At 40.6% G+C, this 72,089-nt stretch overlaps 1 protein-coding gene across 1 annotated transcript; it reads left to right on the top strand.

Annotated features, from left to right (window-relative positions):
* Positions 1-25,832: 25,832 nt before the first annotated feature.
* T265_02947 (hypothetical protein) lies at positions 25,833-50,663 on the top strand (the record flags this gene model as incomplete). The annotated part of the gene is made up of 3 exons (XM_009167311.1): positions 25,833-27,297; positions 47,717-47,824; positions 50,428-50,663. 3 exons carry the CDS (start codon positions 25,833-25,835, stop codon positions 50,661-50,663), a joined length of 1,809 nt encoding a protein of 602 aa, XP_009165575.1.
* Positions 50,664-72,089: the final 21,426 nt, after the last annotated feature.

Below are 72,089 nucleotides of genomic sequence, written 5' to 3'. Positions count from 1 at the left end.
ATTGATCTGCAAATGAGTGTACCTGTCGAAGGTCCTGCTAAAGTTTTTATTCCCACTTCAACGACCTTGAGGTTCCCCATGGGAAATAACAAGATTAAATATACTGAGCAGAGCGATGCTATTCGCTTGCCTTATGAGGGTCCTTGATTGCTTAAAAAACAACTCTCCTCCCAGATTATTTATTTTGGTCAGCGTTAGATTACTCAAGAGTTTCTATTTCAAAATGGATAGCTAGGAAAGCTTTCCCCATGTAAATTCGCTAAAATATCATTATTGTTAGCAAATTTGCAAAGCTTCTACACCTTCCTAAAATAAATACAGGCATAAACACAGGAGACTTAGATTTCAAGCATCTTGATCTCTTGGTTTTAACTGAGAATTCGACTGATCAATAATTCCAAACCATCTACTCAAACGTACTTCGAGGCATGCACACGACAAAACCCTGCAGATTGGATTAGTGCTCGTACAGGATTATGCAGCTGCGACAAGAAGAGAAATGAGGCTCCTTTGATGTTTGCATGCTAATCCTTGATAGCGATAACCCGTTAACTGACGAGTGGGAGGGTCGTGGCCCGAATTCCAGATATTTCGAGAACCACCCTTCTGGGCTTAAACAAATTAGGAAACTCAGCTTGATTTTGTGACCACTGTTTAAGAAGAGCGTTTCTCATTTAAAAGACTCGATTATTTTTCTAAACCTTGCAACTACCACATGTGCTTTTGACGCCTGTGAAAAAAGTAAGAATAGGGACATCAGAGGTGACATCATTCCGGTCGACCAGCTAGTCGTCATTCTAGTTTAAGGAAAATTAAAATCGCCTGTCAGATATGCAGGGTTTGGGTCCTAACACTGTCAGGGGCACATACTGCTGAAGAGTTCTTCTAAATGAGAAACTATCTACATTGTGCAGAAACCAAGATACTTGCGAAGAAAATTAACCTACTCATCATACTCTCGGAATACAACGATTTCCGTTCCTTGCCACCAACAGTTCTAAATACTGTGCAACATGCCTGTTATTTAGCACAGAGAAAAACATTTAAAAGTACGCTAATTGTTGTTGCAGATGCAAAAGTTCCCATTCATCCAGTTCTTAATCGTCAGTAGACACGACCAAATAAAAAAAACTTGAGAAATTAATATATATATATATATATATATATACATACATATATATATCTGTTGTTCGCCTTGAAAACCCACACCGCACTCGGCCATATGAATTTCATCATCTCCAAAGCTTCATTCGAGTTGAACTTTTTATCTGTGTCATACTGCAGTGAAATTTGGACACGCTTTATCTGGGAGGAGATCAGTTTTCTCATACTTTGCGGTGATGTTTACTTTTATATGTATTCTTCCCGGGCGAACCAAACATGTCGATAGCACGTTGGTGGCAGGAATTCATAACCTGGAGATGACCTTAATAACTCTCGGGAAACACATCGTGGCATTTTGGATGTGTCTATGAGTAATTAACATAACATTGCGACACCACCAATCTAGCTCGTTAGAAAAATTGTGCTTGCCTGAACTAATTTGAGAAAGCGTAGTTTGATGATACGTTCAGAGTAAATATCTTCCCAAATGAGTCGGCCATTCGCATAGAACCACTTCACTCGGTAATCGTGGGTAGTGTAAGTGAGCAGAAAAACAAATAATCCAGAATATACGGAGGACGGTGAATTAAAACATCAGCAAGTCGCTGTGGAACAGTGACGAATGAGCGAACGGTTGATCGCTAGGTATCTTATAATCCGAAATCCGCATTCCTTATTTGTTGACATATCGACAACTTGAGCGCTAAGTTGATCGATAAACAGGTGGCGGGTGCCAGTTGCTTGGTGCCAACTTCTGGACATTTGACTGTGCAAACAGACAACTACGTTCTCCCGTAGGAGAATCAACATCAGTTTTCATGGACACTATGGCAATAACGAATAACCGATCGATGTTATCAACGCATTTGGGTGGGCAGATGACACTAGAATTACCGGTAAACAAAAAGTTTTCACCTTTGGTTAAAGTGTATGGAGAACGGAGGGAAGCGACTAACGGTTCCATGGATTTATCCGTTATACTGCGATTTGGTTCTCTAGATCAACAGTAAAGCGACTAGGAACTATTTTGGAGGACAGAAGTTTTAAATACGTCTAGTGGACAATTTTGCTAGACCGGCGACATATCGAATGCGGAGAAAACGAACTGATCATACATGGTTCGGAATGATAGCAAAAAAGAAATGAATATACTTTTGGAATCGACAAACAATCGGACGGAATTAAGTGGCATTTTCAACAGACAGTTAGCTCTTACTGAGCCATAGGTTTGAGGCTTTTTACTGTTTTCCTTAAAATGAAGTCTTGGTGAAGTCGATTAGAAATTATGTCACAACTGAGATGAATTAATCCAAAGTGACACACATGATGTAACTAAATTAATTTGCAGTATGAAGCCGGTCGAAAGTTCTAATAGTCATCAGTACGTTTTCGTAAGGGAAACTACTCTCANCATGGAAGTTCTCTTAACTTACCAATCCATACGCGACCTAAATAAACCCTGACGGAGTCGTACACATCCGACCGATACCCATCGCTAGAATGGATACATCACCAGTAGTTTTTAATTTCTGTGTTACCTGGTTTTCAACCGTTATGCACATCTTTTTACCGATATATTTTTTTGCGCATATATCTAACATACGGCGAAGATAGACTCCGAAAAATATCACAAAATAGGGATTCAGTTGAGTCCCCCGCTGGAACCAAATTGATCTGCAAATGAGTGTACCTGTCGAAGGTCCTGCTAAAGTTTTTATTCCCACTTCAACGACCTTGAGGTTCCCCATGGGAAATAACAAGATTAAATATACTGAGCAGAGCGATGCTATTCGCTTGCCTTATGAGGGTCCTTGATTGCTTAAAAAACAACTCTCCTCCCAGATTATTTATTTTGGTCAGCGTTAGATTACTCAAGAGTTTCTATTTCAAAATGGATAGCTAGGAAAGCTTTCCCCATGTAAATTCGCTAAAATATCATTATTGTTAGCAAATTTGCAAAGCTTCTACACCTTCCTAAAATAAATACAGGCATAAACACAGGAGACTTAGATTTCAAGCATCTTGATCTCTTGGTTTTAACTGAGAATTCGACTGATCAATAATTCCAAACCATCTACTCAAACGTACTTCGAGGCATGCACACGACAAAACCCTGCAGATTGGATTAGTGCTCGTACAGGATTATGCAGCTGCGACAAGAAGAGAAATGAGGCTCCTTTGATGTTTGCATGCTAATCCTTGATAGCGATAACCCGTTAACTGACGAGTGGGAGGGTCGTGGCCCGAATTCCAGATATTTCGAGAACCACCCTTCTGGGCTTAAACAAATTAGGAAACTCAGCTTGATTTTGTGACCACTGTTTAAGAAGAGCGTTTCTCATTTAAAAGACTCGATTATTTTTCTAAACCTTGCAACTACCACATGTGCTTTTGACGCCTGTGAAAAAAGTAAGAATAGGGACATCAGAGGTGACATCATTCCGGTCGACCAGCTAGTCGTCATTCTAGTTTAAGGAAAATTAAAATCGCCTGTCAGATATGCAGGGTTTGGGTCCTAACACTGTCAGGGGCACATACTGCTGAAGAGTTCTTCTAAATGAGAAACTATCTACATTGTGCAGAAACCAAGATACTTGCGAAGAAAATTAACCTACTCATCATACTCTCGGAATACAACGATTTCCGTTCCTTGCCACCAACAGTTCTAAATACTGTGCAACATGCCTGTTATTTAGCACAGAGAAAAACATTTAAAAGTACGCTAATTGTTGTTGCAGATGCAAAAGTTCCCATTCATCCAGTTCTTAATCGTCAGTAGACACGACCAAATAAAAAAAACTTGAGAAATTAATATATATATATATATATACATACATATATATATCTGTTGTTCGCCTTGAAAACCCACACCGCACTCGGCCATATGAATTTCATCATCTCCAAAGCTTCATTCGAGTTGAACTTTTTATCTGTGTCATACTGCAGTGAAATTTGGACACGCTTTATCTGGGAGGAGATCAGTTTTCTCATACTTTGCGGTGATGTTTACTTTTATATGTATTCTTCCCGGGCGAACCAAACATGTCGATAGCACGTTGGTGGCAGGAATTCATAACCTGGAGATGACCTTAATAACTCTCGGGAAACACATCGTGGCATTTTGGATGTGTCTATGAGTAATTAACATAACATTGCGACACCACCAATCTAGCTCGTTAGAAAAATTGTGCTTGCCTGAACTAATTTGAGAAAGCGTAGTTTGATGATACGTTCAGAGTAAATATCTTCCCAAATGAGTCGGCCATTCGCATAGAACCACTTCACTCGGTAATCGTGGGTAGTGTAAGTGAGCAGAAAAACAAATAATCCAGAATATACGGAGGACGGTGAATTAAAACATCAGCAAGTCGCTGTGGAACAGTGACGAATGAGCGAACGGTTGATCGCTAGGTATCTTATAATCCGAAATCCGCATTCCTTATTTGTTGACATATCGACAACTTGAGCGCTAAGTTGATCGATAAACAGGTGGCGGGTGCCAGTTGCTTGGTGCCAACTTCTGGACATTTGACTGTGCAAACAGACAACTACGTTCTCCCGTAGGAGAATCAACATCAGTTTTCATGGACACTATGGCAATAACGAATAACCGATCGATGTTATCAACGCATTTGGGTGGGCAGATGACACTAGAATTACCGGTAAACAAAAAGTTTTCACCTTTGGTTAAAGTGTATGGAGAACGGAGGGAAGCGACTAACGGTTCCATGGATTTATCCGTTATACTGCGATTTGGTTCTCTAGATCAACAGTAAAGCGACTAGGAACTATTTTGGAGGACAGAAGTTTTAAATACGTCTAGTGGACAATTTTGCTAGACCGGCGACATATCGAATGCGGAGAAAACGAACTGATCATACATGGTTCGGAATGATAGCAAAAAAGAAATGAATATACTTTTGGAATCGACAAACAATCGGACGGAATTAAGTGGCATTTTCAACAGACAGTTAGCTCTTACTGAGCCATAGGTTTGAGGCTTTTTACTGTTTTCCTTAAAATGAAGTCTTGGTGAAGTCGATTAGAAATTATGTCACAACTGAGATGAATTAATCCAAAGTGACACACATGATGTAACTAAATTAATTTGCAGTATGAAGCCGGTCGAAAGTTCTAATAGTCATCAGTACGTTTTCGTAAGGGAAACTACTCTCAAGGTTGATGAAACCTCTTTGACAGCCCACGACCGGTTTTGCCCTTCTTGAAGCTCGTCATGTAGGCGCAGTTCCCGAGTTTCTGTCAACTTTGTCTTACTCGGTTCCCAAAATGTCCTATTTTCCGTAAAATGAACGCACAACGGAGGCTGACAGGGACACTTGGAAATAAAGAAGTTGGATTTTATCCTCCATTACCTTTGATCAGTAAATTTAAGAGCATTCACTGAACTACTTGAGGTTTTTCTTCTGAATTGCGTGGCAATTTGTGAGATTCAGGGACAGACCGTATTGGCTTTTATATCATTCGTTAACTCAGTCCTGAGAATGTCTGAACTAATTTGAATTGGACTTTTGACACCAATACCTGCTTACGTAAACTCGCAGATTCTACCTAATTACGGGTGACCACAGAGGCTCAGAAGAAACTAGCCGTAAATGTGGATTTTTATGTTCCAATTAGGGACACTTGTCACAGCAGTAAGGTGTGCATTAGGTTTTATTTGATTTGCCTACTGAAGATACCGCACAAATTTTGAGGGCACTTAGGTATTCTAATCATGTCAGAAGCAAGACCGTTCATACCCACTTGTTCGCCCCTTCGACGGTTTGTTAATAGCCCGTAGCAAAATCATCTCAAGGAGACCAAGAATAGAACATTCCCTCACTCCACTAGAAGTTGTTCAGTGCATTCGTTTTCCTGATACGCCCAATGAGGGTTTTGAGATTGAAATATGTTTTAATTTCCTATTTTTCAGTTATCCAGTATTGTCCGGGAAGTACTGATCTCCTAAATCAAGTGTTTTGAGCTTCCGTGATCCTGCCAAGGTAAATATATTGGGGCTCTTTCACAGTCAGCGCTCACCTTAGAGAGATTATCGCACCTCCTACTATTGGACCACAAATTTCCCTTATTTAGGGGTATCAAATATGAGTTTAACATCGCTTTTCTGAGCCAATTAGTCGATTTGCAATAAAGCCTATCTTATTAAGTTAGGTGTGGCGTTTCTACCTCATACGGATGAGGATTCTGGAACAGTCTTCTTCCACAGTGAATTTGAATAGGACAAAACTTTGCAATGTTGCCCCATCTATTAAAAAGAATACTCCCATCTGCTGCCAAAAATTCGCATTACTATTCGTGGTCGAACACAGAATACTGAGGGTATCTCCTTCTCGGGAATATATATATATATATATATGTATATAGGGTTGAGGTTTGAACAAGTACGTACACATAGACAGGGTTATACTTGCCACTTGCTGGTTTCAGGTCTATCATCTAAAAACGACTAGAATAAGGATACTGTCCAACGAAAATATTTTCCAATCTGTTCTATCGTCACTGATGACCGACCAGGATTTCTGCTCAACTGGTTAATTACCAAAGAAGCAGATTTGCAGGTTTACGGTAAGCAGTAAAATTTTGTTTATAGTATACTCTCAAGGATGATGATGCCAATGAGACTGGTGGAGCAATGTCTAACAGCTGAACAGATGAACTCATTTAGCTGTACACCTGCAACTGAATTTCGATTAAACCGTGTCCGGTTTTGGTGTGAATGTGAAGCCGCCTTAGAAGACAACATTGCATGAGAACAACCGATCGGGATAGATGAATATGTCTTTTTAGTGAAAAATCCTCTGAATGAACCCCACCTGATTGTCTGAAAACAAAGCGTCAAACGTATGGAAACCTTTAGGGTCATACATCTTTGTTATTGGATTGACCACAGCCATAGCACTGACACCGACGTTCCAAGTAGGATTTCGACCGTTTAACGGACAATTCCGCAATTCGCAGAGACACCGGTCATCGACAAATGAATACCTGGTACCATTGCTATTACAATCTTGATGACAAACTTACTTGAAATGTAGACCGGGATTTTCTACGGTGTATATATCATTTTCGTATTCTTTATAGAAGTGATCTGAAGATGAAGAAGATGCGAAGGAGTTCTTCTGAGTTCTCGTGGGGTGGCATAACGCGATATGTCCTAATCGACTGGGTATACTCGTGAATACTCAATCAGTTCGCTTCAATGCGCGTATTTTTTTCATACATGCCACAAAATGGATGCAGATACCTATTCGCATATTTCCTGCGCTATCGCGCCGAATTTTTTCATACATGCCACAAAATGGATGCAGATACCTATTCGCATATTTCCTGCGCTATCAGATTCGGATTTGTCTGCACCATTAGAGGCTGGTTTGCGTCGTGATTCTATTTTCATCATGTAGAAAACGCGACGGTAGCACAATACCACATAGATTCCACCACCAGTTATCGCGAAAAATTTGACAGATAATCAACCCCAAGATCTCCTTCACAATGGAACTAATTTGATGACAGACATTCCAGACATATCGTTTGTATTCCATAGAAAAAAAGTCCCAGGCAAAGTGTAAGCGCATTTTATTTGCCCTAAATTTTCCGGACAAACTCGCATTTAGCAAGTCGCGTTGTTGTTGTCGGGCTGTTACTATTGCTAGTCGGAACAGACTGAGCGGAACCATGTGGCTAAACTGCAAATTTTGTCTATGGTGTCAACAAACAAGTTAGGTGGAAAAAAGGTCCACTTTGTGTGCTGTTTTTTTCGAAAATGCGACACAATCCCTCTGATGTTCTTTTTTCTGCTGCTGAATCAAAAGCAAATACACTCTAGCGCTCAAATTCGGGGGATGTTAACATTAAGGAAGGAAAAACTGTCACTTTTCACCGGAACCTAATGAATGTAACTGCGTTTGGAAGCCGGCTATGAGCAAAACCAGAAATAAATTAATAGATCCGTCACCGTCAAGAAACATTTCTACCTAGGCAATGCGTCTCGCGAAATTTACTTCCTCATCAAAATGGTGTACCCACTCAGAGTAAGTAAGCAAGTTCCATCATTATCATCAGAACCCATTTGGTACAGGATCAGTACCAAGAGTACCTTGACAAAGAAAAAATGTTTTTAATCCCTTGGCCACAAAGCCATTTATTAATTTAATCAGCATCTAATGTTCGTTTGAATACAATCTATAAAGAAAGTCGTGCAAGTTGTAGTGGGTTTACTCCTGGTCTACGTATGCAGTGGCACGATATATGGTATATTGTTACGTGATTATTGCTGTGGAAGGAAGCTATTCCACATATACTCTTTTGCGGACTCACGTAAGATCAATTTGATCTAGTTGGGTATTGTCCATTCAGCTCAATCCACCCCTTTTAATCATACGATCCTCTTTTCTGAAGTTCTTATCCGGTGAATCATGGTGCAAGGCAAAGGGGATATGCGTTATCGATCATGTTTCTTAATTTGATCAAGTTTTGTCCATCCACCAGAACTTAAAATCCTTGCTTTAATCCTCGCCATTCAGTTTGGTACTTGTAGCAAACTGCTGCTGAGATACGTTGCTCTAGAATAGATTGGTTTATTGAACCTGGGAAGGACAATACAAGCTAAAAACTAACTCATGTATTCTTGAAACTCTTTCATAACCGATGACCGGTTTCTCCGTTTTTGAGGCAGACTAGGCAGGTGCGATTCCCGAGTTTCCTTTAACCCTGTAATTCAAATTTAAGAAAATTAACCTACCTCGTTTGCATACGAATTTGGTCTTGACTGGAGCCTCAAATGAATTTCGCTGCATTTCTCTCTTCCACGATATTTCGCTAATTTTGCAAAGCATAGAATTTGCAGAACATTGGATTGAGGAAACTCGGTGAGTGCACGCTTACGGTGAACCCGAGAACGGCGAACGCTGTTGTTTGTCGTCAGAGTTCTCAATTACCTGGTATGTAGTTTAAAGGGAAAAACTATCTTCTCCAGAATTTTACTAAAATCAGTGACTGTTATCATTGATCCGTAGTGACCCATAGTCAGTTGCCTATCCGATTGAAGAGGCCAGCTTTATTAAACACTCAGGTTCTTGGTCAGAAGGATGACAACCTTTGTAAGTACAACGTTCATTATACTTTCTCATATCACTAGTTCATGTTAACTAGCAAGTGGTTTACAGCCCTATGGTTTGTATCTCACGTCACAAAAATAACTAGCATATGTTTCACTTTGTTTACCACCCACTATCACATAAGACATGGGCTTCGCAGACAATTTTGTTGGGCAAGTGCGAATTTGCCAAGAACGGTGGAATGCAATTCTTCTATTCCAGCAATATAGTCGGTGGCCCACGTCGATATTATCAGTTATGAGCAATCGCTTAGCGAAATGTCTATCTGCAATCCCTGGTGGACTTGTCTGCTGTGGAACTGTCCGGCAACTGTTTCTTGGAAGTGAATGGAGCGAACGGAAAAGAAGTGAATACCAGAAAGTCTACACGTTGTTTAAGATATTGGAATTCATACGCCGTAAGCCATTTGGCAATACTAGAAACAAATAAGACAGCCCACTCAGATGGTGGTTCGTGGGAAAACACCGTGCGAGGAAAGCCAGACAAACGACAGATGGAGGATGTAATTTTCCAGACAACTATATTGATCGGTCGAATGGGCAGATACCTAGATGATTCAGTTAATCGATATCTGCAGTTGCACTCAGCGTAACATAATGGGATAATTTAGGTGACTGTGTACAATCACCCTAGCTCTCATAAAAGTACAAATCAGCGCAGCAACCACCATCCGGTTAATTGACATCCTCTCTCTCCAAACCAAAAGCGGTAATTAGTGCTGTATAGATGTCTGAAACTCCGTTATACAATAACACCTATCGTCTATCTGGGCAATAGTCATAATGAGTGCTTGAGGACCTTCGTATTTCGGGGTAAAAGGATGTAATTGTTGCTTTATTTTAGGGTTCTAGCCCATAGAACCACAAGAGTAAATGCCTTTTGGCCATACATGATTAATAAATTGTTGGTATATCACCAGGGTGTGATATTAGTCTTTCAAAGCATACGTTTATATGTCTTGTACTGATTTACACTTCATGGGATCAGAAAAAGATCAGTTGCGTTCTTCTTTCACTAACCGTTTTTTCTTTGACTCCAACCGGTTGCTAAGCGCATTTGTATTCGTGCCAAATGTGCTCATCTACATTTTGTCACCATTTCAAGTTCTCCTATTGGCTGAATATACAATAGGATGATCAAGATAATTTTGAAAAGACTGCTTGGAACTAGTAAACCATGATAATCTTATAGGGTTGGGGTAACCGAGAAACCTCCCTATTATATTACTGCCTTTCTACGATCCGTATCCCCCCGGTTCGACCTGCCAGACGTTTCAACGTAGGCTGCGTGCTTACTATCTTTCACCAATAGACCTACTTAAGCCACTTTCTTTTGCGTCGTTGGTTGCATTTTTTTCGCTTGTTGTGGATAATCCGTCACTCAAATGGAATTCATTCGTTCACACGTAGCAAACGATTTACTACGTGTTATCGCGATTTTGGCTGTATCATGGCAACGACACGTGCGCCGTCCAACATGCATTTGAATCTTAACCGACAACTCCATGTTACACAAATTCTAACTTTCCTGAACAAATGTTATAAAGGTTGTCCAAACATAGATAACGAATACGACCTGCATGATATGACACACCACTGGTGCACTTTGTTCCACAACAGGACTCGGTGGTCGTCAGAAGGCACGTCACACACGTCACTATTAATTTTGCTGTAATATTAGTCCAACAACGAGTGTGCTCTTATGTGGGAAAGAGTTTGTCGGATAGATGTGAATCGTCAGATGCATCATTAGTGGTTGAGTCATTACGGCCGATTCAATAAAATAACCAAAATTTCTCAACCTGTGTTAACCGACCTTCAGTGAATCTGTTTATCATCCAGGTCAAGGTGGCCGCAACTGTCCGTGGTTTGGGGAATCATGGTGGTATGATTTTCTGGTTACCACAAGCTCCAATCGCCTAAAGCAGTACAAACTTGATGAAATAGACCTGACGAAGGTTTCATTAGTTTTAAGGGGACCCAAAGTAGGCAATGTAATCGCTGTTGAAAGTAGTGAAACATACCTACCTGAAAATAGTTTACACCCTCACGCAACCTAAAAAAGCATACTGTTAATCAGTTATTACTAAAAGAGATAAATTCTGCAAGTTTCTTAAACGGAGTACAATTCTGTTTCCTATTCCTATACAGTGGACCCACTGTTCCTAATGGCGATGCGAGAAGCTAATTAACAGAGAACCTATGTTGTCAGCCCTTTGAACAGGGCTAATCAATTTATCGAATTTCATTAGGATATCCAGAACTTTGTAGAAAACTTTGTAATCCTGCCTCTTATTGACTAATCAGATTCTGTGATTATTGGTGATTTTGTTGGATGGTTAAAATATTTAGCTTAATTGGGCGCATGGCTTGAGAAGACGTTTACACTGGAGGCGGAAGGACAGAGGGAAGCAATTTTCCAACCCCAATCTCGCAAATGCACAGGCGTGAACATAACTCACAAAAATGATACATTTGGGGTCAGAACACCCTAAAATTTCAAGGCGATTTTGTCAAAATATCGTCAGTTTGATGGTCTTATGATCTCTGGATGTTGAAATGTTAGGGGTTTGAGGATGAGACGCGTTGATCATAGGGCGTTAACCTCCAGCCTTCCCATACCAACTAGTAGATACAGACTTACCCATCCATGCCATTCATAAACTGAATCACGACATTCTAGAACATACGAACAGGAAGTGTCATTGTCTTCATCAGGGGTTTTGCCATGGCGAATGATTTACAGCATCATCGTAAGCTGTGCTGTCTAATTACTGGTTATGTAAGGTGGTAAAACCTCCAATAACAGCTTACTCCCATTCCATAAATTCGAAAGGCTGGAAAGCGCGTGCGAGTTTGAAACCAAATGGGCGCTGACGATCAGGCTGCTTCAGAAAACTTATACGTATTTACTATTGTTAATAACAGGTTATCCAAAATTATTGTCCCAGCACTTGTATGTACTGGTTTTGAACATATGAAATTGACCAAAGAACAAATGCAGTTGTCTTGGTCGTTATTCCGGCAGCCAGTATGATCTTTCGGTTATATTAGTGGATTGAGATGAAGCGAGGGTTGCCTTAAAAATGACAGGATATTAGATGCTTCAGACCAATCGTGCTATTGACAACCATAACGAAGGTGTAAGTGGAATACCATGCCACTCGAACTATTTGCCTGTGTTTAAAGATGCAGGACAGTGGCCCGCGCTTCTCCTAATATTGGTAAAACCTGTCAAGCGAAGATGGTGCTCGTTGGTTGACTTTGTGGATACAGATCACGAAGAATTCTGTTTTTCCACTTCACAGTCAATGACTCAACATCTGACAAGCTGAGCATGGATTTTCTTGTCTTATGTAGGCCCGCGGTCTGTACTGAACGACCCGTACTATACAGGCCTATCAATGGAATGCACTTCCATTAGCATAGCTATGGTTTGTTTTATTGATCGTCCTGACCAGTTGCTAATGTATTTTGTTCCACAATAAAGTGGGATCTTGTGCTTTTCAACTTTTCCTCTCACATCAAGAAGTAAACAACTGGCAATATGTGAAAGCAATATGATTTACTTGTTGCCGTTGAAGTTACTGTTTTTTTGTCCGTTAATATATCTGCATCCCTTAGGCGGATAACTGTTTGCACAGCTTAAATATTATCTGACGCTAACCTTGTTTTTCGCGAACATCTTGATGTGCCATGTGATTTTTTTCACTCGTTCTCGATTACAAGTGTGTGAAAAAGTGTTTAGACATCGCCGGGCGACCTGATTCGACAGCAGGGAATATACAGGGAATTTTCTTGACAGGTTGTTTCATGGGGATTTAAGCGTGCACTGTGATTTACTTATCATGTCTTGCAGATTTGGATGAGTCTGGAATGTAAATAGGTGTGGAGAGGAAGAGACAGCCGTTGGAAATAAACTAATTGCTGTCTAACCCAGCAGTTCCATCAACACACAAAACACTGTCCCTTTGCCGAGAAATAGAATACAGGAAGAGAATAAAGTAGCATGCATGCAGTTTAAATGAAATGGTTTGGTTGACAACATAAAGCAAAAGCTAGATTTGGCCTTAAGGCGAGAATAAAACGCAACACAGCTACATTCAATCTAGATTGCTCATGGAATTGTTATTCAAAGAGGCGACTGTGGTAAGTCGAAAATAGACAGCTAGCCAAGTAATTCGCTAGATATTTTGCAGTTTTGGAGGCTTTTACGTCGGCAAAGAAGACCGGTGTCAATGTCAACGTCTAACAAAGACACCGCATTATTTCCCTTCGAGTACCAGCGCGCTTATCTCCTGAAGCGTGAAGGACAAACCATGACTCTACTTCATCTATTGTGAATCAGGTGGTGCAAACCGGTCAGCTAGTGGATTTGGAAATTCAGTTCCAACCCAACCCAGAAGCTTTGTTGATCAAACGTCACAAGCTCGCTCTCTGTACACATAAGATTTTGAAGTACTGCAGTCGGGTGCCATATATCAGTTCACGTGGCATGCTTTCAGGTTCGTTAGTAATATACAATCCAAATGTTTTACGTATCGCAGTAGATGGGAGTAAGTAAAATATTAGCATAATACCGTGCATTACTTCTCCGTGTACTGCAGCGATGAGTAAAGGGTGATCTTATTTTCGGCTGTCATCATTCGTTTCCGTGACCGAAATACGACAGGACTCTGCGGAGATAGGCCTGTGAAACATTGCTTGCTTTCCTTCGGTGAGAGTTTGTTTAACCCAGAGTTTCGTTTTTCACAGGACTTTTAGAATCTTTTATCCGTACCTGGAAGACGTCGACGGTCATCCTGAACTACGACACTGTCGATCAAGTAAGGTCCCCATCACAAGATATATAGGAACATTTCAAAAACGCATAAATTTTCACGCGGCTTAAGTTTATCACATTCACTAGTATCATTGAATCCTCCCTACTTGTTCCTAACTCGGGTATCGATATTTCGACAGACTTCCTTTCAGACCCTGACGCCTATCTAGTTAAATGCACCAGTCGCGTTTGCTCGCATACCAAAAAGAAACAGCTGTTATCCCACCAAAGGTTGTTTAAGTGCACGCGAAGCATAATAACAGATAACTCTGCCCCACGTTTGATATAAAAACCTGTACCTTTTATCCGTGGATGAGTGAATATGGGTGGCGGCGCGTCCGTTTACTTTAGTTAGCTCGTCCGGGAGGCTTAGAAAATGATGTCACCATCCAATATAAAAGTCTTAAGCGACTTTTGTTATTGTGCATTTTCCGCAAAATACACAGGATATCAATACTCTGTGCATAGTTTGCACTACAGCTGCGCATCACAAATTGTTAAATTGGTCAGCAAATCAACTTTTACTGTTCGACCTTCAGTATTCTCTATCACTCTCAGAGTCGGGCGATGTTAAGGGATGCCGGAAGGTTAAGAACGATGTTACTCGGCAGTTGAGCTAGAAACAAGCCTTGATTTTGTGTTTGGCAGTCTAACTGGTAGGCCGGAAATTTGGCGTCTTCAAAGTGCTCGTTTTACACAATCCTATTTTGTTCGCATTACCATAATTTCTTGATTTGCAGTGGAATTTGAACTGAAGTACCACGACATGTTTGTTGAATGCAGTAAGCGGATATCTTCGGACATTTAGAGTGCGATGCCTGCATCATTAGGAATCAGTCAGTACCCTTTAATCGGAATCTTAAGCTCCGTCTTATCCCATTTTGCATTTATGTAGAGGCGCATATCGGTAATAATAGCGGATATCGCTAAAGTTATTCTGTTTCCCGCATGATGCCACGAGCCGCGTTTATGGTTCCTGCACAAATTGATAAACTGAAGTATCTATAAAAAGTTTGAGGTGATGTTTGCCATTTCATTCAGCATCGCAAAAAAACCAATGGGTACTTCCACTTTGCGGTATTTTGCAACCATAAGCATTAACGGACCTCCCAACAAGCGGTTATTACTCGCTTTTCACTCCAAACTCTTTCCATGAAATCGGCACAGTGCCATGCAAAAAGAAATCACCATCCTGAGCTTGAGAGCAGTACTTCTTAGTTGATATCCAAACATTGTTTTGAACCAAACTTGGTAAAATAGAAAATGCAAGCTCGAGTTGAATTGGTGGGCTCTCAGAGCTTGTCACCCCAAAGACAATTATCGAAATCCCTTCACTGAACTAACCTACTGACAGTACGATCCTCTACCCACCGTATTCTAATTAGTGCTTTTCGGTTTTTTCTTGGGTTGACACATCTCGAAAGTGATGAAATGGTACAGTATGGACCTTTGAGGGATTATTAACTATTGAAACCCATTGTGTTCGAGAATAGCGAAGCGGGAAAACGTTTTGAAATTGGTACAGATGTTGAGCTTCAGCTGCCTAATATTCTTCACTACTCAAATGGATTGCTGAATTGCCATTTTTCTGCGTATTAAATGAAAGCCACATTGGCTTGAAAAATCAGTGCTTTGTTTTATTATTGCTTTTTCGGATTTACAAGTTCGCTGCCGTACTTCTCCTTTCATGTGCCCCTCAGCATATTTAGTTTACTGACGACTAACTTAAGCCTCTTTCACATTTCTTATCATTAAAGGAAGTTACCACGTGCGTTAATTGTTCCCTGTTGCTGTTAGCTGATTAAAACAAGCCCCTGTGCGTTATATGGGCTACGTAAATTTTTCAAGACCTCCACGTCATTTTATCTTCACATGTGACATCACACACGTAACCTCTAATCTGTCAGCAAAATATTCCTCCGCAGGACGCCCTGCTTCCTGCTTCCTGATTTCACATCCTTCCGATATTCCCCAGGTTAGTTTTGCATTGCAAAGCTAAACGTACGCAGTAAAATAGGTCTTCTCAGGCTGACGACAATACATTGTTAAGGCAGAATTCGACACTCAACTCTTAATATGTATTCCGTATATTTTGGATCGCAACCCATCACTACACCAGAACACGCAATTTGTTAACAAAAACATTACAGGCTTTTAGCTCTAAACCTGCAAAAACAGGTGCAGCTCTACTTTCTGATGAGCGTGTCCTTTTGACTTATCCGTTACATACCAATACATGTATTCATACTCAGTCTAGTCCTTCATGAAACGGTCCTATGAACATACCCGTTCTACTCGTGTGCACTTCTGGTGTCATAGCAGCATTTCATTCAAGGGTTCGTTTTAATCACAGCGCCTTTAGGATGCTCTGAGACGCTAGAAGTCGATTTTGACAGTTTTTTAAGGCAAGATCGAGTTACGCGTCAAATAATGGAAATCTTGTGTGTTCCATCAACGGCCAACTCTTCCTCTTTGATTTAAAACACACTCCATTTGTGTTTTATTGGATTTGAGAGCGTCGGCGGCACTTTGATGTTACTATGTTCTTTATTTTCATAACTTCACTTTCCTACCGGTTCGATGTGGTCCAGAAGTATAGTGGAAAAAGAGGAACTGTCATCAGGCAGTGGGACCGGTGTCAAGATTATACATTCAGTCTACCACTGATGACTTCTTCATGGGAAGTAATCAATAGATAAACGATATGAGACCAGGTTTGCTACAATATTACGTCAGCTCAGATAGAAAATTACTGACAACCTGTAATCTGCATTTCACATTGAAGTGAGACCCATAACAGCCAGATATTTTGGAGGAAACCGGCGCATGTTACTTTGGGTTTCACAAAAGACGCATAATGAGTGGTAGCAGGACGGATTGCTGTTAGGCTGTTCACCAAGCTTGGTAATTGACCTGCATTAAATTGCAGTCAATTTGCAGCTGAAGTGCAGGTTAATTGACAAGCTCGGCAAACAGATAAACAACGACCTGCTAAACTGCCAATGAATGCACCAGAGCTACGTACCACCTCCTGATTATGTGAATAACCACAACTGGCGAACTGGGCATATGAACCAGGCCTTAAGCACACCTATCATTCCACAAAAGTGGTTTCGCCTATTGAACTCTTTTGCTTCCAACGCGACTGACGTTCGTCCGCTCTTGTTCGCTAACTGAACATTTATTTCATAAAAAAATAGAATTCATCTCTCACATTATAGACCAAATGCAACCAGCTCTTTTTTCCCCAGGCGTCAGCTACTTACACGAAATCCCAAAGCGAGCCCTGGAAGATCGAGATTAGCAAGCAACCGTCTTTTTTGGGGTCTTTTTTAAAATCTTTTTGGTCACGCAAGGGACCGTATTACAGATTCACTTTCGGTGCCAGCCAGATATAACAAATAGCTGGTGAGATCGTACAGTGCTACCAACCCAGGATAGCGGGAATGAGAACATATTCAAAGATTAATGAATTTCGGAGATTTCACTTATGACTTGTGCGAGAGAAAAATTGCAAACCCCACTCAGTAGTAGTGTATAGTTTGTTGAGATTTAATCCTAATGACTTGGTGTTTGGCTATGTTCCTTTTATGTCAGTTACGTCGCCGATCACAAAACAGTTGTCCATGGAACCATCTCTTTCCATCCAAGTTTTTTTCGTTTTGACTCTACAGGATGGTCTTTATTTTTTATTTTAAATAATTTTACTAGAGTGGAAGTTCAGCATCATTATCGTTTGCAGCACATAATAAAATACGAGTGCACCTGTCCGTAACGGGTAAAACAAAATCACTAATTCCTTCATTTTTTCAAAGCTATCAAACAATGAAGGCCACGGTGGCATTCTGAGCCGTTTTGAAAGGCCGAAATCTCGAGCAGCGGGTGATCGTTACATCCTGACAATAAAGTGGAAAACGAGACGGTGGAAGTCACTTTCGGGCAAACGCAGTCAAGTGTCACTCAAAATTTTCCAACCCTTGGGAAGAGTCCATCATCAAAATACAGTTGTTTATGGGTGAGCTTAAAGTGTAGTGAATGGCTGCGGTGGAACGTTCCTTGTGAAACCCAGGTGCATTTACTCTAGGTTGCTTGTTACTGGTGTCCAAAAATGCTGCATCTTACATAAACAGAAACGAATGCGATCAGTGTAATCGGTGTTTTGCTTATCCAGATGGGTTTACGCCGCAGGCACATCGAATTATATTAAAAGATCAAAGTAAAATTTTGCTTTCCGACTGAAGTAGAGAGATCAGGTCAATTACAGCGACATCTTTAGTCGGATCGGTTCGCTTTCGGTGAGTTTAAAATGCCTTTTAGGCTTCAGTGCATTAGCTTGCATTCACTGCTATACTAGGATACGAATTAGGACAAATCGTATCGTTTTGCAATGGAACAAGAGACGATTCAACCTCGAACACATTGTGAAAGTTGATTGTACTGTACAGAACTGCTCCTCCGATGGCAGCAATTATCGAATCCTTGATTTTCATAAAAGTTAACATGATCGTGTGTAGCAAAGCATCAATGAAATGTAATCTTGCCGGTTCCTTTCAGCTGCTGATTCATTTTCACTGGAAAGCTACGCGATGCTGACGTCCAACATGTGAATGAAACAACTAGAGGACCCTCTGATAATAAGGCAACGCCAACCAACACTCTCCGCGTCATTCCGCTTCTCTCCACCTGATCTGCGAATAGAGCCAAAGACCGACTTTCCCATCATATCCATAGCGGTAGCACTAAATAAAGTTCAGTTGCCAGACGAGATGTCCATACAAGTATTACATTATTTAGTCAGCTAACTTTAATGGTCAATTTTATCCAATACCAGTTTAATTGCTCTCAGGCAGGGCATCGCACCAAGATGGCCATTGAAATCAACAGACTACCAGAGCACTAACAATCCTAAATTTGTCCTAAGTTTGTTGCAAAGACTGTGCCCATTCAACTTAGCATTGGTTAGGTGTGTGTTCCTACCACACCCACTGAATGAGCATCCTCTAAGACAAATCCTGTTATCTGTGAAAAACACTCCTTTTTCCTGCTCATTACTGAGGCGTGGTATTACTTACCAACTATATCCACTACAGATAGTGAGTGGGCCAAGCCGGAAACCCATGAAAACAATCTGTAAATAACTTACAATTCATATTTGAACAAAAATATCAGATGCAGAAAAATGATAGTAAAAGTTGCTGGATACCGTAAAAAGTAGGTAAACGTTCTAAAAGGGCTTTCTTTGTGGGAAATGTGGAACGATCTCCAAGGTTTGCAAAAATGTTTGGCATCTATTCACACGTGCAAGGACTAGCAACCAAGGAGAAGATAAACGATGTTTAATGCTCTTCAAGAGGCGGCATTAACTACTGTAGTTGAGACTTGAACATCAGACACAAAATGTCCGTCATACAGGATGGAATATAGAAGTAATCACCAAGAAAGTACACTCAATGCCGCATACCTTGTCTAGAGGTGTCTTAATTACTGGCAAAGCTCAAAATAGTGAGCAAATAAAAAGCACCGACGCCAACCTTGGAAAGTTCCAACCCAACGACAGTCCCCATGGGTGCAAACGTTCATTTAGTGGTAAGCGGTTTCGTGAACCAAAAGTCGAGATCGAATTCAAGCTCACAGAGAGCTGAGATAATGGCGGCACCATTCTTTGTCTTCTAATTCTACCGGTCATTCTACTCCCATTCGACATTTCGAAACAGCTGTCAGATCAGTTTGGATCAAATACTGTGTATCCCGTCCCCATAAATCACCAGTGTATTCGTCTTTTGGTCTTTGGTTGTCATACCGCCCCGTTTCGATCAACTTCTCTCATAAAAATCTACCCCATCGTCAGCGAAAACAAAACATTCAGCTAGGCGTCTTGGCGCTGGTGAACTAACTGCTGATCGAAACACTTCCCTCCATTACCGTGATGAGCGAAATAGGTGCTATTGGGTCATTATACTTTATCTCTCATAATACCCCATCGTCAGCGAAAACAAAACATTCAGCTAGGCGTCTTGGCGCTGGTGAACTAACTGCTGATCGAAACACTTCCCTTCCCTCCAATTTAAGATTTTATGTACCCCAGTCAATCGTTACACAGGGATGTGAGATAATGGAAAGCGAAGCAAGAAGTTGGCTTCCAAACAGTCGTTTTCACGCAGAAATTCAAGCTACTGTGGGGGCAGTTGCGATCTGTGGTTTCAATGATTAGCGAAGGCTCTGTAAATGCATCGAAAGAAGATTAGTGGTAAAGAAATCGGTTTCCCTTGGTCTTAACCCTCGCACTGGTGTACCATGTTTCATGCCTCGGTCGACAAGGAATTCTCGTTCCTAAAGAAAGTGAAAGTTTTTATACAATTGGAGTTGCGTTCAAAAACATTGCACTGTGATTAGATGTCAAGTGTCAAACTACTTTATTTGCCAAAACCTTTACAGTCCGTTGACCACATACAGATGAGCATCACTACCCAGCAGGATTTAGGTGGATAGATGTTTACCCACAATACCTTAAACATATTAGGCCAGATAACGCGTTTTTGATATGCCCTCCACGGCTATCACAAAATCCTGTTCAAAAATAGCGAATTTTGGTGAAGTGACTGATTGGTGCTGGTTAGACACTATAAGTGGACAAGAAACCACATACAGCCGTTCCATCAAACAACCGTTACACGCCCTGGAACTCCCCAACGAAGATGTATTCCCTTTTTCGACATATGCATATATATGGTGGAAAGGTTGCAAAGTTTCCAAACAGCCTAAAATTGTGCCGCACTTCTTGGATGCTTACATCAACTCTACGTTGTTTATTGTGTTGATTGTTAGGGCTTAAATGTCGACGGTCATTTCGTTGTGAAGACTGTGGTAGCTGAGCACAGACATCGAGTTATTTCTTGCTTTAGCTGTCAACCCAAGGATTTTCTAACCCGATCCTTTTACTTGTATCTGTTAACATATCAATTCTACATACCACGTCAGAGGTAGTTGATACATTAACGCTCTGGAATCCCGGCAGTATTCCGAAACAAAGTGACGTTATGGTAACATGTTGAGACAAGGACACTTGAATACCTACAACTGTCAGGATTGAATACGCATAAATTACGCACTCAATGATAACAATATAATATTATAACAATATAATGCAAAGATCGAATGAAATATGATCGGATAGAACAAAGTCGCCAGCAGACTGTCGAAAGCAGTCAAACTACAAATTCACCGACCATGACGCTTCATTCAGTCGTTCTAGTCCACTGATTTGGCGGTTATGGGGCTGTCAGTTTTTCTTGTGCTACATGCTAAAACTATGTAGTTTGAGAGCTAATTTTCTCCACTTAACCACTGAATCGCTAGCAGACACGTTGAAAACCGTACGTCCGCGTTTCTATCAACGTAGGCTCCAAATCACGTTTGAATTAAAAGAACGTAGAAGAACTCCACATACGTCACTGCCTTTTCCTAGATCTGCCCCTCGTAGCAAAGACGAAACTTATTTCCGACTGTATTGATTTGCCAAATGTCAAACTTTTTCTTACAATCGTTTCAATAAACTGATCATTTCTGGTCTGAGCATTCAGAATACACTTCTTATTCATGAAACTCTTCACCGATGATGCTGTACCGATGGAATTTTAGTGGAACCTTTACTCATTCTATCATTACACATTTCATGACGTTCGCACAAGATAAATAGGAAGATACTTTTGAACACCATATAAAGTCTACATGTTTCATTATCTCCAATAGAAAGAAGGTTGGTCATAATTTGAATGTTTGACTAGCTTTGTGTTTCACTCTTTGGTGAGAAGCAGAAAATATACCCGAAACGACCTATTGCCAAAACACGGTCTTGCACACATTCCTGGTTGTTGTACGGTAGATTGCTAGACAAAGTACTAGACAAATTAGGAGAATAATACGGCAGCATATTCCTTATTTGGGTCATCAGCGGAATCACTAAGCTTTGCCATCTTTCCATACCACCGTATAGGCCATATCCTCAATCGCATCGAACTGCCTTGTGTCAACTATGGCATGCCATAGTAGTTTTGGAACTCGGTTCAGTGGTGTCGCACGAAAACCTCCAAGACCTTTGCGATAAGCCTACGCAAGATGAAATCAGTGCTGGGATGCATTTAGCTGGTGAACGTATGCATACCTGTTACCCTGATAGATGCCCAGAAGGCCGTGAAAGTGTAGAGCATGAGGGCTATACTGTTTGGAGCTAGCGTTTCTTCAACTTGTACGTCAAATCAGGAGTTTGGAGCCAACCGTCCTGGCAAGTTTATTAGATGTAGTGAACATCAAGTTGAAGTGCTGTCTAAGTGAACAGTGGATACAGAAACCTTATCGATGGCTTGTATGAAGCAGAAAATATGAAACTACACGAACTGATCCAGGGCAATAGGAGGAAAATAAACAATGCAACAAAACCACAGTGACATTCTCCTGATTCGCTAGACTTTGAGTTATTCTGTGACAAGACATGACATCTTTCATTCACAGGGTCCTAATGCCGACCAAGAGGTTTGTAGATTAATCACTTAATTAGGGCTTTTCCAGCCACGTACCTTGATCAGAGGATGCACTTGCTTCAGTTTGCTTTACTATTCTGTGCTTTAGTCAACTGGTCGAAGCTAGATAGATTGGCATTAACCCCGTTCGTTATCCGGCCGCACCTCCGAACATTATGCAGTCGTCCACGCGGCACTGCTGACCAAAGTTACCGGATTTGATAGATGACGGTGCCAAATGCATTTTTGATAAGGAGTGCTTTCATAAGTGCAAAATCAGCTACCTCTCTACAGTGAAGTGGATAACGTGATTTGTGATCTATCCTAGCATAGTAAAGATATCGGCATAATGTTACGCTGGGATGATGGTTGCTGCGCACGCCACCATTTTAGGGTGGTGAGAATAAAGCAACATGGTGAGATTCATTCATTTCGTGTACTCAGTTTTACCGAAAAACCTGTAAAACAGCATGAGATACATAAGTGAAGCTAACAACACAATTCTAAAATCACGTCCGGTCAGTAAATCCAAAGCAGTCTCAAAGTGACCTCAAGTCTTTCTGACCTCCCAAAGGACAGGCTTGAAACGGTTAACCAATGTGACCTCAAAGAATTTCGACTCCTGAGGACGCCAAATTCGTGATGAGTCAACTTCAACTCTGTGACCTTTGACCGTTAGATACCCGGCGACTGATGATCCTGAATTCCGTCGCCCTTGAGTGAAGGTCAACCGACGTGGGACAAATATGTTTGGGAAAGCACTCCTGTGCTCGCAGTTGAAGCCATCTGTCACTTCTGTCAATATATTTATCATCTAAAACTGCGGTTAAATAGTGAATCTTGTCAGTCGTAGATAAAATGAGGTTGATATTTTGATTGAGGAAAGTGGGATAGCCCAGTGGGGTAGATTTCGCTCACAACTGCGCTCCTGTAAGTCAGGCCAAACGCATGGTCCTCGGTGTAAAAAGTGTCAACACGAATGTTCATTTGGTACTGTGAGTTTCACTCTCGTCTCATCATTCGGAGCCAGGTGCTTTTCAATGAACGTGTCATGGTAATGATTTAACAATAGTGCAATTCGTTTTCCGCAAGGCAATCTGAGGTGCAAATCTGGCCAGCTGTATGGAATAAAGTCAGCAACAAAGCATCTTTGAACGTAACTGACAGAAACGCGTAGCTCTGAGAGCTTGTCCAGTGAAACACAGTAAACGCAGTAAAACATACTTTCGTCTGTATTTCTAATGATAAACCACCCAAAAAAGTTTGTTTTGTGGCTCAAATTCACAGCTGAACAAAGTGTTCTGTTGGAGACCACTAAAAACAGACTATGTTTGGGCGCTTCTAATGACATCTTTGATTCGCGGATGCTTGTTGTGGGTCGGCTTCCGCCGACTGTTCGATTTGTCATAAAAATATCAGCTATGTTCGGTCCCAGAAGTAGCCCCGATGCATCTTGCTCACAGGTGGTCCTCTGTGAGTAGAAATTAATATGTAGTAAACTGAGGATTTAAGAACGGACGTGGAAAGCAGACGAAGACCAGGTGAGATTCCGGATAGTTGCTCAGAAAAATGTCAATGCATGTCTTAGCAAGAATTGGGTGTCCAGAGAGGTCGAAATTTCCTGAGGCCACATTGGCTAATCGTTTCAAGCCTGTCTTTTAGGAAGTCAGAAAGGCATTATGTCACTTTGGGCTGCCTTGAATTTGTTGATCGGGCAGGTGATTTTAGAATTATGAGTGTTGTTAGTTTCATTGTCTTATGTATTTCATGCTGTTTTACACATTTTGTGGAATGAATTCACCGTACAAACTTGCTGTTCTCATCCCCTGTCCAAATTTATCAGTAAAGCATTATGCATGGTAACGTCAACTAAACCGAATGACTTGGGCGAAGTGTGACCTGTGACATTGCGTTTCACATGGCTTGGCATTTGAGAACAATCTTCAGTAAAATGTTCAAAGAAAAGTTCACATCCCAAAGTAGGTTATGATATTGTTGATTTTTGACCTGTTTTTGTATGCACGTCAGTGTTTTAGGAGACCGGATATAGCTAGTTTAGAACTAGGTGGAGTCTCAAGAAATGTCTTCCAAGCCAGGATGGTATCAGTGGTTTCATATTCGACGATCGTTTGTAGTCAAAACTGGAGCGTTTCCTTATGGATTATGTTTGCGCATGACCTGAATTATGCCTAGAAATAAATCTCCGCGCGCATCGTTACTCATCATCTGTAAGACACATCGCGATTGTCAGTAGCTTATCGAAGTGTTGTTAGCCAGAGTTCGTTAAGTAGATATAGATCAGGTGGTCATTACTCTGTTCGCCGTACGTGGTATTTCGCTTGCAGGTTTTTCATCTCCATTCTTGAGGGCATCATCAGTGACAAAGCGTTTGCAAAAAACTACCAGGCTGGACGAACAGAATAACAATTTCGCTCGGTTTCACTAAATTATTCATCTTCAAACCCATTTCAATCCGCTTGAGCAGAACGTTCAACATTTTACGCAGAGTCGCTTGAACTGTTTTGATGTTATTTAGAAGGTAAGGATTACGCAACAGGGCAGCAGCAGAATCGTTGATCAGTTCTGATTTTTGGATAGTGGCGTTTGATACTATAAATTTCACGGCGAGCTACGGGAAATACAACGGATCCCAACTTATGTTTACTCAATATATTTTTCTTCGGGTTTTCATTTCCCCTGCCCATGCAGCCAAATTTGGAGATGAAGTAGAATTTAATTACAGTAGTGGAGGTTAAATTATATTAAATCAGCTGTTAGGATTAACTGTACTTCAATCGCGAGCTTATTTCGATTAGAGTTAACCAAACGCTGTCAGTCGAGGTATTTATGAACTGGAAATGCTATCTATTAACTGATGAGGACGCCGAAGACATATCACTGACCTCAGTGAGGTGACTTAGGTAACGTTTTTCGAAACATACTGGCCTGTCCTGGTCTAGTCATTCGAGCAGTTCCCTTGAGATTTTTAAGAAGAGGATAGACTGACATATATGTGATAGCCTTCCGACCAATCATGAATCGCCCTGACGAAATCATGCGGACAGACCAGTAGAAACGGGTCGAAAGTAAATAATTAGTGGTTTTCTGGCACGTTCCTCTGTGACATGCATATGAAAACAACGTTTATCAATCGAGGTAGACTCACACAAAACAAACATCCATTTGAGAATCGCTTTCTAGGAATGCAAAGTGTGTCGGCTAACTGCATAATGAATGCACCGGATTACGAATCATGAATGATGCCCCTTTTCGACCTTTGGAGGTCGACGTGGTCGACCGTAATAACTGTATTTGTGAGGATACAACAGGGCGCGCCAGTTTCCTTAGTGCGTTTGAATGCGACTCCCCTAATGCCTCTCATTCAAATTCGACCGGTAGTTTGAGTGGACATGATCGAAATTTTGGAATTAATGGAACACAAACAAGAGGCAAGGTTTACTCGTTGAGTGAACACTTACCACCCGGGTGCTTACTCAATGGCCAGGCGGTCCTTCCTGTACAAACTCCTTTACTTGGTAGGGATTCTATCCCACCGACCTCCCAGCGCACAGTGCAGACAAAAGAGCCAGATACATGCTTTTGTGGTCCAGGACGTAAGCGTTATGTGATTGCATTCCTATGTTGTGCCTGTTTGACCATCGTTATCGGAATGCGATCAGAAATGCTGGGGATTATTACAAATTTGAACAACACCAACTCTGTGAACGTGCCATTAACCCACTTTGACGGTGATCTAGTTGAAAAGGAATTGTTTGGAAATGAACCTACTAGTCTTACACGCTTCCGCTTGCCGGACTCCTCCGTAAAAGTTGCCCCATCACACTCTGATGAGTCACTGCATAACCAGGATGGATTACATATTGTGGCGGGATTGAGTAACTCGCCTAAACGTCAGCCAGCGTCGTTAATTTTCAAACCATCTGAACATCGTCAAATGCCCTGGACAACGACAATTAAGAACGATATTGTTGAGAATGCAGTCTTTTTTGCTTACCTGATTACTAGCCCTATTGGAGGGTATTTGACAGTGAATCATGATTCGTCATTTTTACTTGGCTGCTCTGTAGCAATGACTTGTGGAATGAATTTATTTTTGCCTTTAGTCGAGACCATTGGAAGCAATGTGAACGCGAAGTTCATCATGGTGGTTTTGCTGAGAATATTGCAGGGATTGGCCGAAGGATGTCTAATACCGGCTGTGTTTGGAGTGCTTCGATTCTGGGCTCCAGAAGCCGAGAGATCCACCCTCGTTTGTGTTGCCGTAATTGGCGTCTCCCTCGGACCGCTAATTGGCCTACCAGTGTGTGCTGAAATCGAGAAGAAATGGGGGTGGGGTGTTGTATTCTACATTTATGCAAACCTGGGTTTAATTTGGTGTATATTCTGGTGGAGATTAATCGACGAGAAGCCAGCAAGAGATGAAAAACTGGGAAAAAGGGAGCGCGCTTATTTGCATTCAAACATATCCAGTAGAGTACTGAATAGCACAAGACAAACCAACATACCTTGGCAGGCCATCTTTCGGTCCAGGCCAATATTTGCTATATTCGTGACATACGCAGCAGATGACTGGACATTCCAGATTTCATCCGTTTGCATGCAATCTTTCTATCAACAAATCTACCATGTGGATGTGGGAAAAACGATATTCCTATTATCATTCCCTTTCTTATCAAGATCAATATTTGTGCCAATCGGTAAGTTATCAAAGTGTTCCACTGTAATTTGCTACTATGTTCTTACCCACCATACACACAAAGGACCCTCAGGCTAATTATCATTCATAGGGAGTTAGTGACTAATTTCTATTCACGCCTGACCTCAGTAAAAAACACGTTGGGTTGTGGATGGCTCCCAATACCATATCAAGTACAGGCGCAGAATTTCATTGTTATTGGTTTTAAATTCGGCGGACAAAAGTTTGCCACCTGCTGCGTCCATTACCAACTTCAGAAGAACAGTGATATTAAAGTTTTTTAGTCCGGGTAATCTAGGCAAGTCTAACATCCACGCGATCTAGCATGATGCAAGGTATTTTAACTAATTTACACCTGTTGATTGTACTTCTTCGTTTTACGAATCAAAAAAACAAAATTCACTTAAAGGAAATGTTTATTTTGGGTCTACAGTTTTTATTTTAAAGCGTTTCGATGTGAAGTCCACGGGTTCTGATAAGTGGAGTTGATAAGTAGGGCGGATCAAATAGGAATTTGGGCTGGGATTTTTCATGTTTAGTGCTGAGTGAGTGGTTGTTTCTATGTTAATTTTATACAAATCAGTTACTAAAAACATAAACACCAGTGAGAACGCTTTGTTCCTGTTAAAATACAGCCAACCAAGACCGGTTCGTGGCTACCACTAACCATAGAGAATTTACTTTGATGCATACACTGTCCTGCGCTTTTTGCCTTAGTGGTTGGTGCATATGTGAATTCATCTTAAAGCAGACAGGGGATGCCAATATACTGAGCAAACGTTTATTGCCAGTATTACGTCATTTTTCGAATGTTTTACCAGTGGAAACAACATGAGTGATTCAAAGCCACTTGATTGTATTCGCGGTGTTGACAGCATGACCTGCAACCTACGGGGAAATTTTTCACGGTTTTTGGAACCGGTGTTGGTTCTGGTAGGCTAAGCGTGTACTCACTTTTGAGTGCGGTAGGCGGTGTATAATTAGATGCAAAATCTAGGCAAAGTCTTATGGGTGACATTTTAGTTGTAATTAATTCGTCCGTAAAGTCCATTATATGACTGTCATAACGTGAATGAAGTTGTTTTTTGAAGCAGTGGTGTTGCACTGGCCGCACACGAGATTAATAATGGTGACAACAACAGTAGTGAAATTACAATGATAAATCAGGACCACATTTTTGCAAAAGCTTTGATAATGCAGACTTAAGTGCAACCTCTTAGGTAGGTTAGTGAAGTGAAATTTAACTTTGCAAATAACAACGGATAGTGAAGGGCATAAAGTTCAAACCGTCCGCTCTACTGTTTAGATAGATTTTTAGCTACCGTTTTCCGGAACGGTATCTGGGCTTCCATCATAAAGATTTCACTAACTAAGCTTTGTCCCCCAGATGAAATCCACTACTGAGTTTCAGGCGGATTTCGAGTAATACGCGTCTAGGAAATCTAGACGAAATCAGCGAATGAGTGATTCCCTATATTGTCAGCACTTCCAGTGACGAATATCTTATACTAATGGGATTTACGCGTGTGGCACCCTGCTGTCTACTGCCACGCACTAATGACGGAGAATACTAAAAACCAAACATCGAACTGAATGATTTTGACTTCCGGCTATTGCGAGATTCTTGACGGATTTCATCTGCGTGAAAATGTTGATTTTTTCCCCCTAAAGTAACTTACACGAGCAACTTCGCTTGAATACGTTTAATTTTAACTTAACCTTAGACGGGCAGACTCCAGGGTTGCATGAAATTAGGCGTATTTGATGGTAATGTGTGACCCAAAAAGCGATGACATATTACGTGCGAGATGGCAATTGACAAAAGGTGCATTTAGAATGCATCATTTGCTTGCTTTTCAATGTGTTGACTGCTGAAACGAAACAAACTAATCAAATGTTCGTACAACAGACATCTGTCAGGTGAGATAAACGTGCTGCCATCACACTTGTAAAACTGCAAGTGACTTATTATTCAAAGGATTTGTAAAGACTTCACAAAATACCCATTGGTATGCACTCGTGAGTAGGGAGGGCACTAGAGACGTTCAATTCACCATCTGTGGTGTCTTAAACATCTTTAGCAGGATAGCAACACCAATATAGTGGACCGTTAAAACAACTGCTTTACGGAAGTCATTTCTACGGATTCTGCGACGATACGCAGAGCAACTTTTAGCCGACATTTTTTTTTGTTTTCCATAATTATCCACACCACTTGGACACAACTCAAGTTGTTTTGTTTTCCTCATTTTGACTGAGGGTACTTGTAAGTTGGAAATGTTAGGACCTAAAAATTCCACGGCGAGATCTACATAAATTCGAGAAAACTCGTTTATGCAGTTACATTCAAAATGGACCACCATCTGTATAGTGGAAGATGATTTATCTGGACTCTAGTTGTCCACCACGCTTATCAGTATCCCAGCGATGCATTTGGGCTGCTCATCCACTAGCATGTGAGAGGTACATTGGCCCGGGTTTTTCGGTTGTTTGTGTTGTCTTGACATCGTCATGTTTATACTTGGTCTTACATTGAAGAAAAGCGACCATCAAAACTGAACAAGATCAAAAATACCGTTTTGTTCTATGGATAACCCGATCCTCACAGCATGCATCCATCTACGTAGCCCTCTGAAGGAGGAAACTGTTCCCAAATTTCCACACTCGGAACGTACTGTTTCATTTTCAACATACATTTTTGTCTATGAAATCTTTGAAGCATGCGTTTTGTAAGCCTGATTTTTCGCGACTCAGGTCCTTGTAAAAATATAGCATGAAGGCACCTACATCCAGGAGATCACACGAAAACCGATAGATTTTGTCTACTAGATCGATCCAAACATACCGGAATGCAACTACATAAATACTTTCACCCGACAAAAGCTGTCAGTTTGTGCCTAATCCAGGATTTCATCATTCATCCTATCTATATTTTTTGAGACTGGTTAATTTGCTGGTGGCTTCTTCCTGAAAGGTACTGTAATCCGTATCGCAATGGGACGGGGAGGAGAAATCGAAAGTAGTATATTACATCTATACATATATCGCGATATCTCGAACATTGTACCAACCGAAACATGAAGCGGCCTTGTGCAGCACATTCAGTTTCTTAGAAAAAAATTATAAACGGGAGATTCAGCTGGGTTCTAGATGAGTCTCTCGCAAAACTAAATTTGTTTGGAAATGAGTATATTTCGCTAGGCTCTCATATTGCCCTCACGTTCAGTTGGTAACTCGAACAAACCCCAACATCTGGTTTGTAGTTCAACAATTTGTAACCAAGAACATCTCAACCCTTTACTTGTGCAGACTTCTAAAACCACGCACTTTTCGTGCTCTATGTCCTCGGTGGAAACGAATGGAAGCGAACAGGGTCTTTGATAAACTATTCTGTGGTGTAGAGCACCATCAGGTTATATTGACCGAGAATAGCCCGATGTGCCCGGAGAAGTGGGAGTTTTGGGAGAGTGGGTGCCGGATGATTGAAGTGTTAGGCAACCACTTCCTAAAGGATTTAATTAGGACGAAAGTAGCGGGGAGACTGAATGCTGTGTATATTCAGAACTGTGCGTTGCCTACTGATGGCAAAATAGTCCTTCTCAAACGTGACTGAATTTATTCGTTCCCTTTTCCACAAGAGATTGTATGGAGAACCCTTGAGTAACGACGTTGGAGAAAACGGGGAGAGAGGGGTAGGATGCAATGATTCGAAGAACCATGTTAAGTTCGTTTGCGTTTAGCATAGTGTTCAGTTCTGTATTGAGATCAACTACCGTCTTCCGTACAAACAAAATTTGAAAGGAACATCTTTTTTTCATTCAGATCTCATTTTACGACACAGGGAAGCTGTCAGTATGACGGGAGAAAAAAGAGCAGACTTAATATGGTAGGGCTCTTGGACACTAAAAGCATTAGATACAACTACAAATGAGATCTAGTGGTACACGTTCGGTGGGCAGGACGTAAATACTATGACTGGTGCGCCATACTAACCCATATATATTTAGGAACCAAAATCCGTGTAACATGATTCTTTTGCTTACACCTTGACGCTGTCACTATTGCAACTCGAATTAGACAAACGAATTATTTCGCAGCAGGCTAAGAGGACAAGCTTTCTAACAAGCAATGATACTATGCAGTGATACAAGCTGAGGTGAGAATTATATTCACACGATTATAAAGTGGAGTCTTTACTAGATTGGTTAATAGAGCAGGAAAGATAACCAGAAGTGATATAACTCACGCAGCCGTCTGGTTTCAAAGAAGGAAAAAATAGTGTCACTATGCTCGCCTAAATATGTTCAACCAGGTGGTAAGTCACACCAGCAGCTTTGACGAGCCTACTACCATGATGCCAGTTTCAGGACTGCACACCCAAGGCGTAATCTTTAGACTGGCGGATTTGCGAGTTCCAGTGTGACCAGAAATCAGAATCTCTCGACCAGTAGCTAACGGAGCAATAGTTCACAGGAAAATTAGGATTTCCAATTTGAAAAAACGTATCTTATATGCGCTCAATCTTCAGAGGGGTAGAGACACTTCGTTCGGGTTTCCATACCTTTGTTCTTATTAAAGTGAAGCTATTCTGGACCATTTCTTTCGGAAAATGAGCATTTGTTTTGGGACGTTTTTTATTACCGGTTTACGCTTACTGCAGAACATTTCTTTTGGATGCACTAAGCCTGAAGTGGTACCGAGATGCCGCACTACTTATCCGAACCCCAGTAGGACAACTCGTTTTTCTTTGGGTCGGAAGAAAATCGTAACTTATTCATAAGGCCCGCGAGTAGCCATCATGGTATCATACATTCCTTCCCGTGTGTGTTTAATCTGATATAAAGTTCGGCTTATAGGAAGACCGGCTGACTTTATATTCCACTTTCAGGGGAGTACAACTTTACAGTCTTGTTTGTTTCTAATAAAAATTTTACTTGTAAAGTGTAGCGCGATCAAGTGCTGATGGGCTTGCTCTGCTTGTTGAGCACGATTAGGTATGCTGAATCAGTCATACAAAACCGAATATGTCAATGTATAATGTCAGTTTGCTGGCCAAAGCTACTTTCCTGTTTAGCGCGGAATTTGCCGCAATCTTTTTAGTCCCGAATAGTGCCCGTTACAGCTTGGTTTTTGTTTTTCAAAGTAAATCTGGATTACACACAGCTATTAAGAAGCTTTAAGAAATTATGCTGCTCCTCTTCTAAGTAAATGCTGATTACTCGAGTCGAAAGTGTGCTAAGGGTGCCTACGTTCAGTTTAGGCAGAGCATGCAATCCTGTGCCATGTATTCCACGAGACCATGGGCTGCTGCATATGGTCTCAATGGGGATTCATGTCCTAATTCATCCTCCACCACGTGATTTTGAGCTGATGGTTTCCTAAAACTATTCACCGGTTTAATTTTTGGTTAAATGTCTGGACAAAGTATGACAAGTTTCTTGTTAGCGCACAGCTGATACAATTCAGTCAGGTGCTTTCTAAGCACCAGGCCCAGTTAATTAGGTAGCGAAGTATCTTGCTGAAAGGTTAGATCAAGTGAGTTTATTTTAGACGAAACGCAGATTTCTTAAGAGTCGGGTATCAAGTTTACTAGTTTTCTGTTTGGGTGTCGAGATGTATCTTATAGACACATTCTAACTCCCAAATACCACTATGGGAAATTTTAGGATATATCTCTCCATGTCTACACTGGATATAGCAATGGAATTTTACTGATTCTGATAAATAGTTATAAAGCTTATTTTGGCGCCGCTTAGAAGTAGTTGTCGCACAAAATATATTGCAAAATGATTATTAGTTGGAACTAAAATGATGAACTGAAAAGTTCCAGAGGTATCTAGATAGAACAGCAAGCGACTTTCAGTTGCTAAGACTTTCATTGGATGAAGCACCTTAAGTGAGGGTTTTCAGCTGCACAAGAAACACCTTTGGTATCGGAGAAGGCTCCAAAAGCCACTGTCCACTGAAGAGCATAGTTTGTGCTGTTCTACCATAGTGATTTTAATAAATATTTTGTTTTCTTAGCTCGCGTCATGATTCAGGTTGTATTTTCGCCAAAATTTTAAGCTTTCACAAAGTAGAACATTCAAAGCTTGAAGTGCTGCGGAAATCTTTGCGTGGTATTCGATTCGTAGTGATAAAGCACTACGAAGCTGTCAGTCATTTGACAGCATAATAGGTCAAATTTTTCAGCCATATAAAAATATTTGGAGTAAAACCTAGAGTAATCAAACGAAGCACGCAAAGTGGTTCCTTTCCGTTTACACTACTTGAGGGCGGGAGGGAATTTGAGAAGTTGTTAACAACAACCTGATGTCCTAGTTTCACAAAGTTTGGCACCCACTGCAGGCACTAGACCAGAATCCTGAAATACAATGGAATTTCGCCGACTGCGCAGACGAATCGCTTCAGAGGTGGAGGGGAAAGGAAAAAATAAGGTGACATTGGAATCTGCGGATGTCTCACAGAGTGGATCACAGTCAACTATGGAATATTCAGTTTCACATTTTGTATCCGGAGAACCCGACCTCCTCTACTTGTTTTGGATTATGGTGCTTTGGATAAGTGGTAGTTGATTTTGGAGACCAGATGGCCTCTAAACTTTCTTTCAAACATCTTTCCCCTTTTATTATGTGAAAAACTTTCCCACACTTATGTTATAGCACAGTGGCCGAATCTGCCGTATGTGAAAATTAGTCCAGGAAAGTGCTCACATTCTGAAAACGAGATGCTTACTCGTGATGATGTTATCTGACATGGTACAGAAAACTGTCCTTGCTACATCTCAATAATCTGGATAAATTTAGATACACTCTCATGTTCATCATGATCATTTTCTGTTTTTGAGAATGCACATATAAAATTGTACATATCTCGGGCAAAAATTTAATAAAGAATAGAGGTCTACTGCGATATTTCTAGACATGAGTAGAATCTGTTCGGCGTAATTTACAACTAAAACTTACCAAAATTTACCTATAGGTGGATACTAAGAATGTACGTGCCATGGCCGGAGATTGTTACATAATACTGTAACCTGAACAAAACACGGGATCCATAAATTAGTGACTTAATCATAGAACACCCTTGCTGTTGCATTGTGCTGCCAGTTACCCAATATCATGCGTTTACAGAATCATAACGCTTATATTTCAGTGGCGGTTTTAGACACAGTTATGTAGTTGACAGCTCAAGATGAAGCTAGGCACTCTCCTGTTTGTGAACTTTCCTGTTTGAAATAAAGTTAATGGGTTTCCCCGAGTCCCATTTAAATTTTTGGGGCTAAAATGTACATTGAATATACAATTTGCCAGACTTTCGGAAGGCTTACAAGCTACAACAATATGCGTCATCAAATGGACGCGCTTAGAAACAGGCTATTAATTGTGGGTATTCTTGAGAACGATAATTCCCAAATGGTAATGATACCTTTTCTGATTTAGTCGATATCCCTAGTTTTACTTTATTCATGGTATTTATATTGAAGAAGCAGATCTTCTAAAGGCACCTTGTGCTAGTGTGCAAAAGGTCTTTTTCAAGTTTTTTGTGTATACTGTCTACAAGTATACTTGCAGAGTTTGAGAAAGTCACGTACTGCAGAATTAGGACAAGTACTGATACACCTTCGGCTGCCCAACAGTATCCGTTTCTATGAATAACAATGAGATTTCCAGCTAGCGACACAACATTAGCGAGATGAAAGCATAAAGCATATGGTCGTCTTACGAAGAGTTTGGTTTGTGGAAGTGAGTGGTTTTATAATTAATCCAGAGCTTAGTGAGACCGAAGGACGTAGCTGGTAGGTCAGTCAAGGAATGCAACTCAGTGTGGTTCTTAAGGAGAATAAGGCCAAATGGAGTTGACGTTGGTGAGAAATGTTTTGAAGTCTGCAGCCAAAGTTTGTCCAGCCTATCGGGGAAATATGCATTGTCTCTCTCTTTTTTAGTTTCCGAGTAATGTGACTCAAACTTTAACTGTGTCTAGTTTTGTGCCAAGTTGCGACCAAACTTGAGGTGTCTAGTTTTTGGAGTGGAGCACCAATGGTAGGGTTGAACCACTGGGTCGAATACATCTGTCGTGTTACGTTCGAACTTCTGTTGGCGTATTCACGAGCATTTATGTTAAATCAAGGACCGCAATATATTTGTTCTCCCACAAAATTTAAAAACCTATTTTTAGTCCCATCCCATGTTAAAGAGAGTAGATTAACGAGGATTCTTCATGCTCTGTTTTGAGAACGTGCCAATAACTTTGCGCTGCACACTTAGTTCAAAAATATTTTAGACGGGCAGTTTGGTGAAACTCAGTCGGGTCTCTCTATTACCAAATTTATTCGAAAATTAATCCATGACATTTAGCGGAACGCTCACAAACCTTCCGGCATTACTGGATCCAAAACTACAAATAAGCTTTCTCCCGGGGGAATCCGAGTTATCTAAACTATTGAGTTTTAAGTGTACTAATGTAGACTATGCTGTTCATGATAAATGGATTCAAACGCAGATGGTTGATGCAACATTCCTGAATAGAGGATGTGATAGTGTCGATTCTTTTATGAGGATATTTGCTTAGGTTACAGTAAACTATCTAAGGATCTTTATCCGCTTTCAGCTATAAAGATTTATAAATCGCTTGGACAGATAATTCCTTGGTCAGGAAATTCGGTTCACAAAAGTGTAGGAGAGCGAGCACTTTTAAAATTAGCATTTTTTGAATTTCCAAATGTTTTTGACAGCCTCACTTAATCGGCAGCAAATTAGAGGCACGGGGACGCCTGCGAGTCATTTGAAAATATTTTTAGGATGACGTTGGCGAAACGGATTCCAGATATTCACGTCAGCAGCCGTTAATAGAAACATTGAAACATGTATCAATTTGTCCGTGCGCAGAATTTTGGATAGCATAAATGCTTACACGCGTGACTAGTCACTTATTCCATACTGCTAGCTAAAATGTAGTATTCAAAACCTTACCCAGAATAGCATTGCCGTGAATCACATTGGAGCTGGCCGGCTGGGCTCTATCTATATATTCCAGCCAGAACAAAACAAACTACGTGTACCTTACTGCTTCTTTACGTCAGTTATTTGTCCTTTACAACAGAGAAAGCAACTTCCACCACTTGCATTTATTATGGTTTCCCTGTTTAGTAAGTGCAAGTGAACTGGATTCATATGAGCTTAATGGATGTATAATAGACATTCAAAAGACAGTGAGGTATCGTTTTGATCAAATTACTTTACAAATCCAAGAAACCCATCGATGCGATAACGTACTGCGGACTTTATGGCAGATTCCTTACCGTTTTCCATCTTCTTTAATGCTGAATTCAAGGTATGGCGCATTGTGGCAGTGGAAACTGGTCAGCGACCAGTTGTACGTTGCTGCGAATTTTCCCGCAGATAAGTCACGTGCTCCGTACGCTTAGAGTCAAACCAATTGAAGCAGTCTAATACTGAAGAGTATGAGTCTATTGCCAATCTCGGCCAAACTGACAGTGCATTGCGGGCATCCTCTTAACCGATGTGACTAATGGCTCTCTCCTTGTCTTCAGCGCTGATTTAGTATCTCAGTTCACGTAAAACACTGAAATGCCTAAATACATGTGGTTTGGGACTGCTGCTTCAACAGTTAGATGCATTCTTCTTGGTTGCCTTGGTCAATCTACTCGTTCAAGTAGTCACAGTCACAGTCACACGTTCATCTTTCTACAAAATCTCATTACGTCATTATTCAATCTTTTGGGTTGCGCCGCTATTACCGGAAGACACACGTATCTCGTGGTCACGAGAGTCATGTCTTGTCTTAAAATCCTGACACACAGAGCATTTGGCTGTCATTAACAGGCAAAATGAGAGACGAGGCATATTTTTGTCTTTATATACGTAAGGGCGTGAAAAGTTTTTTTCTTCGCTATTTGTCCAAAGTCACAATGCCGTTGTGAAGACAATACCTCATCACATTCATCTGAGTTAAAAATGAGCAGATCCAATCATTTAGATGGGCTAGTATCGTTTGGGCAAACGGGTCAAAAAATGTGTTTCTGAGTGAATTCCTGTGTAATTCGTTCCCCAGAACTTGAGCATGAACCCATGCACAAACAATACAAAGGAAAACAGTATCATTTGACGGGATTGACTTATTTCTGCTTATTTCTGCTTAGTATTTCTCCTTCACTGAACAAGAACACGTTTCACCGCTCTCATGGACATCTATTTTACTGCTTTTCTGGCTTATTGAAGGGTGCTAAGAGCTCATATATCATTTCATCTGTTGTGGTTTTTGTCGTGTTTACCGACGAGGCCAGATAAGGTTAACCTACCGAATCGGACAATGTAGGCACTGAGTATATAGACGAACAGACAGTCGAGTACACCACTAAATCACATATTCAAGTCAACAACATAACCAAGGAACATCATTAACAATGGATCCGTAGCAGAACACAAATGTAACACAATCCCATCGACAGTTAGCAATGTAAGTCGCCACAATTATGAGCTTATCGGTACACGAATTGTTCATTAAAATCAGTATTGATTATTGGGAGATATAGAAATGTAAAAACCGTTTTCTGAAAGAGTTATTAAATTGCTCCTGAAAACAACTTAATCTCCTCTGGAACGCCGTTTTCACAACTATGCAAAACGCATAGGCCTCTACTCGCAGAATATGTTTGACAAAATTTGTCGGACGTGTGAAATACAATGATACGGTCAAGCTTCACTGGTCTCCGATAGATATCAGCGGACATTGGCCGACAGAAAGTAACGATGTATGCCTCTCAGAAGCTGAGTTGATCCAAAAAATAGAATTATTAGGAGAAGCAAGATTGTCCAAGACAGTGCAATGCTAATTTTTATGGAACTATTGACAAAAATCGCATGCTTATATCGCATAGATCCCAGGAACTGGACATTTGGGTCGATTATTTTATGGAATCCTTTAACTGGCCTCCAGTATTCAATTTGATTTCCAAGCAAAATCATGTTTGTGAATGATGAACTCAAACCTTCGATTGCTCTAGAGTTTCAAAGGGAAGACTTATTCATTAAATGCCGCTGAGTTGCTTATATTGGCCATGCTTTTTACTTTACACTAAGGATTATGGGACGAATACCTGTTCTTCTGTTGTCTACTGAAGTTTTGTTTACTTGGGGCAAACGATGGTTCTGAAGTAGTGTGGCCTGCTACTGACCACAGCGATCTCATTGGTGAGGGATTTTACATGGATCATGGGCTATCAGAGTCCTGATGCTGTTGTGACATAAAATATAATAGTACGATTCCCAGATTTCAAGCGGCTCCAGTCCTAGAAGTAATAAACATGACTCCAGCCATTAGGCCTTGCTCATTGGTACATAGAGCGGGCTGTGTTTTAATCTGGCCGCTAAGCATGGTTTCCCTAAGCAGATGATTTCGAGTAGCTCGGGAGATGTTGTCAATTCAAGCTGAAGCTTGTCACTTTCAACACAAGTTCTTTCGCTAACCTGATGGGTATTAAACTTCGAAATGACATCACATAGCGTGGTGACTAGATCTTGTCCTATGCACGTTGAGTCACCAGTTGACAGAAGGGGATCAATTCCTCCTGCTGGATTCATAGTTGCTTGGACACGAAACGAAAATCGTGAGTTGGCAGAACGATAGAACTGGGCCATGAATGCCTTACTTACCAGTAATACAAACGATATGCCACTTTTCTTATTAATGGATAGGCACACTACATGAGTCCGACTTTTCACTGAAAGGGCGGAAATGAGGACGTTTGTTGCAAGCTAGAGGCATGTCTCCTCGTGATTTCAATTGGCTCCAATTGGATCCATAAAATCTCAAAGGTCTAAATAATGAAAAAGACCGTTTCGTCATTTGCCAGATGATCGATAAGTTTTGAACAAAAACATCCAGAGGTTTGCCAGATACGATATGCTACTCAACAGCAGATGCACGGTTTCTTCTGGAAGTCGTTTTCTTCCTAGGAATATCACCTGAATTTCGCAATCAGACTTTTGAATTTAAAGAATATTCCCATCGTTTTATTCGTTTTGATTTTAGCGCTTTCATAACTAATTATTCACCTATTTCTGTCTTTGCAGGTGGAGTTTTTGCAGACTTTCTACGAAACAGGACAAGTCTTTCACAAACAACGATAAGGAAACTTTTCGCTGGTTTAGGATTCGGACTCAAAGGGGTATTTTTCATTGCACTCGGATTCGCTCCGACGGAATTGTATGCCACTGTTCTTCTTTCTCTATCACTCGGTGAGTGTTCACGAGCGAAGTCAGCTTTGCCTAGTTGCTTGTTAGTTATGGCATGGTGGAAATGGTGTTGTCCGTGCTTTGGGTATTCCGAGATGGATTCCACGTGGTCCTTCTTTGCTTGCGCAAAGTTCATTTTTGAGTACTGATGTTGCTGACAGTGATTTTAATAGTAATTCCAATTTTTATTCGGTTCTTAGCGCATAACATACACGAATTTGGTCGCCAAAATGGGTTACCATTTATTTTATTATCAGGTCCCGAGGTTACAATATTTTCTGTCTGGGCACAATATTCTTCCTGAAACACAGGTCTCAATTTCTGTTCCTCATTACGAAAAATATTTGTATTTGTTATTGCACAGAATGCTGGTAAATCAGATGGAGTAGGGTAACCCTTGTGTGTTTGCTGACCTTCAACAGCAGTCATTAGATATACACCCAAAACCGCTGGATTTCCAAGTTATTTAAAATACGTCAGACATTTGAGCACCAGGAGCTGGGGAAGAAAAAACCGTTTATTTGAGATATAACCCAACAATGAAAGCACGCCAAAGTTTTAAACACTTCAACAATAAACGTAAAGATGGATAGTTTCACCTTAATTCAAGAGCTCACATTTGGGCTATTAGTTGAATAAATAATCTTTTTACCCTAAAAATCAAGCCCTACTTTATGGATACTGTTCTCAAAACCAACGAAAAACCCTGACAAAACTCAGAGAAACACCACCTTCACTCATTGCAACAAATCCTTTGTTGATCAAACTGGCGTGAGTGCGTGCACACGAATAAAATAATACAATGTGGTCATTTAAAGATATGATCATTTATCGTTGTTTTCCATGTATGAAGACAAAAAAGGCATTGGTTCAACCTGGAATATTTGGCAAAACAGCATGGAACTCCGAGATGAATCCAATCAACCGCTAGATTAAATAACGAATTATTAACTAATAACTAATAAAGCTAGACACGATTGTTGCATTTCTAAGTGCAAGTACCTAGTTTCACCTCAGAATACTTGAGGGCAGCCAACCGCGTGATTATTTATTCAAGAAACACTAACTTCCTTGAAACCAGATCCAAGAGTCGCAACTTAGAACCCGGAGTCTTCTGGTATGGAACTGACTCGGGTACTAACCATTGTGCAAGGGCAGAAAACGTCGAGCCGAAAGGTCACGTTGTCATAGACCAGCAGAAAACAGACGTAAAGAGGAAGCACTTTGCCTCGAAATCATTTATTAGCAAACACCAGTTAAGCTGTTACAAACTATTGGACAGGAAAGTAAACGTCTCATTTGCACATAGTTTTTTTAAACTGGACATCTTCGCGCGTCTTCTGGAATTTTATTGGATAATCACGCAATTGTTAGCGAACACTGCAAAGCAGATCCGCAAGTTCCGTAATAGACCCAGCCTTCCATTAAACGTGGGGCGGAATTTTGGGAAGACCACAGACTAGTTGCACGCCTCATCAGTAGTATCCACCGTTTCATCGGTAAAACTTCTGTTCGTAGATCTATCTATCATAACAGGTCAGCCCAGTGAAACGACAACCACACTAACACATACGCACCACTGCTCAACGCACAACCACTGAAATACCACCACATCCTCCCTAACAACACACTAATGATATTGGTGGAAAGTTTACAGTTAAAATTGCCTACCTCAGTGAGCAAACCAGCAACCGACCAAAAGCCCTATTCAGTCGCGTGAATCAGGCGTCATTGGAAAAAATTCTGATAAGCAGGTTGCAAACGCCCCATTTCGGATGGTAAGTTGCTGTGCGCAAATGTTGTGGTTCTTGTCAATGAATTCAGGCAAAATATAGCCATTAGTTAGCCAATTGGTGTCCAAATAATAGGACATCCAAATATGTGGATAACCAAAGGAAGCTTATGACTGGAGATAAAACAAGCGTTTGACTGTGTAAAACACGTCAGTGTGTTCGGGGTGGTAGATATCAGCCTGGTGGTGTTCTCACGAATTGAAAATGGGTCAGGTTCATACGCACATGTCAATTGCAGCTACCATTGTGAAGGAATTTGACTGCAGCATCCAGTCATCTGAAAACCAAGTGTCCATCAGCCTGGTGGTCTTCTCACGAATTGAAAATGGATCAGGTTCATACGCACATGTCAATCGCAGCTGCCATTGTGAAGGAATTTGACTACAGCATCCAGTCATCTGAAAACCAAGTGTCAAGCATTCTGAGGTGTTAAACTGGCCTAATGTTTCGGGACTTCAGATCATTTCACATGAACTCTGTCTGCGCACACTCCGCTCCAGGTGCTATCCCTGTCAACCAAGAAGGCTGGAATTCTATGGGTCAGTGTGCAACGACAAGCGAATGCAAGGTACAGGTGAGAGCTTATCTCAGGTCGTCAGAAAGTATCCGAAGAGTGGACTGGGTTAGATGCAGACCCTGTTCGCTAAAGCCGCTTTTAAGGTTCCTGGTCCCTAAGATGACTGATGGGAATGCCAGAACTTTTAAGCTAACGTCTGAAATGATAGTGTATTTTTCTGATCAACAAGATTGTTGGAAGTCTGCCAGTATATCTGCAAACAGTTATTCAGTAGCACAGTCGGTAATGTAATAGTTTGTTTATATGGCGGCTTCGGCGAAGGAGAGTGTGTTCATTATCGAGTGCACTGCAGAGCTACTCAGTTTTTGGTCTGATATGATAGCACTGAGTTAAGATCTCTGTTTTTGTTCTGTGCTTTCCTAGATAGGCTACTAGAACACTGTATAGAAGTTACCGAACTGTATTTAGAGCCGGATACAGCGGTTTCTCTGCTGGTTTATCGAAAAAGTCTTGCTGGAACGTGCGAAGAACTGAGCCAATTGATTCATGGAAACGGTCGTACGTTGAGTTGCTTGAATTTTGAGCAGCCTTTGAACCGACCAGGATCACTTCTTCCTTTATATTTCATTCCTCAATGAAATCCTTGTTCTTTCACCCGGAAACTGCATATATTAATACTTTAGCTGAATTCATCTGCGAACTATTTTCGGTAGTTACATCATGGCGTTATTGTTACCTCTGCCAAGACCCAACAGTTATTGAGGATCAATAGTGGAGCCTGCATGTGTCAGCTGAATGCGTACCATAAAAATCAGCTATCATACAACAACTCAAAGGACTAAGCCGCAGAAAATTCATATTTATTTAACAGTGGTTTACCGGAGTGTGATGGAATCCTAGTTATGTGAGTCATTGATTTTTTCAGCGTGAGACACACTGGATATTTTGATTGAGGCTTCAGTGGTGCTTACATCGCATGGGCACAATATATTATCAGCCTAACGAGAGAAGTTACTCATAAAATTGCAGAAACCTCTTCCACAGCGTACAGCTGGTCTCAAAATTGGGGTTCATCAGGTAGGCAAACTTCTCCAGTACTCGTCAACGCAGAATTCAGAGGTTAGGGCTAACTTAGTTTACAGATGAATGTGTCGTGAACGCCGTTCAGTCTGGGTTTAGGAGGAACATAAAGTTAACGGAAACTCCCAGACTACAGCTATCCGATAAACCCCAAGAAGGCAAAAGCGGCTATGGGTTGGTGAAATGCTTCCAGCAACCTTATGATCAGTGCGTTCTGTTTAGACGATGTGCTATGACATTTCGAATGTTATTCAAACCAGAACATGAGGCATTTGTGCCGAACATTTAGATGGAGCATACCACAACCAATATATTCGGCTGGGACCCAGTTGTGTCTCCTGTTAAAACAAACTATATTTGCAAACTATTTTATTTTCTTAATTTAGGATAATTTTGACCCCTAACTAGAGATTATGAACCGATAAAACTACTTAAGATTTTGTCATTTTTCAGTGTCCCTTGAGTAGTTTTTTGTCAAGTAGTGCCTATCTGTTTGGTGCATAGCCGGTTCGTGTTTGAACGCAAGAAACTTTGATTTAGAAATCGCACTTGATAGTTATGATTTTCACTTGCAGCGCACTTGCAGAAGTCTGAATGAATAACGGCAAACCAAAGTTCTATGCAGAAGAGATTGGTTGTGCATGACTTATGGAGTTAACAGTACTAGCGGACTCAGAATATGGAGGCATTCGGGTGCTCAGTAATCTGTCTGCGGCAAAAAACTACCGTGTGACGTACCGGTAATGCATGGAACGTTTCATAGAACTCGAACTAAGTTGGTAGAGTTACGTAGTGCAAACACCAGTATTTTGTGTTCATACGGTGTCATTTGTTCATGTTGAAATCGCGCATTCAAGCCTGACCTGACGTAACCTCCTGCAATTTGAGCGAACAGCCGCCATTCTGCTACCTCAAGGATGCGTTAGAAGAAACGTTTGCTTTTATTTATTTTGTATATTTAACTCTACAGTGGACAGCCCCCACTTTATGTTCGCCCCGATTTCTTGGTGTCTTCTTACAGATAGCAGGTTGAACAGTTCTCCAAGTTACCCAAATCGAAGCCATCATTTCTGGAATCATCCCTTGGGGCTTCAATCGACAGGCTTTAGGTGAGGGCCTTTCTCCACAGCACATCATCACGTCACCTGATTTTTCGCAGGTGTAAACCAACTGGAAATGATAACCCTAATTTCCTAAAAGCTGGGATAGTTTATAACCTTGAAAAAAACATGATAAATAAATGGGAAATTCTATGCGAAGCTGAGACTAGGGACAGATTAAGAACAGCGATTAGCTGAGGACATGCATGACTGCATATTGGAGTGGAACTGACATTTTCAACAGCCTACATCATTACTTCGTCTGAGTACTTTGATCCCGCTGATTTTCAGGACACTCAGCGATTGGCAAAGAATACTACACTGAAGACAGTTACTATAGTAACTTTCCATGCTTTTCTACCTTTAAAGTTGTGCTCAGTAGAACTTAATTATGCTTAGGGAAACCAATAACCAGCAGTATGCTTCCACATGGATTTGCTGTGGGTAGCTGTGTCGTTAGCTGTGTCGGTAGCTGTCGGTAGCTGCTGTGTCGGTAGCTGAGGGTAAGTTTCCAGCGGCTGATTAGTTTTTACGGAGCCCGGTAATCAACTTGTAAACGTTTTGCCACCGCATTGCGAGACATGGCCAGTGACCAGCAAGTGTGGCGTATTTTCTTGAAAAAAACTGTTAGCTGAATTCAAGGGAATGGCGTGTGGCTTCAGGTACATGCTTTCATCGGAGGGTTTTCCAAACTGCAAAAGGTGAGTGGAGTGACATTCGTGTTTAGCCTTCAACCCGGTGCGTGCCACATATTAATATGTGTTATGGGTGAGAGGTGACACAAATAAGTAAATTGTTCTCTTCTTTAAATTAAGAGGAGTGGGAATCAAACACTGATCATTGTCTGTCATTTTATTCTTCGAATCTTTGGAGATTCACCGTATTTCTCCTTGAGTCTTTCTCATAGCATTTGAAACCGTTTCTAACAAGCTGTCTTAAAGGAGACTTATTTTTGAACGTCCATCGAAATTTGCTCTACAGAAATGGCATTCTAATTCCTAGGAGACTTCCAGTGGGGAGAAATTGCTTTACTTGTGCCTTGTGAGTTTGCTTCTGTCTAGATGGTTCGCATGCCTCACTGCTGAGGATGAAATCTAAGATGAAAAAAACGAAGCACATGTGAGTTGTAATTCTACCTGAAGGTTTATTGGGAAGAAAGGTCTTTATAGACATCGCACACGTATTCTTTTTTAGGAACGGATACACAAACGCTGGATTGAGGATCACACGGGCTGGATAAAGCAGAGCGAATATATCCGGTTGTGCTGCAGATCGTTTCAATTCCTTGTAGATGTGTTCTGTCTAGCTCTTCAAAAACGGATGCCTGCCGGTTCAGTCAAAATGTGGCGTCTGATACACGTGAAAAAATCGAAGTAGGAAAAGTAATAATTTGTACCCAATCATAATTTCAAGTTTTTGGACGTAAACTACACTGAATAATTCTACTTTGTCTAACTTCAGCATGATGATTGTATTAAATAATACTGCGAAATAGCTTGCGTTGTAGTCACAGTAGGATTTAAAAGCATAGAAATGCATTTTTAAAAGACAGCAAGCCTCATTACTTGCTTTTTATACAAGAGGGTTGCATGGGGAATGGAAGAATGACGGGCAAATTGAATAGCCTATCATATTACTTATTTCCGTCTTGATTGGTATAATAGGCCAGTTAGGAGACAAATTCTAGCAGCACGCCCCTAGTAACAAAGACGATGGAAAATTGAGTTTATTCAGTTGCGTGACACCAGTGAGGGTAGTGAACAAAAATGTGGAATTTCAAAAATGTTCTACGGACATTCCAATAAGATTCCCTCGTTTAGTTGTCATTGAAAAGATCCATCAAAAATATTATTCCAAGGAGTCTGAATATTTATCGTTGTTGGTTGCAGCTAAAATGTTGGCTCCTTCCCACCAGTTAATTCTTACCTCTCATCCTACTTTGTTATGTTTACCTCAAGGAACGCAGTACAGGCGTTTCGTCCTCTTTCTACCGTTTACCGCTGGTGCGCAATCCTACGGTTTTATGGAATTTTTGTGTATCAATACTCCAAACATAAAAAGTTCACTTTTTGCCGCTTTTCATAAACGATCAAAACATTTACTAAAATTTCACTTCTTAACAGACTTTATTATTTGTCCTCACTCCCATCTCATTTTATTCAGTGTCAGCTAAACTGAATAAGAATCCTCCAGCAGATTTGTTTGAATGAATGTCCTTCTGCTGAACTCGCATTTCGTTTGGTTCGGTACTTTTGCTTGAATCGATTATAAAATGAGAGCAAACATCAGATGATGTATTGGCGTGCCATACCAACGGAATGCACATTCAGTCAGTGCACTATGTTGCCGATATGAGACTACTTCTAGTACCATTACAGGAACCACAGTCTTCGAAACTTCTGTCGAAAATTCGTTTTACCTTAAGCATACATATGTCAACTAGAGGAGAACTTTATTGTGGCGCAAAAATCAATCAGACTAGCTTATCGGCTTTCGTGGAGTGAAGACAAGTCGCATATAGATATTTGGATCATATTTGGAATAAGTGTATTCATTTGTTTGTACCGAAGTACCTTGGTCGATATTTTGTTGTGTATGCGTGCGTTATCATCGAGTAAACAACCGGGAATTATTCATAAATTTCAACCTTATTGGTTTGTGTGTGAAGCGAGAAACCAGAGTGAATAGTGATATGCGTGACGGAAGACAGAGAACAAACCTGCGCAAATCGTCACCCGTTTTCTGAATACAGTCAATTCTTCAAAACAAAGTAGCTCATAGGACAATTGAATTCAAAAGGAAGTATCAGACCATTCAGCTGTCTGAGTTATGCATGACAGCCATATTAAGCCAGATAATCTACTAATGGGTCTTACTAGCTTTCACACACAAACTATGTAAAAGCTATTCTAGTCTGCCTTGATGGAGGGATAATGGAATTTGATCTGGTGCAGTATGCAGGCACGTTCGGCACTTTTTGTAGATAGACATTAGCCTATCAAGCTAGTATTCTGGCTTTAGTTTAACCATTTATTTCTGAAAGTTTAGATAAACATGAAAATTATTCATTAAGCAATTTTAAACAATGGCTATTTTGTTGCTGAGACTACAAAGAGCGTAAGGCTTTTAGACACGGCTGCTGATGATTAGTTCGTAAAACGAGATTTTTGTCAGCGCATCTCCTGAGATTTTCTATTACACCCAAATTATCGCATAACACATAATTTAGCATCATGGGTTTATTTTTTCTTTGTATCCACCTATCCAGTATCCATCTAGTCTATCGCAGATTTGATGTGAATTTCTATCACAAGCTATTCCACTGAAATGTTTTATTCCCCTGAGGAGGTCAACCAAGGACGTGCGTCAATGTTTTCCGTTCTGCCCTAGTTTTATACTGTTTCAAATTTAAATACAAGCCTTGTTTTTTTTCAATACACACATTGGTCAATGCTTCGGGTGAATTGGAGGTCTTATCGAGGTCTTATCAAACGGGCAACACAGGAAAACTAGACCTACTCCTCGAAAATAAACAGTAATTCTGTCTTTTGTGAACAAAATGAACACGGTCACATGTGGTCAGGTGTTCAATTTACTTAGTGGCTTTATGAATATCATTAATACGCACATTACGCCCGACAGGTGTTAACGGGTTTTGTCGCTTGGTCCGCAGGTTTTTCCGGTCTGGCGGTTGCTGGTTATGCAGTAAATGTTATCGATTTGGCACCGAATTTCTCCGGGTTAGTCATGGGATTCGCAAACAGCGTCAGCACATTTACGGGTGAGTTAAACTGTGGACTGTCGTCGTATTGTGCATTCAGTATCTCACTATGTAAGCTAGGAAGATTTCGAAACCTGTCATGATGTGATTGATCATTTGCCACAACTTTTGCAGTGCCGCATTTTGCAGTAGGTTTTGAATAAATTTGGATGATTCTGGTTTTATCTGCTTTCCAGCGTGGTGCCTGTGGTTCAGCCACTTTGTCTGAGGACTTTTCAATCTCTCTTCCAAAAGACTGGGTACCTTAACTGCACAACCATCGAATGCGCACAACCACGTGCTGTCATGCCACAGTGACCACTGTGTTGTGACATCGGTCCTGTTGCACTGTTTGTCATATAAAGTAAACCACATAAAACAAGTCAACAGAATGCTGTTCTATCCTATCTTCCTCTCTGGTACTGGCTAATATTGTCTGTCCCTGTTTAAAAGAACCCTTACGTTAAGTCGACCCTCAAAGCTAAAACAAAAGCATGCGGTACTTGCGTTAGCTGCCGCACTTTCATTATGCTATGCAACTGATAGAATAGTCACATTAATTCTATTGAAAATATAGTGATGGTTATGTCTATGTGGTTGTTCCGTGAGATTAAAACAGTAGTACTGCTTGTGGCCACCAGGTTTTCCCATTCATCTTTACATCAAACTTTCAGCATGTCTTGGGAGATATAGAAGTAGATTCATTTAGAATATACATAATTTGTATCAATTCCTCTCCATGTGCCAGACGTAATAGTGCGCAACTTTGAGATAGCTTCAGCTTGTTTGAATAGAATGGTATTTTAAGTTTTCCGGAATATTAAACATTTAGTCGCCATGGTCACTGTGTTGAGAAATCCTCTTCAGCCTCTCTGTCTTTTAAATTTTGACTAAACAACTACCGGTGAGGAGCACTTCATTACAGTTTGAAGAGATTTTTGAGCTGACGCAAGTCAACCTGACAGGAAGGAAAGAAAAAAAGCAAGAATGCTTTTGCGGAACCAAGAAAATGCCAATGTTATGGCCAATATCATGCTCAACAGCGATGAGCTAAAATTAGGAGGTAAAAATTGTCCGCTGTTGGTGGATGTTCAAACGTATGTACACCAAACACTCACCCACACTTTATACTCTGTGTCACTGTCTCTCTCAGTCGGAAGCAGTGACTCAGATGTTTACATTGTGGCAATCGCAAAACATGTTCAAGGATGTATGTTTAATAAAATAATTCAGTTTTTTGTGGAATTTATGGAAAAATTTCGTAAATACATCATCATCGTCATCAACAGACTGACATCAGTGTTCAACACCGATGCTTCACTACCGTACAACCATGATTATTTTGAAAACCTTATTGTAAAGAAAAGAGTAAAGGTGGACGGGGAAGGCACTTAGTGCTAGCCCACCACAATTATTCCGAGGTGCCTGTACCACCAGACATTCACTCAGATGATCTGGATAGAAACTGACAACAAGAACGCCACTGAAATCGGTTGGAAGCCATATATCGTAGTGTCTTCAACCAAGCACTGTAAGGATCGCGTGGTCCCCATCCTGGAAGGCGAGTAGCATCGACAGAACCTAAGCGTTTCGTGATCTCGTTCATACTCTGAAAAGTCGGGGGTTGACGACCTCTCTGTTTACGCCACTCTGAATTGGGCATGGAAAACAGTACTCCCTTCGGCAATCGATGGTTCGGCATACGCAACACATGCCCCAACCAACGCAGCTTCTTGTGCTGAACACAATCTTTAATGGGAATACCCGTTGCACAACCGAAAAAGCACTCTCTAACTGCCGCACTACGGATTAGCCGACACCAAACCACACGAGCTACGGTTCTGAGACAACGATTGTCGAACACCTGAAGACGTCTCAGTTCCCCTGCTCGAATAGCCTCGTAAATACAACACCTACGTGATGTTTAAAATTCCAAACGCGTGAATGTTTAATGTATTTTACCCTTCGAAGTCCAGAGTTCGGTGAATATGGAATTACATCACCCGAGTTAACTTAAAAAATAAAGCTTGTGTTGGCAACTAAGAGAATGTTGATTTTCTTCAAACATGAGCTGGGCGAGTAAATATTATCATAAAGTAGACAACGATGTCGAACACCTGAAGACGTCTCAGTTCCCCTGCTCGAATAGCCTCGTAAATACAACACCTACGTGATGTTTAAAATTCCAAACGCGTGAATGTTTAATGTATTTTACCCTTCGAAGTCCAGAGTTCGGTGAATATGGAATTACATCACCCGAGTTAACTTAAAAAATAAAGCTTGTGTTGGCAACTAAGAGAATGTTGATTTTCTTCAAACATGAGCTGGGCGAGTAAATATTATCATAAAGTTTAATTTAGTTGATTACCTCCCAGATAGAGTATCAGCTCCTTCAGGACGGCAATAAAATTATATTAAAACATTTGTCTCAGCTTCTCGCCCTAGAGATTTTTTTCGGATGGCAAACTCACTGAAATGTGTTGGTTTGCTACCATCAACTGCCGTTTCGCACTAAAAACGCTAACCATATTTCCCATTCTTATTGTTTGACAGAATTTTAGTGCAAGAATGGAGTTTCAAACCAGTTGCTTCAAGCCCACCATTATCTGTCCATATTTTTTCAGGTATCCTGTCTACTCTGATAGCAACGGTGGTCGTCCATAAATTTGGATTGGAGATTCACAATGGCTGGAGGGTGGCTCTTGGCTTGGCTGCATTGAGCCAATTTTGTGCAGTGGTCTTCTATTTGTTGTTCGCCTCAGGCGAGGAGCAACCCTGGGCCTATGCTGACAGGAACTTGAAATCGGAAAACGTCATAGCGAGTAGAGATCGAGTTGAGTTACTTGAAGCAAACATCTGAAAAGCCCGGGATGTTGACCATGAATCGCTTCGATACCTGTAAATCTATTATTCAAGTAAACTTCTTGAAGACCAAATGTTTCTGTGTCTTTTCGTTCGGGTAATAAGACATCGTAGGTGGGTAATTATATTTTGAAGATTGAAATCCGTGGTGCAATGTAGTTTTCTTGCTTGAATTCGTCGTCATAATGCCTCTTAACTGAGGTGCTGTCCTGAGTGGCCGCTGCAGTTAGTAAACTATTACGACGTTCTGCTGCCACCGTCAATAAATGCGATCGTTCGACAAAATGCATGTACGTATTTGATAAATACTGTAATTCCCAGAAGTGGCAACCTTGGAGGTAGAATGGGGTATAGCTGTCTGTAGTCTCCCGGTTTGAAATAACGTAGGACTCGGCTAGACGCAAAGTGCTACTATCCTTCTTCTGGAAAGATGATTTCTTTTGGAGGGTTTGTATATGCGAGATCAATGAATCTGACTCATTAATAACTTTAGGTGATCCAGCCATGATAATTTACCAGTAAACAGCCGATAATTTCTGAGTGTTTTGTTAGTCTGAATGTAACATAACATATTTTCATCTATATGTTACTTATTAAAGGTGCTATGTCGGAGGGATTTTTCGATCAAAGAACATTGCCCTCCTTTTTCTTCCCTACTTTAAATTGTGTCACGCAATAATGTTCCGGTAAACATTAAATAATGCTCGATATGAACCACAAAAGCCATTATATATAGTCATAGAAATGTCTCAAGCTTTGTGTATCACAAGAGCAAAGCGTTCTCAACTTGTTCTAACAAACTTATTAGGAATATGCTTCATTTTTTCGTGCTGTTATTGTGAAAACCATTTTAACATTAGGGGTGGCCCACAACCCAAATTGGCAACCTTTGCGTATGTGAGTTTTCAGCCAGAAACCGTTTACCCGTTGAGAAAATAATTGTTGTAAACTGACTGTCATGCTCAAATTTAGCAGTCGAGAGTACTAACCCAGGGGGTAGGGAATTGCTTGAGAAGTTTCAAAAACAAAACACTTGTCAGATTTGGAAGCTCTACCTTGTCACATATGTAGGACTTCGAAAAGTCCCCTTCAGTAGGTACCCCCCTGATAGCACTCATCATCCAGACAAGGTTGAGGCATTTTGGCCATGCGTTTTGTTCATATACTAACCGGGGTTGTATTGGAATCAGAACGTGATTCGCTGGTTAAATTTCAGTCTGTTGAAGAGTGGGACAGTTGACAACCTACATGTCTACTTTCGCACATGGGATTTCTGAAAGCTGGGTCTGACAAAGGAAAACATCATAATTCAGGTTGCAGGTCTCTCTCTGTCCGAATAAATTACGTCGAACATTTGACAAGTATATTTTTGGAAAGGGTTCATCTAGTAGTGGCCAACCGTTCTGTCCGGACATTTTAGTAATATATAGCTTCATGCGAGCTTCTAGAAATGTATTTCGATTCGCCAAAAACGTCGCATGTTGTTTTGAAAAAACCACAAAAGTAGTTATTTCTCGAGCCTCTGTGCCCATGAGCACAACTGGCCTACTAAGTGGAGGAACATCTGCCATATTGTGCAAGCAGACAAACAAAACCCTTCACCCTGGCAACCCGACGGAAGTACGTCAACCCAGCCTAACATCAGTTCTTCACCGAAGCCAATACTCGGACGGATTAAAATGAATACGTGAATGCATGTTTTATAATTCAGTCGCAAACTTTTACATCATATACTATCATATCATACACTATATGAAAAACAGACCTGCGAATATTAGTTTTCGTGGGAAAACTACTGTGCTCTGGTAACGTCCGTTAGGTATACACACGCTTAAAAACTGTTTCCTTGCTTATTATGTACGCAAGTATTTCAACATTCATTGCAGTTAACAAGTAGTGAGAAAGTTTTCCAGTGAGTGGTTTTGGTGTTCAACTGCACAAGAGTTTATTACTTTGGTATCCAAATAGCCTAGAAAAAAACTTGCATGTTACTAAAATGTGAGAAGAAAGTGCTAAATCGCAGGAACATCTCATTTGAATGGAAAAAACGTTAAACCGTTTTTAAATCTGATAGCTTCTCTGGTGAACATATAATGACACTGAAATTTGATGAATGGAGGTGATTTTCCTTTAATAAAACACTGTTTTAGGATCTACGTAACAAAAAAATAAATTTCTTACATGAGTTTTCCAAAGTCCTCCATGGTGTGAGCAACTATCTTTAAATTTAATTTCTTTCAGCTCTACAACACTGTGGGGTAGTCTTGGCATATAATTTTCTAAGAATATTTTCCCAAATAATTTCAGTGAGCGCAGAGTGCGTTTTTTAAACGGCCAGAGTGAAGTTTAGATGCTTTGAGAAAACAGTATAAATCAACCAAATATATCAGGTCCCATAGGCACCGCCAAGCTAGTTAATTTGTCATTATTGAGAATTATCAAATAGTCACAGAAATGTCCATCCTTAATCTTTGGTTAACACTTACCGGATGTTGCTTAACGACCAAACGTCCGCTTATTTCTTCAGAAGACCATTATTACTCCAATTGGTTGTTTTGTTTGTATGAATTGCGATATTGTAACAATGCAATTTTATCTGGCGCTGTCACGTACGTCGCGTAGGAATGGTAGTTAGTGAATGTTGTAGAGAATAAAACTGCCCTTTAGCAAGAAATATTACAGTTCAAATAAGCTCCCACTAATTCGATTTCTGAAAGCTTGAAATTTCCACTCAAAATGCTCTGATTATCTCACCCGACCGGTGATGTAACCAAACCGCTCAGCACAGCAAACATACCAAAGGCCACTAAGCATACTATCTAATTAGTCCACAGTAAAGCCTTTGTCATCAGTGAAAACTGCATTCTACATGCATTCGTTTGATGGATTTTGAGAGAAATATCAGTGAAGAAATACGGTGGACCAGAGTGTTAGCTTGATCAAAATTAAGACTGCGGAAAATTAAGAAAAGACGCGGTTATAGTCAGCGCAGGGTTAGCAGCTACAACTGAACTAGACGCTCGTAGCTTCACGGCATAGACCTTCATCAGAATGTTTCGTTCGTTTTTCATTTTGCCGAGTTTATTACATTAAGGTTGAACTTGATTGGCTAAATAGATTTATCCAACGTAGGATTAACTTGACTCACAGCAGATTTTCATCAACCGACTTTCCATTGAATTTGCGTTCAGTTTCGACTTGTGTTCATAAATATTTCACAATATCACGCTCTTTGTGGTGTAGGCGAAATATGCCATGAATTTTACTTCCATAATGCATGTGTTCTGGATTTAATCTGGCCACTGCTTACGGATCCACCCTAATATGATCCCAAATTATGCATGTTAGTCGTTATCAGCAAACAATTACGGAGGAGGTCCGACGTCTGGCCAGAGCAGATTTGGTTTTGTTGAAGCAAAGGATGAAGTGTGACTTTTTGGTACGTGTCATATGAAAACGACGTCCGTATCTGGATGGGTGCCAAAATAAGCACAAGTGTATAGCGGACTATTTACTCCCCCAGAAATCAAGACAAATACTTGAATGACCAACATCCTGGATTAAACCTTAGAAATAGATTTATCAAACCCTTTATTTGGCACAAGACAAATGTTGCCCGGATCATTTTTAACCAGAGGCCAAGAATACTTAGTGGTGACCAGCAAATTCAGTATTTGGTAGGACGAAAACCTATGCTTTTTTAGATGTAAATCAGTTGGTTTTGTTTACAATCAGCTGATCACAGTGATCGTGGGTACTTACTATCTGGGAAATCACGACGGGTTAGTCAGCCAAACAAACCAGCCTAGCTATCTCGGCCATCGTTCTTGACGTGGGACACAAATAATCAAGTAAATGAGGAGGTAAGATGTCTGCACACTTAAACACCAAAATTACTACTTTTCCACTATGCTTTGGCAACAACAATTGTCTCTGATTCCGGAAGTTCTGAGCTTTTCTGACAAAGTCAGATGTGCAGTGCTGAAGAGTTTCTATAAGGAAAACAACTTTGTTTCCAAATTTTATCTGCACTAACAAATGTGGAAGATAGTTTAAAGTGAGCTTCGGCAAAACCGTGTTTTCACAGTGTTGCGTAATATTGGTAACCCTTGCGCATTCGTTAAACGCTGGTTTCTTCGCCGAAAAACTACCATGACCACTAATGAAGGATGGTGCATATCATGAGGTGTTTTTCCCCGCATTGATTTCATAACTGAAATTGTTACGTGGCTGTGGTGTGCAACGTGTTATTTACAGCATGTCCTGCTTACTGAAACAACTTAGTGAATAAATTTTGAAAAGTTTTGAGTGAAGTTCTGGATGTGTGAATTTAAAAAGATGCAGAGGAACGTTAGAACTATGCTTTTCCGCTACACTATTCCGGTGGTTTTGCCCAGCACTACCGTATATGGAATATTTGAAAGTGCCTGCTTTTCTGTTGCGTAAGTATTTACTCGACGTAAAGCGAGCCATCACATCGTCTAGCGTTATTAAATAAATTCTTCAGTGGCCCAAACATTTGGTGCAATAAGTAGATAAGCAAACTATATTTGTATTCAAGAATGAAGTAGGCACGACCAAGTTCGTGCTAAGTTTTAGATTTGGTATTCTAGCGGAGTATTTGGCACGAAATTTCATTCCCATGTCTTGAAATCCAGAGCAGAGATTAAGCAAAAACGAATAAATAAAACCGCAACAGGACTCCGATCCGCAATCCATGGTAACTATTTTAATCTGCTAAATGATTCCCGAGTACGTTCCTGCTAACTCTGTGATATCAAAAACGTTCGTCCTGAATAAGCCTTATCAACGGTAAACAGTGAATCGAGAACATATGTTTCTCGTTTAACTGAAGACGGAAATATACGAAATATACACTTATATCCCATGATTCTTCCCTCGGTTTAAACCGGGTTTTATTGTCCTATATTCTCTGAAAAAGTTTCAAAAATGTTATCCAATTTTTACTGAAAAACATGATATTGACCAAAAGGCTGGTAGAAACCTGTTGCGTTGTATCCGTTCGCGTCAGACAGGACTACCCATCATCAACATTGCTATTCAATTTTTCCCCTGATTAGAGAGCCACATGCTTTCGGAAATTGCATTACGAACTGTGGGAAGTGTTTTGCTTAAATATACTTTTCTGTTAATTGCTTTAATCCGCCGAAGTCAGTAACGTGACTCAACAGATCAGTTGATTTTGTTCTTCACTGCAACAACCTACAATTTTCATACTGGTATGTTGGAAGAACAACAATTGTCTGATACTAATTAGTGTTTAATTCAGACGTAGTTGTTTTGTGCAGAGTGTATGCGCCTATCATGGGAAAGTACGATTTTCGTCAGCTCCGAGTCTTTGTGCCTTTGAGGGAATAATTACATGTCAGAATTGCTGACGGTTTGCCTGGCAACCTATATCAAACGTATCCAGCACTTCAATCAACAGCCAGATTGAGAAATTAGCCTTTGTCGGATTTTCAGATGGAAGATCTTCTGTTTCTTAGCAAAAAGCGGTGTATTCTTCTAGTTTGATAGATACTAATTGCGTATTTGCATTTTGTGTGTATATCCTTACTTTTTGTTTTAGTACTATTCTAAAAACAAGATTAACGTCAGTATGTCATGCTTAAGAACAATAGATCATTGAAGACAACCAGCGTACGCCTAGGGTTGAAGTGATTTCAGACTGTCATTTATTTTGTACTTCGTAAACCAATCAGCTCCTTTGTTTGGGTTGGCCTACGCTCCCGCACAAATTTTATTTTATTCCAAATGACGTATCTACTCGATAATTTACTTTAACTTAATAAAGCTATTTCAGACACGCACAGCCTCGAGCTAAAGCCAAATGTTACAGTGACGTTTAATTCTAACAACAAACTTAAACGGGTGATTGCATAAGGTCTGCGTGATTCTACACGAATTTATGCCATAAATTTAGGTCGGCCAAATTTTGTCCGATATTTTCTGCTGGTAAGTAGCGAGTCTGTGCGGAAATCTGAATCACTGGGGAGATTCAATGTAGACATATACATAAATCTATTTATTCTAATGTTACAAATTTGTTCAGTTTGACACTAAAATAAGTACACAGAAAAAAAACAACCATTTGAATTTAGATACGACTACTATTTTTAACCTGGCGTAATGGATGCCTACATCGTATCCTATTTTAGACAATCATTGCTAGTAAAATATACAAACTATATGCAGATATAATATTTTCCTTGAACGAAGTGGATGGGGATGGAATTGGGGATGGAATTATAAAGTTGACAAATGAAACTCTTTCGAACTCAATGTTTGCTTTTCGCAAGTGGAAAAAGTGCGCAAAATTATAGACAAAATGGTTGAAGAAGCTTATTTTGATTCATCATGTAAAATTGCTCTTAGGTGACTTACAGCAGGGAACGCCCTCCCGTTATGTGATACTGTGGATGGTCGCCTTATTTTGCTTTCAGTAATTCGAACCAAAGTGGACAAAAATCAAGTTAGTTTCAAACACTGCGGAAATGGTGGTTGATAGATGTTTTCACCATCTTAGTCAAGGTGACATGACCATCGCGTTAATTCATTAATCAGCGTTTACTTAGCTGTTCACTTTTTACACACACACACGGTCTGAAACGAAAGCTGAGATTTTCAGGAACGCCCGAACCCGTTGCGTTTTACAAAACAACCCAGTCATTGCTAGGCCATCAGCTACGCCCTTAAATTGCACAAACATTGATATCAACCAAATATATGGATTCTAACCGGTGTCTTGTGGATATTTCTCATGTTTCAGTTTCCCCGGCAAAATGAAAAAGGCCGTTAGCTATTTTCAAAATTTCTTTATCTGACCAGAACTTGGTAACATCTATCCTTTGCAGAGTTTCTCCCTGTCAGATGATGTTTGTCCTCCAATTGAGTACTAGGAATGGACTGTATAATAATAGATCAGTAACTGTTTTTCCAACATAGAAGCAACTATGAAGCTGGTACAGTGAAATCGATTATACACAAGCAAATGTTACAGCAAACTGAGCTATTTTTAGCCGAAGTAGTTACAATGGACCCTACCACTACTTCAGTCATTCTGCATGTTTCGGCCAGGAATAACAGTTGATTAGAAAAGACCTGACTCTGGTAGAATAAATTTCCACTGAAAAGCATCTTAAAGCTAAAAATCAGGGTGCACTTTTGGAGAGTTTCCTAGAGTTCCCATTTTGGTTACATTTTAACATGCTCCATTTTTGTGTCCACTTCACGACAAACCACACAATCGTTTCTGTGAACTGTCATCTTGGCAAACATAGTGAAAATTTATTTGGCATTAATAAACGCTAGTACAAGATTGGGTTATTATGTAAAGCGAAGGAAGAAGGAGTGAATAGAGGATTGAACCACATGGATTGCATTACGAACTCAACGAGGCCTATCGGTTACATCACGTTCAACTAGGACATCTAATTGAAATAGCCAGTAGGCCAGCATATGATCAAAGGTTTCACAGACATCTGTCAACCAGAGCAGTTTGCCTTAGATGACCGGATCCAAACGTCCTCTGCAATGGTTAACATTCCGAGTTGCAGCATGAGGGGATTGTGATTGCACTAGAGCTGGTCCTTCTGCACACTGCTCGGTGAAACATGACTGAACTCACACAAATCGTCTGACACTTGTTTTGTCCTCCGACCGCAGTATACGACCAAAAAACAACAAAAAAGGGTACACACTAAGTAAGTGTCGCTGTCGGATGCAATCAAATTGTCAGGTCAGAATGTAGTCTTTGTGTTCAAAACACCTAGAAGAATGCTACATCTATGCTAACCTATCACCTGGTCTCGTTCCATGACCTTAACGAAATGCGACGTAATTGGTTTGGTTCACTTACCTAGTGATATAATCAGTTTAAGTCGGTGATCCATATAGTATTCTGTCTTTTGACGTTCTGTAAAGGCATGTGCGAATGGTTTCCGACTGCTATCATATAAATTTCCAATGCATTGTCCAAGAGGATCAATCACATAAAAGAATCTTCATCAGCTATGAGTTTTTACGGTACCTTTAACTGGTATTTTCGGTCATGTCACAATGCCATAATTGACTGAACCAATCGACTCAAACATGTGCGGATCCGTATGCTGACAAATGTCTATCGATGCGGTTTGACATCGGGTCCTGTGTTAATGTTCGCGGAATTTTCGGTTTATAATTCTAGTGGGGCTATTGTTCTAGGTCTCTTGAAATTATACCAACAATACAAAGGTACGAGCGAATAAGTGGCATAGTCAAGGAATGACAGTAGGTCGAATGCGTGTAAGCTGTGACAGGTGAATTAGCATATAGTAATGATTTCCACTTGTCTACGAAACTGGGCTTTTATTTACTGTGTAGTGAGCTGATTTCGCGCAAGATAGTACCGAAAATCTCCGAACCTGAGCACGATGTTCGTCTGTCCTTTGGAACAACATTAGCGCTTCCGTTACGAGACATGCTTGGACTGTCAGCAGGAAATTAATGACGCTAATAATGTCCGTGATCTGCGTCCCATAGCACGCCCTCTCTAATGTCCTTGTTTTTCTGTACTTTATTGGTAGAACCACATTTTACCACACCAGTATATCGAGACATTTTCAACAGAACGGTGGCTGTAGCGGAAATTCTACCCAAGACAGTGAAGACAGTAGGTTAACTGACGTTGTTAGCTTTGGTGTGCGAGGAAATGTTCAGGTTTTGGCCACTGTTACACAATCTGTAGTTATTCTGCTATTGGGTAAATAACGCAAATCAACTACAATTAGTATAGCAGGATTTTATGCAAATTAGGTAAACCTGATGTCAACACGGTGAGACTGTAACCCAGACTCATTTTAAAGTTCACACTCATTAGTCCTTCCTAAAGACGCCACACATAAGAAAACCTATTCCCAAGAAATTCTACATTGTCTTCTGTTACCTATTTCAGTGTAAGCCTTGCTCCCAAAAGGCACTGGTTCGCTGACGATCCCTGCCTAGTTTGATTGCCCGAAAAGGTCTGTTGAGAGATGGAACAAAGTGTGGCAAACCGTTTCATGCTCCAACAGCCCAGTTTATGAGTTTTATTGTATGTAGGTTGTTTTATATAATGGTTTGAGCGACAAACCCCAAGAATTGCAAGAAGAGCAGATAAAAACAAAAGATATAAGTGAATATACACTCATTTGAAGACTAATTTGGTTTTTTGGGACACTCACCTGGAACCCAGTTCAATCTCTCGTTTGTGATGTTTCCAGGCAGCTGAATATGCTGCACCAGGCCGCCTCATGTTTCAGTCGCTACGACGTTCATCATATCGAGATAAATGTATATTTGTAGTGCACTACTCATAAGGTTGCTGAGAGTACTTCGACAGCCCACGACTGGTTTCGCTCTCCTTGGGGCTCATCAGGTAGGCGAAGCCTGGAAACATCACAAACGAGAGATTCAGCTGGGTTCCAGGTGAGTCCCTTGAAAAAGCATATTGATTGCGAGTGAGTGCATATTCACTAATTTCGTGCAATTTGGTTTAAAGTAGAACATAAGGTTGAAGGAAACTCGGGGACTGCGCCTACCTGATGATCCCCAAGAAGGATGAAACCGGTCGTGGGCTGTCAAAGTACTCTCAGCAACCTTATGAGCAGTGCATTACAAGTAAACAAAAGATAAACTGTAAGAAAAGTTTGACTGCCCATTAGGCGCATCCTTTGGTTTTGTGCCGCGTAAACCTACACAAACTCTGATGCACAGCTTTTGACAGACAAAAAGAGTTTTAGAGTTGAATCTCTATAAAAAGGGCTACATTATGGCAACATATCTTGAAACCCATTATTCAGAATAAATTCCTGAAGGTCATATGGTTTGCATGCTTCCAAAATAACGTTTGTAAGAAACAAGAGTTCACCTGCCCCTGCCTATTGAAGTAACGTAACTATGGAAATAATATAAGGAGGTTTTCAAGGAACGTTTTTTAAAACCACTACTCAGGTCCCTTCAGGAACATGTCTCCATTATAAGCTTGAAAATAGGCAGACATGAATGAAAACGGACTGTCTCAGTTAATCCTTTGGAAGTGAAGAAATCATTTTTTCGCAGTTATGTTACTCGAACAACGAGGGAATCGCTCAGATGAATGTCTGGACACCTCTAAACAGTATACAATAGGGACAAGTGCGTATCACCAATTGTTCTGTCTTGGTTCATTCAGTGGACACGGGAACCTACTTGGATACCGCAATACCCTTTGCACAAAACTATAATTGCCGGCAAACTTGCTGAACTCTGTCAGAACGAACGTCCTAGTCACTGAAGTAGTCAGCCCGGAATATCTGCTAAGAAGCACTTTGTGCGGGTGCCGGCGCTGATGTCACTGACGAGTCAAACCAATGATGTCCACAACAGTATTAGCTCTCAAACAACCATTAGCTTGTATTACATATTTTGTGGTTATAATAACGTAAATATGATTACATCGACGATCATTAATTGAAGTGAAGATAGACATGTGATATTTCCAATCCGTCACCTCTTCTTTTTGGTAAACTGAAAGCAAAGAACAAAAAAGTCCGCTCATTCAAGTACTTAATTACCAGAGCAAGAACAATTGAATGTGTTTTACATTATCTTTTCTTACGACCGATGTATAGTTATTCCGATGTAATATTTTAGTCTTTCCAAAGCCGCTTAAAATCACGTTTTCAGAGAGTCCAAGTTTGAAGCAATTCTGTTCAAATGTTCGTGCGTCATATGATCCATTGTGCGTGTGAGTCTTCGACCACCTGGATTCTTGTCTGGAGATTTCATAAAGGTGGCTTTGCTTTCGTGCAGTAAAGTGAACAATTACTAAATAATACAGTAAAAAGAAACAACCCGATGCTGAGTTGAGTTTGAATATCTCTCGATGAAGCACGTAAATCGGTTACAATTAATAGGAGCCCGGTGCGCTACCAAATAAGCTACATTCTGCTTTGCAGAAATCCGTAAGGCGCAGATCTGAACCAAACATCTCAATGTACGCTTTCTTTGTTACAGTTTGGCCACCATGCGTCTGAGTGTGCAAAAAGCACCATATTGATCATGTATACAGGGATAAATACATTAAATGTATTGGAAAATCAGTTGTTCCACTGACGGTGGAACAATGCCATCAAGCAGACGTAATCACGGGGTCGGATTGCCTTTTAACCGGTTACGTGATGCCCCTCACCTTGTGCTGCCTCCTGTACAAAGCCTAGGAGGCATATGCCGATGTGGAACACCAAACTCTTGCGGTATCACAAACAAAATGCTTGCATGTAGCTCTAATGTAGCATTAGCTTTCATCCCTTGGAGCATTCCCCATAATTAAAGTTTTCCACCAATCTACCCAATATCAAGCCTCTTTTCAATACAATATCGCCAAAACGACAAGCAGTAGCCAGTAGGAACAACCGAAAACAACAATAGGTAAAAATTAGACGTACAATAGGGAATGTTAGTTTCCTACTACAGACTGAAATATGCAGTGGTTTATCGCTGTTTCCTACTGCTGGGTAGCCAACAATTATTTCTTTCTAAACTACCGTTAAGAAAACAACGTACACAAGTCCGTGCACAGCCGCCTCCGTTTGCATCAGTGCAGAATATAGTGTAAATGAGTACATCCTTTCGATCAACGGAGAGAATTACGGAAGTCCCGTGGACATGTAGATAAATCTGGCAGCCCATGGATGGTAATTAAGAGATATGCATCTTCATACTGTTGGTTTTATTTGCATCAAACGAATACCGCACAGACTTCTTTAGTAAATCCCAGGAATATTTCTCCAGTGGTTGGCAAACTGGATGATTCAAATGGTTCCTCTAATGTGTCACGTGAATTCACTGTTGATGAGTGAATATTAGTACACATTGAAGACCGAAATGAAGGTTTTGCTTTCTGCAACGACCTCAGCAAGGAAGCCAACGTGCTAAACAGAAAAATAATTACAATGTGCGATAACCTACTTAAGAAAGTAATTAATTTTAGAGGGCTACGTGATACGCTGATTCATCAACTGACCTATAAACGTAGGCGAATCAAGTTCTAACATGAGTGTGACCTGCCGGTGACCCAAGTTTGGAGAAAAAACGGGTTCGAAACGAAACGGAACTGGTTACTTTGTATGTTTATTAGGCATTTAGGACGAAGCGGTGTGTAACAAGTGTTACGTAAATGATGTGCTGGTGTGTGACTGGCACATCACTATTACGTGCAGGGGTTGGTTCGAGACAGGATGTTACACGAATGCAGCTGCAAATGAAATAGACGGTGCTTTGGATACCGAGTTAGTTGACAGTCTAGGTGGTAGCTGGATTGTATCTGCTTATTGCGTTACCACCAGGTTGTACTCCGTGGTTGTCTTCTTATACGAATAGACCAACACCCCCTTTAGAAACCCTAAATTATTATCACCGGTAAATTAGCTCATGAGCAAGCGGTTTTGTTTGAGCTAATCTAATTCTACAAAACATTTTGAAGTATTTTCTACTTAAGTACGAAAATAATTAAAGGGCACCTCCATGACTTATTATAGTTCATTTTCTCCCACTCAGAAATCTACTGTAAGCTCCTGTATAAACCAATGAAATGTTTCATCGCGGAAAGGTTTGAGAACTCCAAGCACCAGCAAGACAAGTGGGTTCAGATGGCCTCGGTTATTAGTTCGCCTCAATCTGCTTTCAGTAGTACCTCATACCTTAGTTAAAGTTACACTTCCTACGAAGTCGCTGCAAACTCTTCAACGGTTTAGGACTTTTCATCTATATGTAAGATCACGTCGACGAAGGTGCTTATTTTGGAGTGTCATTGAGAATGAAACATAGGACAACTTTCAGTCATTTGGGAAGCATTTTAGATGCATCGGGAAGTCGCCCTTGGTACAGGTGAGTTTGCTGGTTTTCGGACCAGGCGTTCCGTCAGGCAAGGTGAACAATTTGTCAGCTCAACCGAGTTTAATACAGATGGAGGACCAATCAGCGAGGTCATTTCTACTACCATACTTAATCTGTGTTGGTTAGTGTGAGCGACTGCTACTCGCAACGGGTCCGTTTGAGAAACATTATCAACTTGAATAGAGTTTTAGATAATTGTAGTTCCGGTTTAGAGAAGCTTGGTGAAGCACCATTCTTGGGGCTGCATAAACGTTTGTTGATATGTGCGGATCAGGAAATTCCAGGGCAATTCAAATAGTGAACAAATTGTGAACATTGAACCAGCTCAGGTTTTACACTTTAGACAGAGATGAATTCGTTGTTTAGTGGACGACGCTGCATGTCGGTTGACGTAAGACCATCCCGCACACGCTTTCAAGTTTCACACCCATTTCCTTTCCTGGCGCCAGTCCTGTGACATAAGTCTCACTTTCACCTCAATACCTTTTCAGTTCCCCAAATCTATCTCATGTCTAGCGTCAAATGCCCGGCCGGACATTGGACAGTGTTTAAGTGTATTTTAGCGGTATCCCTGTGCATTACTTGTGCCCATCTATCCTGGTTCGCAGTTCCCTAACTGTCCATCCTTCATAAACTTAAATTCACTACATTTTATACTTTATTTGTAACAGGGTCTCGGTCCTATCCACGGAGTGGGAAACCTTCGGTTGCACAATTAGCGTCCATAAATATTTTGCCGTCTAGAATGCTGCACCAATTTCAAACAGAATATGCGCGATTATACTCATTTCGCAATGAGTGACAAAAATGCAGTGGACTCAAATTCATGGTGAAGTGGGACTGTGAACGCTTCCAAGAAGACATGGAAACCTGTAGTTTGAGTCAAATAAGGATTTGTAAACCTTTAGCATAACGATGATTCATTAGGAACTACCACTGAATGATGAAAGCCTTAATGTTCAGATATGCATTGCAGTCGAAAACTCTCGATACCATATATCGCTGAATAAAATTTTTGGATATCGCTTTTTTGGGGATATCACTCAAATGTGGATAACGACGCACAGCAAACATGTTTGCATCCTATATTCCCTGTTAGGTTTGTAAATAGCCAGCCACAAATATAAAACAGCTTTCCCGGAAAAGTGTTTGCGGAACAACTTATCATCTATGTGTAAACACGGCATTGATCTTGTGTTAAAGAAGAATTTCGTTCAATCACATTAGGTCCCAGTCAAACCAAATACCTACAATCTGCCAAGAAATAGGTCGCTAAAATCTGCATGCACTCATTATATTGCTTCACATACATGGCAAATTATTTCAATCTGAATTGAGCCCATAAGTGTTCATTACGCTATGTTAGCAATACTGCTGAATTCAGCAATCAACTTGTGGTCAATATCAGCAATTTCACCTGACTGCTTCTCATCTGTCCAGAACGCAAATAAGTTAGAACTGTGAGGAAATTTGGGACGCTAACTGTCTTGTAGGTGCGCAAATAAAGTGCCACACTACAATTTATTGCAGCTTCAGTGGACGCCTTCCTGAAGCTTTCACGAAAATCGTGAACAACGACGAAGGCGTTTTTAGGTACTTGCTACGTTGAATCGCAATTCTGACACAGTAGCGATTCTCTTCTCACACGTGATCAGTGTATTTCGATTAGAATGTAGAAAATCCATTTTTATCGACAGGCTACTGGACAGGTAATTCACCAGACATTCAGTTTCATCTGAAAAGCATCAGACGTAACTGTGATGGAATTTTGTAGACTGATCTGTTTATGCATGGTTACGAAGCAGATTTCAAGACTAAAAAGTATGACAGTCTTCCAAGGTCGTTTCCATGACGGGCTTGAAGTAGCAACATTCAGGAAGATTATCGGACTTTGCAATATGAAAGTTTTTGGGTAATGTTTCCCGCATTCGTTGACGTATTTGGATCGTGGCGAAATCTCTTAGCTAGATATCCGTAAGATAAAAGTAACCATTATATGTAGCTTGTATCTTGGACACAAGTTTAGGGCTACAAATATTCTGACTGGTTTAAGAAAACTGAGAATTCAAACTCGCTTGTTCGAGTCTAACAAAGCAAGAGCCGAAAAGTTTTGACATCAGACGAAGCCATTAGGAAGGTAGGTGTTTTGATAAGAAGTGCACACGCCAACTTACACAACTAAGAATGTCCTACATCAGGAGGCAAAATACTGGTTGCTGCGTGATAGCCGCTCTCATTGATGGATATCTCGTTTATTCAATATTGCCTTCCATCGTGCTTGGGTTCTAAGTAACTCGGCGTCAATTCACCTAATAGATGTTAAGGGAGCAGAGAAAAATACTCATGGAAATTAGCAGATAACCTTGTAAAATGTTCGTGAAATTAGCATACGAAAACCTTACAAGCAAGAAATCGCGCATATTACGTATTGCGAATCCATGGGGCGGATCGATAGGTTTGAAATGTTTGCATCCAGAAGGATATGTGGATGTTCTCAACTGTTTTGTAATAGTAAGTCATGTCGCGAACCGTCCCAAAGTCCGATGGCAAAGTGTGGCAGCTTGATCCATTTATATAGAAAATGAAACTCACTGGTAAATTGGGTTTTCATTCCCTGCTGGGTTATTCGTATGCGTTGTCTGGATTCACATAGGTTTTCGTATTTCTTAATTAGATTTTCAACCAACGGATAATCTGTTATTCTGCCGGATTGTGCGGTATTTCACTAGTTCTCAATACGGACTCGTGTATTACTTCCGGTTATCTGTTCCACATTTTCAAAAATCGCATTGCGTGCTGCTTAGTTTGGTATATCAAAACTCGCTCATAATTTTTTGCTAGTCTAGAATGCTTTATCAGATTCTGTTAAGCCACACACTTCCTGTGTTTGATTAGAACATATCCGGCTGGCTGTTGTCTAGCGTCATACCAGTTCTCAGGCTCACCGTTTGGAGGTTTATACTCAAAAAAATGAAAATTCACACCAAAGGTTTTGTTCTGATTGGGCAGTTTTTAGTCCGTTCTTTTGGTAAAACGTGTGAAGTCATCCCAAATGCTTGCAGCTAATAACTGCATGGATGTCGTCCCCCCTTCCTAGGTTCCCACAGCTCGCGGATACGAAGCTATCGAGTAAGGAATTCAAGTGCTCTCAGGCGCTTCAATTCAGTTGTCCTATTGATCTCATCAAATTCAAGATTGGTACACTTAACTAGGCTGTGGTTGAATAGGGTTTCTGCCTTGCAATGTGGGTCAGACACAAACGTAAGGTTAAATGTTCCCGGGAGTTATGCGCTGATCGCATAATTCTTGGAATCGGCCGACATTCTCACATGCGAGCTACTTTCGAACTCACATTGAACGTATAGTCAATAACTATGAGTGAACTTAAACGACCATTCATTGTTGTCGCTTACGCTACAATTATGTGCACTGTGACCATGGGTTTATCGTTTGATGCCTTCTTTGGGCTCATTATGATTAACCAGACAATACTCATTTACCACAATTTCGGAAAAGATTGCAGACCAGAAAATAACGAAAACCCACCAGAACCGCCGATAAAACCACTAACTTAAACACTTTCAAGTGCGGGCTCCAGCTGGGACATGCCATCTTGAACACTGTGTAACACTCCGTTTGTAGATGAAGATGAACTCTTCAATGTGCCTCCATTACTGGCTTCTGCTTGTCGGAATTCACGTATAAATCTACAGTAAATTGACAGTGGCTCGTACCTGTAAAATCTGAGGCGTTAGACGAAGCACCTGACTTGAAGTTCATTTTAATGGTGCCTCTGACGTGATTTATCGAGCCCCACTGGCATCAAAAGTAAAATTCCACAACCTCCCCACAGTAGCATTAATCTATGGGGAGCTCAGAGGAAGACGAATTTTACAAGCTAAGTGAAGCTTGCTTCTGGGAAGTCATCACCTGAGGAGCCAGTCCACACATATCCACACAATGTAATTGCCTTGATTCAAGTATAATTGGCTCTATGTCCTGTCTTATTGACAGTTAATCACAATGTTGATAACCCGCTAGTGACCAGTAGGTTAAGTGCCCAACCCACGACTTGAAAGTCGCGGTTTCTGAATTTCTCGGGACGCACACTGCTTGTGGTCTCAGAGAAGATGAAACAGCTGTACAATGCTTTCCCGCCATTAACCATAGATTGGCTACACTTACAGGAGAGAATCTGTATTAAAAATTATCGAAGCAATTACCGAAACAATCATGCTTTCAGCTGAGTGGAAACCGTGTGGGCTGCATCCAAGCACCCCGCTATGCGCCAGGATGGCATACGCATAGCAACTAACTTTTCCTACTTTTCTTAGTTTATTGGGTGCATTCAAGCTGGACATTCAGTCCATTATTCCGAAAATGTGTTTGTGTCAATACCTGTGTCAATACCATGTAAGTGAACGCATTGCACTCCCTACATTTAAAGCTATGGTACATGTAGAAACATACAGTGGGCTCGGTAAAAGATCCCATGAAGTTGCGTCATTCCAAAAAAATACTAGCTGCCTTAATTTATAAATCATAGATCGGTTTTTAGAGATCAGACATTTAGCAGTTCTCATATGGTTCTGGTAATCCACACTGCATGTGTAACACTGCATTAGAGTTTCGTTCCCAATTCATTCTCCTCAACTGTTAATTCATCAACAGTCCATTCATTTCGTCCCATCACGATGCGGAATACGAATACCTGATGTCCTAGCTAGGTGCGCTACTAAACTCCACCAACGCACGATAAACGCAGGTGAATTATCATGCCTGAGTAAGCAAACTAAGCACATGGCTCAAGCATTAAAATGTGCATATCATGGATGCAAAAGGACTGAATGGCAGTTCAAACGAAAATAGGTCATTATGCACTAGAGACGTGAGTCGTCTTCGGGATTGTGCTTCAGTTGTCTTGGGACGATGAATAGGTTCGTCAGCTATTAAAAATGATAATATCAGAATCATTATCAGAATATCGGAGGTAGCAGGTGCCTCAAAGGTAGACTGGAACCAGCATCACATAGTGCGATGACGTCGTCATGGGTTACCCATGCTGAACTGTTGTCTGTAACAAAAAAAGTGTTTTACATGCCAAGTGCAGCAGAGGTCACATTTGAAGAAAACTGTTGATGATATCTAAAGATTTGGTTTCTGGGTTTGTTCACCAGATAATTTATATTTGATATTAAGATGTAGGTAATCTTTAATGGGTGGTGATTAATTCAAGAATTACTCGAAATAAGGCGAAAAAGTTAATAAAATATGATGAAAGACCGATTCTACGACTAAGGTAAAAGTGCAGTGTATCTGCTCCACTTACTAAGATTTCTCAAATAAATTGCGCATTTAGATCATTGGCGGATCTCACCCGGTATCAAATACGTGGGTAAAAACCCAAAACATACATAAGGAAATTCGGTACGGCGTATTTCGACGGGATGGGTTTCCTTCTGTTTGTGATTTATGATTTCAGTGCAGAATTTTATTCCCTCATTAGCCAGTTAGTTATCACCTCATGGACCTGAAATATGATCGAAGGTTATCGACGGATGTACTGCTTGACCCCATAGAAAACAAGTGCAAGACTTCACTTCTTCCAGTGGGTGGGTAAAATGGATCTAATACTTATCACTCGCGAAACACACTGTCACATGCCACTTTGCCATTTTGAAGTCTTTGACATCAAGTTTCATCTTCTCTTAAGCCCCATTTAAATGGGTCATCCCAAGTATGTAAGCGTGTAGCGTTGATATCTGAAACCTTATTTTCAACTCTTACTAGTGGAAGGCAGTTATCAGGTCCGTTGCTAAGGAACTCCGGGTGAAGTTAGTTCATCGCTCACAAACCCGTGTGCCCTTCAACCGGGGAACTGCCCAAAACTGTTGTTAGAAACAAGCAGTTTGAAGGAGCAAGGCGTGAGCACCCAGGTCAACAGACATTTCCGCTCGAAAAACAGATGTTTAATGGTAAGTTATTATTGGGGATAATGCAGCCTTATAAGGACTGCCATAAGGTAGCAGGATAGTTGAAGCTATTTCAAATATAGTTTCATTCCGGCTGTTAAACAACCTCTGAATTTTGAGAGAACTGATATCTCTCTTGAGAAGTGGTAGATCCCGAGGTGCCAAGGAGACCAATGTTGTAAGACACCAGCGAAGATGTCACCCTGAAACAAACGTGGCAAATGTAGAATTCCAGGGAATCTTGGTAGACTGCACAACCAGTTACGCTAAGCAAAAACAAGTGGTCCTACACACATATATATGGTCTTTTATCCTCACATCTTAGTATTACTTTTTCATTAATGATAAAGTGTTTTTGTTAATCGTTATCAATAGGTTCCGCTCGGAAACACTCTTACCTACTTTATGAAGTTTGCTAGAGCTTAGGTGAAACATTTCCTAAAGGCCTGTATTTCCATCCATGTAAAAAAATTGGAGAGCACCATACCTATGCAGTCATCTAAAAATTGCTCTAATTACTGAACCACAAAAACCCTATTTTCCATTTAGGCTTGATATACTTGTGAGTTTTTTCTGATAGCTTGCGATTTTTCACTTGACAAAACGTTTGCTAGAGAGACGCCACCGAATTAAAGCTTTTTAGTTAAGCGTTCCGGCCGAAAAGGAACACTAACTAAGAGAGAGCAGGAAAACCAAATGGTTTGTGTTTATCTGGTCAACGTAACCACCAGGACTGCTATGCACTTCTTGTGATCAGAATTTCGTTAAAATTCAGATGGCCGTGGATGTATTGAATGGTGAACCATAGATGTCTGTTGCACCATAAGCATTTCCGCATGAATTTCGCGTCTGTCTGTTCTGACTGCTTCAAGGAAGAATCGCCTATTGCTTCTTAAAAATTTGGCGAACGACGCAACCACAACGGATCACACAAATCGACGTACTATACAAAGGCAATGATCGCTAGCAAAGACATTTTCCTGTCAAGCAAGATGTAAGAAACAGCAAAATAGGAAAAAGAGCACAAAACGTTATGACCAACCCTACTGAATTATGGAATACATCGAAGAAAAAATCCCTATCTAACAGTCACCTCGGGTGAGTACGCATTCGGTTTGATCATACGCCTAGTCCAAGCAGCCTCGAAAACTGAGTCCTCATAAACAGTGTACTAATGACTGATTAGGAAGAGAAATTCCTGGGTAGGACGCCATGATGAATCCAAACGTGAGGTCACGAAACAAACTTTGAATCAGTGACCGGAATGTAATTAACTATCACACGCAAGAGTGTGCACGAAATGTTTGTGCTTGTGTAATTCTCAATTCAGAGTTGTACCGAAGTGTTTCGCCTTGCTGACATTTCGTTTCAGAATGCCTTCTTGATCACTTGGTGGGACATTTCATCACTAGTACGTTGCGCTGGCTTGGTTCATAGTTTATCATTTTTGAAACGCCGTGGAATTGAGGAAATTTGTTCCGTTTCGTTGTTAAACCAACAGCATCGAAATCCACCGACGATGCAACGCAATGTCCCGGCACCTTGAGGTTACTAAATTAGAAGCCAAAATCGAGTCAGGACCCTTGGCACCGACCTCTTTTGAATTGATGCCACACGTAACGTTAGTCGTGTATAGCTATCAGACAGGCCGGAGAAGTCCTGTACTGTACGGAACCTGTCAGAATATACACATGACTGTATATTCTGTCAGGTCCCGTGTATCCAGAGGCTGCTTTTGTTCCAAAACGACGTTTTTAGAGTGCTTCTCTCCTAATACGCATAGTGAAAGAACAGCGATTGTCATACACCCAGTGACGGAGGTTTTGGCCTTCTAGAATGAACGTTCATCAATTTTTTACAAAAGTGGACTCATTAATGAGACGTCAAAATCCTTCGATTTACGTATATTTGAACTGGTGTGTAAAAATGTGGTAGATCTTGAAATGTGAACTCCAAGTACACATAACGTGAGTAATCATTGACAGCTTCGGGGGAGCGTCGCTAAGGTCCGGCTCACAGTAAGAGACACACAGCGGGATCAACAGTGGAACTAAGGAATGCCAGCTTTGATTCGGTTAGGCGTTGGCCCAATAATACAGCTGTGACTTTAAAGTGCATAAGTGTGAAGGATAACTTAGCATCCATGCAGTAAGCTGGAGATCTACTTTTCCTGACCGTTTCAAACGCATCATTTTGTTCATGCAACTCATATCTGTATTTCGCATTTTATCATGCGAAACTGTGCTTAAAACAACGCGACAAATCTCCAGGGGTTCAATGATCAGTTGCTAAAGTTAGGCTTACATGTGTGCAATTGAATTTTATAGTCATTTTTGTTCTGAAGTGGTTAGTGTAGAGGAAAGAATGAAAATGATTTACTAAATGTTTGATACTGCCTATTTTAGTGGTCAACTGGTCTGCTGCACTTGAGCAAAACTGGAAGATGCCACTTTTCGAATTATCAGGTTACTCTTCAAGTAGTTGCGCCTAGTTCCTGATAGTTTTAAGGCAAGTCGTCACGCTCGCAGTGGACTGCA

The sequence above is a fragment of the Opisthorchis viverrini genome (genome assembly GCF_000715545.1).
Source record: "Opisthorchis viverrini unplaced genomic scaffold opera_v5_38, whole genome shotgun sequence".
NCBI lineage: Eukaryota > Metazoa > Platyhelminthes > Trematoda > Opisthorchiida > Opisthorchiidae > Opisthorchis > Opisthorchis viverrini.
This window is presented reverse-complemented; position numbering and strand designations above follow the sequence as displayed.